This window comes from Phascolarctos cinereus, unplaced genomic scaffold (genome assembly GCF_003287225.1).
Source record: "Phascolarctos cinereus isolate Bilbo 61053 unplaced genomic scaffold, phaCin_HiC Scaffold_5;HRSCAF=322, whole genome shotgun sequence".
NCBI lineage: Eukaryota > Metazoa > Chordata > Mammalia > Diprotodontia > Phascolarctidae > Phascolarctos > Phascolarctos cinereus.
The window spans coordinates 286781337-286852834 of NW_027555958.1; the positions used below are offsets into that span (position 1 = coordinate 286781337).

The following is a 71498-nucleotide window of genomic DNA, read 5'->3' on the forward strand; positions in this document are numbered from 1 at the left end:
TATTTAGTAACTCATACTGACAACAATCCTGGGAGCCAGGTGCTCTTATTATCCCCGAGTCTCAGAGCCCCCATCTGGCGTCTAGCCAGAGTCCTAGCTCTGCTGCCCCAGAATTCCCGTGCTTTTCTCCCTCAGCTCCCACACCTCTCTGCATCGCTCGCCCCTCCTCCCGCGGGGATCTGCGAAGGGCGGTGCTTGGCCACGCCCCTTCCGCCAACTGGGATCTGCGAAGGGCGTCGCTTGGCCACGCCCCTTCCGCTGGCTGGGGCCTTCCGCTGCGGAGGACCTGAGCCGCTGAGCGGGAGCGGTAGGTGCGGTGGGTTGGGTAGGTGGTCGTGGGTGTCTGCGAGGGCGGTTCGCTGGTCCCCAGATCAATCCCGAAGCGACAGATCCCGGGGACTTCCTGTCTGTGGAGCCCATTGCTTGTACCCCTGCTCCTGCCTGAATCTTTCTCCCTGCCCCCGTCCCCCATAGTGAGATTTAAGGAAATCGAGGGAGGATCCTTGAAACTCAGGAAATTGTTTTTGTTGCTTTGCTTTGGTCTTTACCTAGACCATGTGTGCCGGGAAGAAGGGCCTGCTCTAGAACACTAGCTCTGGAATCAGAGCACCTAAGTTCAATCAACCAACCAGCATTTATTATGCTCCTCCTGTATGCCACTTATTGGGAATAATACGGGGGGGGGTGGAGGAAGTCCTTCAAGGAGCTTACATAGAATGGGGTGTGGGGTTGAAAGAGGACATTTATGTAAGTGTATGCAAAATAATTATAATGAGAACGAGGGAGAGGGGAGTCGAGAAAGGTATCTATTAGAAGGTGGTGCTTGAACGGAGTTTTGAAGGAAACAAATGCAAGAGGTAAGATATGAGAGTGCATTCCAGGCGTCAAAGAAGACCAGTGCAAAGTGAAGTCAAGTTAACAAGCATTTATTAAGCGTCTACTGTGTGCTAGGCACTGTGCTAAGCGCTGAAGATAGGAAGAAAGGTAGAAACAGTCCCTGCCCTCACAGACTCAGCATGTAAATGACTTTGTACAAACATGATATGTGCTGAATGACTTGGAAATAATCACAGAGGGGAGGTATTAGCATTAGGGGGTCCAGAAGAGGCTTCTTGAAGAGGGTGGAGTTTTAGTGAAAGGAAGCCAGGAGACCAAGATGAAGAGGAAAAAAGTTCCAGGCATTGGGGATTCTCAGTTCATCAGGAAAATGCACTGATTGAGATGGAATGCCACATGGCCAACAGCATTAGATCACAGAGTAAGGGGGAGCAAGGTATAAGAAGACTATAAAGGTAGGAAAGGGCCAGGTTGTGAAGGGCTTTAAAAACCAACCAGAGGATTTTGTATTTCTGTCCTGGAGATAGGGCGACACTTGGCTCCCCCTTGTCATGGTCACACCTTCACTTTAGGAAGATGACTTTGGCAGCCAAGTGGAAGATGGACTTGACTGCGGACAGATTTGAGACAGGAAGACCCACCAATAGGCTTTCGAAATAGTCCCAAGTATGAAGGATAACGCCTGCACCAGCGTGATGACTGGATCAGAGGAGAGAAAGGGATGTGTAGGAGAGATGCTGCAAGGGTAGAATTGACAGGACTTAACAACTGGTTGAATATAATGAGTGAGAGTTAGGAGTCAAGGATAGCATCTAGGTTTCAGTTCTGGGTAACAGGGGATGGTACTGCTTCCAGCAGGAATAGGGAAATTTGGAGTCGTTTTGGATATGTTTTGAGGTGCCTCCAGCACATCTAATTTGAAACATCCAGTAGGCAGTTGGAGATACAAGTCAAGAACTCAGAAATGAGAAAAGGGCCAGATAATATAGGTTTAGGGTACATCTGCATATAGATAATTAAACCTGTAAGAATAGCTTAGGTCACCAAGTGAGATTGTTGAGAGAGAAAAGGGCTCAGGACAAAGCTTTGGGGTACACCGACAGGGGGCATGGGGTAGTTGAAAAGGAGATTTTGAAAAGAGGTAGGCAGATAGGAGGGAAACAGAGATCAGAGTTATGAAAACCCAGAGAGGAGAGGGTATCTAGGAGGAAAGAGTGGCCAACAGAGGGTCAATCCATGCAGAGAAATCTAGAAGGGTAAGGATTGGGGGGAGACGGGGACTATTAGATTTGGCAGGAGATCACTTGTTAACTTTGGAGAGAGGCTTTGCAGTTGAGTGACAGGGTCAGAAGCCACATTGCCAAGAGGTGAGAAGGCATGGAAAGCAGAGAATGTAGAGGTCATGAGTAGACAACTTTTCCAAAATCGGCCTCTAACGGTTAAGAATTGGATGACCTTGGGCACTTACCTCTGTAGACTTCATCTTCCTCATCCATAAAATGAGGGGGGGGTTGGATGAGATAACTCCCAAAGTCTCTTCCAGCTCTTTGTTATCTACAGTGGTAAATTGGCAGGAGCACTGAGCTGGGGCATCAGGGCCCTTTTGGCCCTGGACATTATTTTAGCTCTTTCAAATGAAACAATATTTGTAAACCACTTAGCACAGCTTGTAGCACATAGTAGACACTTAATAAAGGCTTGATACCTTCCCTTCCTTCCACTCTCTCTTTCTCCCTCCCTCCCTCCTTTCCTGCCTCATTCCCTTCCTTCCCTCTTCCCTTCCTCCTTCCTTCCCTTCCTCTCTTCCTCTTTCCCTTCTACCTTCCCTCCCTTCCTTCCTCCATCCATTCTTCTCTTCCTTTCTCCTTCCCTTCCTCCTTTTCTTCCTTCCACCTCCCTCCCTCCCTTTTTTCTTTCCTCTCTCCTTTGCTTTCTTCCTCTCTTCTTCCTTCCTTCCTTCCCTCCCTCCCTTCCTTCCATCCTTTCTACCGGCCACACTCTCTCTTATTTTTATCCATCCTTCTTCCCTCCCTCCCTTCCCCTCTTCTCTTTTTCTCCTTTCCTTCCTTTTTGGGGCACGTGTCACATAGATGACTTAAATGGATGCTACATGAGCATAATATTAGAGACCTTCCTCTAGGTCTCTTTAACATTAAATGGTACCAGTCCAACTCACTTTCTTACTCTTAGTCAATTCTGGGTTTAGCTAATCTTCTGCCATGCCGGTCTGGAATATATGTAGAGAGGGACCAACTTAGCTGTCTGTCTTACTGCATGAGAGCTGAGGGCAGTGGTTCACACCTTTCTGCTTTTCCTTCATGATGTTTTCTGTATTTCTTTATAGATTTTCTTCCTGTCTAGGTCTACTGCTTATTCAAAAACACCTGCTGAGGTGTTCCCCAGAACACCCTGGTCATGGACCCAAAGCCTCAAGTTGTGCCAGCGGGAGGACGGCTGGAATACCTGCAGGCATTGGTCACTGAGTTCCAGGAGACAGCGAGCCAAGGTGGGGGGGGGGGACTGTCAGACCCAGGTCCTTTGTCCTGACCTGGCATCCTTTGCTTCGTGCTCCCCGCCAAAAAACAGCTCACATGCCATTTATTATTTTAACGGTTTTGTTACAACTTAGGCTTCATTATTGTCCTTCATTCTCTAAGAGGACCGAAATGCCTTCACTGTGTTGGAATCAATTTAAAATGTGTCCAACTGTGGTTGATCAGACTAACGTGAGCTTGGAAGGCTCTACCACAAATAGTTGGACACAAATGGTCCACATGAGCATTTGGTGTGGAGATGGCTCTAAATTTGCACATCTCCCATTTCTTTTGAGCTACGGTGGTGCAGCAGATAGAGTGCGGGAACTGGAGTCAGGAAGATCTGAGTTCAAATCTGGTCTCAAACGCTTACTTGTATGACCCTAGGCCAGGCACTTAACCCTGTTTGCCTCAGTTTCCTCATCTCTAAAATGAGCTGGAGAAGGAAGTCACAAACCCGCTCCAGTATTTTTGCCAAGAAAACCCCAAATGGGGTCATGAAGGATCGGACATGACTGAACAACAACAAATGCAAATTAAACACATAGTGGCTGGATAACCTGGCAAGTCCCTGTGACTGTAAGCTGCAGTAGGAGTACCAGGCACCTGCCTTGGTGGAGTAAGTTTGTCACTAGAAACTCCCGACAGCAATGAAATCACCAGTCCAGTCCCATCACATCAACAATGTTATGTTTATTACACAATTTCCAATCTATCAGAAAGACAAATCTCCACTGATGAGGCTGGCACCTTTTTAATTTTTTGCAAGGGTTTTTTTTTTCCTCAACTTAAATTAAAAAACAGAAACAGAAAACAAGAGCAACCCATTCTCCTAACAAAGGAGTTTCTCTCATTATATGTTTTTTTTCCCCTTCAGCACCTATTGTCTCATTTCATTTTCTCCATTGTTAAAAGATTCCAAGAGTTATCTTCTTGGCTAAGCACATCACTCACTTAATCTTGGCTAGCTAGGGTGCTCTGAAGAAAAAGGGGGAGAAAGAGCTGAGGGAATCACATTACCTGAGAGAAGGAAGGGACCTCGGCAGTTCTCTAGTCTAGCCCCTACACCAAAGGAATCCCCACTATAACATACCTACCAAGTACTCAGCAGCCTCCAGTTGAAGACCTCCAAAGACGGGGAACCTAGTACCTCCCAAGGGAGACCATGCCACTTTGGGACAGCTCTCATTGTTTTTCCTGACATTGAGCCTGAATTGGTCCTTTTCTCCTTGTTCTGTCCCCTCAGGTCAAACAGAATAAGCCTTGTCCTCTTCTGTTTAACAGCCCTTCAATTACTTGAGTCAGGTCTTTTCTTCTACTCCCCCCAACCTCCACCAACCCCCCTTCCTGATTCCCTACCAAGTCTTCTACACCTTAAACTTGTCAGGTCCCTTCAGGTGGCCATATGTCATGGACTCGATGCCTTTCAGCATCCTGGTTGCTCTCTTCTGGTCACTCTCTAGCTTATCTGACATCCTTCTTAAAACAGAACATCCAGAACTGAATATGCTGGAATACATCTGGATTATAACAGACAAGGTCTGACAAGGACAGAGTACAGTGACATTATCATCTCCCTGTTCTTGGGAGCTGTGCCCCAATTAATGCAGCCCAAGATCACATTAAGCTTTTTTTTGATAGCTGACTGAGACTGCACTTGTACTAAAACCTCCAGATCTTTGCCACACTGCTGTCTCACCATGCAGTTGAAGTTGATTTTTTTGGTGCCCAAGTGCAAGAGTCTACGTTTATCTTTATTGAATTTTGTCTTATTAATGATTCAGCCCAATGCTGTAGCTTGTCAAGATTTCTTTTCGGATCCTGACTCTGTCATCCATTGTATTAGTTATCTCTCCCACTTGCAGATCTGATAAGGATATCATCTAGGATTTTTTCCAAGTCATTGCTAAAAATGTTATTGGTGCCGTCCCAAGCACAAACCCCTGGGGTACTCCACTGGACGTCCTGCTCCGTTTTCATTGAAGCCTAATGCTGTTCTTTGAATTTTGCTATCTAACCAGTTCTGAAATCATCTGATTTATATTATTATCTAATCCATATCTTTCCATCTTCTCCATGAAAATTGTATGAGATACTTTATCAAAATCTTTACTAAAATCTAGATGAGCCATTCTTAAATTCAGCATTCCCTCTCATGTACCAATTTAGTATTCTTGACAAATAGGAAGTGAGGTGAGTCGGGCATGACCTGTTCTCCATGAAGTCAATGCTGGCTCTTCATAGTTGCCACTTTCCTTCTAGATGTTCACCAACCATCTCCTTTAATGATATGATCAGGATTTTCCCAAAAATTGAAATCACTGGTCTATATTTCATAGGCTTTGTCTTCCTTTTCTTGAAAAGGGAGACATTTGCCTTTCTTTCTAAACCCGTGGCACCTCTCCCAGTTTTCAAGATCTTTCATATATCACTGACAGTGATCACATCTGCAACTATTTTCCGGTCCTGAGGATGTAGCTAGTTCATCTGGGCTATGTGAATTTTCATCAAGGGTAGAGAGGCACTTTAATTTTCTTGGGGATTAACTTCCTGTTAGTGGATTTTGTTTTGTCATTTCTACCATAAAAGTCATTCTCCTTGGCAGAAAAAACAAACAAAATAATTAAGCAGCTCTGTGTGCTCTCTCTTGTTAGTTATCAACTTCCCATCTACCCCGAGCAGAAGCTCTATCCCTTCTTGGATCCTTTTTTTCCTCCCGGGAGAGCTAAAATGAATCTTTTTTTTGTTGTATTTAGTTGCCATCAATAACTTCAATTCATCCTGAGCTTTAGCATTCCTTTCATTACTTTTTACAGAACAGTGCCACATGCTTATATTAATTCTCTGTTACTCGTCATTGCTTCCATCTTCTGTAAATTTCTCCTTTAGTTTTAAGTTGGTTGGTGAATCCCCTCTGTAGCCACATCAGTCTCTTCAGACAAATCCCGTTGGTTTTTTTTTTCTCATTAGAATTGTTTCCCTTTTCTGTTTTCAGAATTTCCTCTTGAACATCTCCCCTCTCCCTTCTAGGCTTCCTTCCTTTGGGGGCATTGTGATCCAGGGGATCCTATCTCTCTTTCCTTTGAAATTGTCTCTCCACTAATTTAGGGCACGTGTAAGACTGCCTAGATTTCTTCTTCTCCGTTGTTGTTATTTGTCCTTTGTTCTCAAAGAGGACCATGAGATCAGGAAGACTTGCAAGTGAATTGGATTTAAGTGAGGGAGGGCTGTGCAGGGTCACCAGCCTCACTTTTTCCTCCACAGTCATCTGGGTCCACTGCCAAGATATAGATCAGGACTACTAGAGATGGCCCACTCTCCTCCATTGCAAACTTTAGGAAGGAGTGGTTACTTCCCTCCAGGCTTCCCATCATTTCTATCCCAACAACCAGGTTCTCTTGATTGGTGAGATTCAGATCCAGAAAAGAATCTCTCCTAATTGGTTCCTCTACCTTTTGAAGGACGAAATTCACCAAGGCAAGTTAAGAAATTCTTAACTGCTCTGCCTTTGGCAGAGAGAGAGGTTCTTTTTAAGGTCCTTTCAGCAGAGGTCACTTGTACCTATTGAATGACTAGAAGTGGGTAGTTGTCATCCATCTGGACAAGTCTTGGGAGGGTCCTCCTTGGATGCATACTTTGGGAAGACAGCACACTTCTCTGTTGTTTTCAGGCCCCAACAAATAGCCAGCCCCAATCCTTGTGAGCAGGGAATTACTAGTTACTGTGACTCTTCTCACTTTTTTCCACTGTCCCTTGTAGGATCCTCTTCTAACTGAGAACTGTCCCTCTCCTCTAGAGGACAAGCAGCTTCGTCTTCCTCATAGCCTCCAGCTCTCCCTTCAGAAGAGCTTATAATTTTTTTAAGTCCTAATGGTACAGCTCTTCTTTTCCTATTTAATTCTCTTCCATCTTCCATTATCCTTACAAGGATGTCCAGTATGTCAAGAATGGATATCATGTCATACCCCTTCTTTTACCATTGGAGTCTTCTCTTTCCCTTAGGAACCCTTCATTCTTCCAAACAGCCTCGAGTCTAGAGAAATATTCTTCTAGTCCCATCACCTTCTCTAGGTGGTAGATCAGCCTGCACTTGATATTCAGAAAATGGTACCACAACTGTGGCAGAAATACAAGCATTGCAGCTTGAGTGTCACAAGTCACCCCACTCTCCATACTGGTTGGGATTTTCAGCCTCATTCTTTTGAACATTTGAGTGTTTACACCTCAACCCTAAGAACCTGATTAGAACTTTTTTATGGCCAATTATCACCCCTTAATAACATTGACATTTCTTTCCCCTCTTCTATTCCAAGGAACAGTGTCCCTCATCCACTCTCTGATGTTTCCTTTCCATTACAGAAGCCAAGGAGCAGGTCCTGGCCAATCTAGCAAATTTTGCCTATGACCCCAACAACTACCAGTATCTCCGGGAGCTGCAAGTGTTGGACTTATTCCTTGATGTATTGAGCGAGGACAGCGATACCTTAGTGGAATTTGCCATCGGTAAAGGGCCCGAGGGATTGGGTGATGGAAGAACTAACCTTGTCTTGTAATCTTATACCCTCCTCCCCTTCCCCTCTGCTTTGGAAGACTTTTGGGGTCTTCTCTGCCCAGGCTGTTGGACGGGAATAATATGTTAGTGGTGATAATGATCATGGGAAATACATCATTACTTTTGATAGCCATGCATTAACTCTCTCTGCAACCTATTGTAGGGATTATAATCGCCCAGTCTGCAAGAAAAACCACTGAGGCAGAGCTCTAAGCCAGTGGTCCTTTAATGTACATTAAAGGGTCTATGGTGCCCTCTAATGAAGTGGACCCCAGACCTTCCTCACTTGGTAAACTAGTAATGAACATTACATTAAAGTTCAGGGCCCATTATATAAGAACCTATCTTATCTAATTATCTCTATATGGTTTAAAATATTAAACTGATTAATACTGATTGAAATAGAGTAGGGGTCCAATTATTTCTCATACTATACAGAGTGGGGTCTGTTAACTTCATTTTCCTCACCTATGGGACATGGGCATAATAATACCTGCTGCTTATCTTAGAAAGATAGCATGAGAATAAAATAATAATATCAAACAAGGGACAGTGTGGCATATTGAAGAAAAAGCTGGCCTGGAAGTCAAAAAACCTGGGTTCAAATCCTCCCGTTGACACATATAGCTGTGTGACCTTGGGCAAGTAGCTTAACATATCAGTATCTCAAACATTTCTCAGAGACTATGAATTATAGATGGGTTGCTACCTGCATCTGTGGAGGGATTTTCCAAATAATGAAATTATAGCATATTGATTAATTTTACTAAACTACTTTCTTCCCTTTCTTCCTTTTGTTATTCTTTGTTTTAAGAGATGGATGTCCAGGGAGAAGAGGGGGAAGAAATATAACAAAAGTAGTCAATAAAATTAAAAAGAAAAAGAAATCATAGGTCTAGAAAAAAAAATATTGAAAAGCACTTTGAAAAAATAAAATTACTTTTCAAGTAAATGTGTCATACAAATGCTCAGGGTTAATACTAATTTGTGTTTATGCAGCACTTTAACATTCTAAAGCACTTAAGTACTTTCCTAACCAACCCTATCATTACCTCCTTTTTACTGACGCTGAGAGCAGATGACTTGCCCACAGTCACACACCTGCTTCCTAATGAGTTTCCTGAGCATGCATGACATTTCATGTCTTGCACAAAGCGAAAGAGTTTGTAATGAAATTTTTAAAAACACTCACCCCGTCCCCATATTAACAGAGTTTACAAGAGCAGAAACAAAACATGTACTATAGTCTGGGCATCTAACATATGGCTCTAGCAGGCTGCCCATCAGCAGGTGTTTATTATACAACTACCTTGCACTAAGTCCAGAGACAAGACAGAAGTCAAGACGACTGTCCTGGGATAAAAGTACAATGAACAAAACAATCCCCACTCACATGGAGCTTTCATTCTGACTGGGCCTGTAACAAAAAAGAGAAGAAACAGGGAACAGTTAAACACGAGGTAGTTTGAGAGGGAGGGCACTGGCCGTTGAGGGGATCAAAGGAAGGCGTCATAGAGAAAGTGTGCTTACTAAACTACCTCTTGAAGGAAGACAGGGATTCCAGGAGGTGCAGATGAGGAAGGCGGCCATTCCATGCCTTTGGGAAACATGCAAAGCCTGAAGTTGGGAGATGTTGGGAATGTTATACGTGAGGCACAGAAAGACAGCCAGCCGGCTTGGCTAGAGAATGTGCTGAAATTCTTAAAAGTATCAAAGCAGCTACCTCTCAAGTAAGCCAAGCCCCAAGACACAGAGAAAGAAGCTGTTACTTCAGTGGTACAGATTAAAGTGCCTAGTGGCCACAGGAATCCCTGCCGAGGCAGCCTGCTGGACAGTAGATAGAATGTAGGACCTGGACTCAGGAAGACCTGAGTTCAAATCCAGCCCTAGACATTTACTAGCTGTGTGACCCCTGACAAGTCACTTAATCTCTGTCTGCCTCAGTGTCCTCAACTATAAAATGGAGATAATGATAGCACCTACATCATGGGGATGTTGTGAGGATCAAATGTAATATTTAAAAAATATGTAATACAGTGCCTGCTACATAGTTGGTCCTTAGTAAATGCATATTCCCCTTCATTATTCTCTTCCCTACATTCCATGAAGCAATTTGCAATGCTAAGATGTGCAAGGAAAGGCGGCACAGTAAATATGCTGTTGGACTTGGGCGTTGGACCTGGGTTCAGATTCTACCTCAGATACATGCTATCTGTGTGACCTTGGGCAAGTCATTTAACCCTGATGGGCTCAAAAAAAAAAAAAGGAAAGGGATACACTAGGAAGGTCAATTCTTTATTTAGTTTACTTTTGTAAGTAAACTGATTAGAAATTTGTTTGCCTTATGATACATATTTGTAATAGGGGTATTGTTTTTCTTTTGTTCTCTATTTGGGGTGGGGGGAAGAATGGGTAGACAAAAGGGATGATCTTTGCTGATTGAAAAAAATAATATTTAATTTTAAAAAATCACTATTTGATTCAAGCTTGTTAGCATGACACAAGGTAGCAGTTAGTGACAGCAGCAGTGGATGGATGGTTAGGCCCTGGATCCTCTATGCTAGCTGCTTCACTACTATGCAGGTCTGTGTCTCCCGATACAGATGACAGTCTCTGTGATTTAGCAGATGGTAGTTGAGAGTTTCTGTAGATGGAATTCATTCTCCTCCAGCTGCTTGGCAATGAACCTTTCCTTTGTGAATTTATAGCAGGCTGGCACGGCCTTTAAGAATTCATGGGTCACTTCCATGCCATAAGGAGGCATCAAAGGCTTTAAGTCTGCTTCACCCCATGTATCCAATCAGTTGCCAGATCTTGCTCTTTACTAATTCTGTAACAAGCCATATTCAGGCGCTGTCTTTCTGTTTTTGCAACACCCAAAGGCGCGGCTAAGTGGTGCCATAGCTCACAGAGCACTAGACCTGAGATCAGGAAGTTGAGTTGTTTCTGTCCAGTCCGACTCTTTGTGACCCCATTTGGGGTTTTCTTGGCAAAGATACCAGAGTGGTCTGCTGTTTCCTTCTCCAACTCATTTTACAGATGAGGAACAGAGGCAAAGAAGGTTAAGTGACTTGCCCATCCCATGGTCACACAGCTAGTAAGTAGGCCAAATTTGAACTCAGGAAGAGAAGTCCTCCTGACTCTAGGCCTAGCACTCTATATAGTGGGCCACCTAGCTGCCCATTAAATAGATAAGGGTGAGTTATTTCTGCAAACCACGTGCTGTGCAGGAATAGTTTCTTTCTTGGAACCACCAGCAGGTGGCGCTGCTAGCACACACGACAGCTGTGAGAGGGCCACTGAGGACAGAATGCAGCCGTTCTTTCAATGGTGCCCATTGATTTAGGTCCAGTCTCTGGACTGGAGAGAGTGGCATAGCGTAGCTTTGACACAAGGAGGTGTCTCTTGGACTGTAAAAGTCTTCATGGATTTCATTAGGGCCTTAAGTAATCAGGGTGGCATCAACCAGTTGTGGGTCAGACAGTTGGCTCCCCATTAAAATTGATGGGGAATAATGCAGCTTTTTTTGTTTGTGGTAGATTTTATACTTATAAGCACTAGAATGAATCACGTGGCCATTAAATTTTGGTGTTAGCACAAACATAAGGTGTCCTATTTTTCATTTAAATTCCATTTTGTAATTCTGTCATTCCTGCACTGAGGATATAAAACGTAATTCCTGCTCTGGAGCAGCTTACATTCTACACTAAGGGGACATAACATATACACAGATAAATAAATGCAAAATGTATACAAAACAAATACAAAGAGATTTCAGCGGGAAGGTCTTTGTAGATGAAATAGACAGTGGCCCAGTGGACCAGATTTTCATTTAAGGCAGGAATTCTTGACCTGGAGTCCATGAACTTTATATATATATGTGTGTATATGTGTGTGTGTGTGTGTGTGTATACATATATATTTTTTATACTGTTTCCTAGATAGATTTATTTCAATATAATGGGTTTCCTTTGTAATCCTATGTGTTTTATGTATTTTAAAAAATATTCTGAGAAAGGGCCCACAGGTTTCAAATCAGACAAATTGTGGAAGGGGTCCATGACCCAAAAAAGGTTAAGAATCTATTAAGGGACTGTACCTCTTTTATTTTGTAAAACATTCATGTGGAATATTGTCTTTGTCTGAAAACATTTGTGTCACTTAGACCTAGGACCCATCCACTATTAATTTCTCAAACTCCTAAAGAGCATTTTATGTTGTGTATTTTTGTGTTACTTCTGTAGATTTTTTAATCTTAGGTCTATAACTTAAAAGTAGTTTGAGGGTGATATAGCCCATGGGTTGCCTGAACTATTTTTTGGGTAATGGACTTCTTTGGCAGTCTGTTAAAACCTATGGATCCCTTCTCAGAATGTTTTTAAATGCATAAGATAAAATATATGGCAGCAAGGTGGCACAGTGGATAGAGCACCAGGCCTGGAGTCAGGAAGAATTGAGTTCAAGTCCAATCTCAGATACTTACTTGCTTTGTGACCCTGGGCAAGTCACTTAACCCTGTTTGTCTCAGTTTCCTCAGCTGTCAAATGAGCTGGAGAAAAAAATGGCAAACCACTCCAGTATCTTTGCCAAGAAAACCCCAAATGGGGCCACAAAGAGTCGGACACGACTGAAACAATACAACAGCAACAAAGTTATCAGAATATAAATTTTTAAAAACCGAAGTTCAAGGACAGCAGGCTAAGAGCCCTTGAGTCCAAACCCTCTCCCCGCCGTGTCCCCCCCCCCCATTTTATAGAAAACTGAAGCCTCCAGAGGTTAAGTGACTTACCCAGGGTCAGGCATGTTGTAGGATCACAACCAAGAATCCAGCCCAGGGCCATTGACTCCAAATCCAGGACTCTTTCCCTCTGAACCACACTGCCTTCTTTGTTGTTATAATTATGGATTCACAATATGTTTGTGTTCTGTCTTTATTGTATATCCAAAGCCTATATTCTCCCATATTTCTCTGTGGTCTTTATCTTAGTATTTATCCCTCAATTGTAGGACACATGGGTTGTTCCTGGTTTTTTGGTCTTTTGCTATTACAGACCAAGCTTCTGTGAGTCCTTTTGCACAACTGTCTTTTTCATTCTTGATAACCCCTTTAGGGTATATTCCTAGCAGTTAGATCACCATGATTAGTTTCTTGGTTCATATTGTAGAATTCTTTTTTGCTTTCCCAAAGGCTTGCACCTATCCATCGTCCCACCAGCATTGTAATGTGTGTCTGTTTCTCCAGCACTTCTCTGGAACGGAATTGTATGATGTATAACCACTCTTGGCAATTTAATGAATGTAAAATGGTTCCTCAGAGTGGTTTTAATTTGCATTTCCCGTGAGAGTGGGAACCCTTAAACTGTTAGTGTTTTTTTTCAGACTTAATATATAAATGCCTTTTTTTGGGTACAGAACATAACTAAGTCTAACTATTCACCTTTAGCAAAGATACTGCATTCATTAGGTCTGTTTCAAGCCCTTGGGCAGCAGATCAAAGTAATAGATGTGGTAACAGTCTTCTTGATTTTGAGGTTCTCAAATTAAGTTGATGTTTGAGCCAGTCGTAATTCAGTGGTGTTTGATTGGTCTTCTGTATTACATTTCTGTTTGTCAACCAATTAGTATTTATTAAGCGCCTACTACAGTGCTAAGTAAGCAGCTAGGTGGCACAGTAAATAGAGCACCAGGTCTGGAGTCAGGATAACTCATCTTCCCGAATTCAGATCCAGCCTCAGGCACTTACTAGCTGTGTGATCCTGGGTAAGTCACTTAACTGTGTTTGCCTCAGTTTCCTCAGCTGTAAGATGAGCTGGAGAAGGAAATGGCAAACCACTCCAGTGTCTTTGCCAAGAAAACCACAAATGTCGGATGACTGCACGACTGTGCTAAGTAATGGGGCTACAAAGAAAGGCAAGACAGTTCCTACCCTCAGGGAATTCCCAGTCTAATGTATTTCTTAAAACAGTACACCAGGTTTTTCCCTCTATTATTCATTCATTCTGCTAATTGAAATGACACTAAAGATGAGTTTATATGTTAACCTTATTTCCCCTCTACACTGCACCCAAACTGGATTACCTGCCATCCTGACCAGGCTTTCAGGCCCAGCCTGTAAATTAATCCTCCTAGAGCAGAAACTCTCTTGCTATTCTATTTGTAGCCCCAGCACTTAGCTCAGACCTTTGTAGGTATTACTTAATAAATGCTTATTCACTCATTCATTCATTTATTCAATCTTTGTATGCTGGAAGGGACTGGATTTTGGAATCAAGACACCTGAATTGAAATCCTGGCTCTGTCACTTAATAACCTGGTGACCATGAGCAAATCATTTAACAATAGCTAATGTTTCTATAGCACTTTAACATCTGCAAGGTGCTTTTCAAATATTATCTCATTTGATCCTCACAACAAGCCTGGGAGAATATGTCCCCTTTTTTCTTCTGATACTGCCACCACCCTGATACAGGCCTTTATTTCCTCACAGATAGATTATTTGCAATAGCCTGCTCTTGGGTCTGCCTGTCACAAGTCTCTCCCCGCTACAATCCATCTCCCATTCAGCCACCAAAGCTATTTTTGCTAACGTGGTCCTACCATGTCACTCCCCCACTCAAACTCCGGTCATTCCCTATTACCTCCAGGATAATACAAAGTCACTGTTTGGCCTTCAAAGCCCTTCATAACTTAGCCTGGAGGTGGAGAACCTGGGGCCTCGGGTGTGACACGCCTTTTGACCGAGTCCAAATTTTACAGAATAAGTCCTTTTATTAAGGGGATTTTTTTCAGTGAAGTTTAGATCCAGTCAAAGGGCCGCACTTGAGGACCCAGAGGGCCACCTGTGGCCTGGAGGCTGCAGGTTCCCCACCTCTGACTTAGCCTCCCCCTCCCCCCAGCAAACATTCTTTGATCAGTGATACTGGCTTTCTTGCAGTTCTTCAAGAAATACACTGCATCTGTAGGCTCCAGGCTTTTTCACTAGCTGTGTCCCATTCCTGGAATGCTCCTTCCTCATCTCGGCTTCCAGGCTTCCTTCAAATCCCAGCTAAAAATCTTACTTTTACAGAAAGCCTTTCCCAGTCCCTCTTAATTCTGGTGCCTTCTCACTGTTGATTATTTCCTTTTTATCCTTTACATAGCTCATTTATACATGGTGTTTACATGTCGTCTCCTGTCTGTTGAAATTAAGGTGAACTGAGAGACGAGGTTCCGAGCATGATCAGTTTACTAGTTAGGCTAGCAGTGACCAATAAATTGAATCGGTGGCCTCTCTCAAGGACCAGAGACTCTGAGTTAAGGACTGAGAGGGTCTTTTATAACAATTAGCAAGATGAGGAAGCATAAGCCCCAGTGCCTGAAGTGTGTCTTCTTTTGATTGGCCTGACATTACATCATCACAATCCCCATTGGTAGACGTTTTAATAAGGAGGTAGGTTAAGCTTCATCGCAGCTCCTCCCCGTTACTTCCTTGTTAGGAGATGGGAGTAATCCTCAGGTGATAGGATTAGTCTGCAGAGATGGTGGAGTCTGCCACAGGCTGGCACTGCTTTGATTGAATCAATTTGAATTTAAGTTGCAGGTGCAGGGGAGGGGAGGTTATCAAAAAAATTAAATTCTGGATGAGTGGGTAGTGGGTGAGGTTTCAAAGATAGACAATACAAGGGTAGAAATTCAATTCACAACAAAATTGAGTCCTGAGTGGAGGTAATGACAAGATAAAAGCTTGACCTTTAGGAAAGTTTCTCCAGGTTGTAGGTAAAGAGTGGAGTTACCAAAGTAGGAGGTTGGGCTTATGGGGTTGTAACCTAAGAACAACAAAAAAGAAATTTCTGTTAAATTAAGGTTTGTGTCAAAAAAATTGATTGTCTTAAAAATAGAATTAAAATCAGTTTTCATTTGTACACTCTCCCATTAGACTTGTGAGCTCCTTGGGGGCAGGGTCTTTTGCCTTTCTTTGTTTCTCTAGTGCATAGTACAGTGCCTGGCACATGGTAGGCACTTAATAAATGTTTATTGCTTGATTGAGGTAGGTGCTATTATTATCCCCATTTTACATTTGAGGAAAGCAAGTCAGGTTAAGTGAAGTGCCCAGGATCGAATAGCTACTACATCTCTGAAGCTAGATTTGAACTCAGGTCTTCCTGGACTTCCAGATCAAGCACTCTCTTCACTATGACACCCACTTGCCCTTCTAAGCTTCCATTTTTTAACTTCTAAAATAGAGATAATAGTATTTGAACTACCTACCACACAGGATTCTTATGTAGGCCAGGCCTGATCCAGCCCAGTCTTGTGGTTCAGGATTGAAACAAAAGTCACTCACAGGCAATCTGATTGTTTGTTTTTTAATAAGTTTACTTAGCCATTGCATGGAAAGGATATTCAGCATTGATTCAGTTGAGTGTTACTTCCTGGTCTCTATGTTGGTTCTGTCTTGTGTAAAGCCTGAGAGAGGAGCTCTTGACTCTTTGTAAGCTAGCTTTTGTACTCACAGAAAGGGAGCTCAGTGGTCCAACTCCACAGACAAATTATGTCACAAGAACAGTTTCAGTTTTAGCACCTTTTAAGGAAAAACAGCCTGGCATATGGTGGGGGTAGATGTTGCTCCTTTAATAAAAATGCTTTGTAAACCAAGCTCTGTGTCAGTGTGAGCTATTATTATCCTTCCTTCACTTATGACCCCTGTGTTCCAGTTTTAATATTAAATCTGCTTTTCTCTTTTTATGCCCCAGAAGGTTTTATTTTTTTGTTTGTCTCATAAGGACCGCCCATGTGCCATAGTTTAGAACCAGAGAATGGAATCTTGCCTCTTTGGGGAGCTCTCCAAGGTCCCTGCCAACTCTAAACCCTTAAACGTTAGAGGTGACCTAGACCTCATTTATTCTGCGTTTAAGAGAGCGTGGAGTTCATCCTTTCAATACGGTTGTATCTGCAGATGCTTTTCAACAGCAAAAGATCAGTTCAGGTGAATTTTTTTTTAATTATGCAAAATCACTTCTCAGTTTTCCAAAACTTTTTCCTAAATTGTCCCTTTCTTGCCTTTTCTGTTGTTTATCTTCCCATTTGGACTGATTGCATTTCCTACTTTGCTGTTCTTTTGCTATTTGGCTGTCTTTTTTTCCACCACTTTTCATTATTGAGTAAGCACAGACTTACTGCAGCCCATACTAAAGAAGATACAGAGGAACAGGAAGACTGCTCCTGAACTTGTAACCTTGCTGGGCTTCTCTTGTCTCACCAGCTCCAGAGCTCTGATTTCAGAAGATGATGCCTGGGATTGATGAGGTTACTTTCCTCTTGGTGCTAGCGTGAAAAAAAAAATTAATAATCTACTCTGTTACAGGCACAAGTCTGCCAGAAAGTTTTTATTCATTGAACATTAATCTAAATTCAAGCATTAATCTGCCAGAGAGAGATGCGCCGAGTGGCACAGTCCCCTCAGGCCTTCAGTTGCACCTTTGACATAAGACACTTTGAAGTTAACATTTATAGGAATCTTGAACATGGAGAGCTCCTAATACAGTTACACGGCTCACAGTTAACTTTTTACTTTATCTAACAGTACAATAGCCACTCTGTCCAGAGGGTCGTTCTCCTAATTCACCTCATCCCTCTTTGACCTTCCCGTCAAGGGCTGTCTCACAGCTAGTCACAAAGGACCTGAAGTAATCTGAGGGACCTCCTAATACTCTAATCCCTTCAGAAAATATTGAAAGAGGGTTCTGCCATTAGGTGGATCATTAAATAGGAAAAGGCAATGACCTTAACTAGACCTAAATATTTCTCATTCTAAGACTAGCTGTTACTTTTATACCATTTTTCAAGGCCTTAGGTTTCCTTCTTAACCTGTAACGTACTTTCCTGAGAGAAAAGGTTAGGTCCATGAGAAAGAATTTTAGTGCAAAGCATTTCCTAAGAGGTTTGATTTAGTACTGGTAAAGTTTCCTTCAGGTTAAGTCTAGAAAGAACTTTAGACTGGAGAAGTATTTATTTCTTTGTATTTTCATTTGAACTAAAAGTGTTTTTCATATGCTTCCACAGTATATGGTGCTATAATTACATCTGCTAATAACAATGCTGTAGGCCAGGGAGGCAAACAGTTTCAGGATGGAAGGCATTATTTTAGTGACCACAGCTGTTAACCAAGAGACTTACATAACTAATGTATGCTTTGTTGCCCTTAGACTCCAGTTAGTAGTGAGGTTCCAGTGTGGAATGTGGGCCCAAAGATTGCAGGAGGCCAGGACAAAGTAAATTATTCTTCCCTAGGCAGTGCCTGAAGCCCCTGGAGAGTTCTTTCATGACTAACATGGTAGAGTTGTGGTCTTTGGGATGAGAAACAATGCTAGATTTGGGGGGTTGGGGGGAGTGGGGGGAGATAGGACAGGAAGTGTTGAGAAATGGAGCAATAGAAGTGAGAAGTGATTAAGTAAAAGCCGAATGCTAGGCATTCGAGAAAGAAGAGACAGAAGCAACGTCAATGGTAGCAGGAGGTGAATACAACACCTAAAGGAATTTTGGCAGTTTGGGGATAACATCTGGAGGAAACTGAAAGAAAGCATTGGAAAACCTAGAATTAGGAAGACTTGAATTCAAATCCAGCCTTGGATACTTGTCAGTCAATGAACACCTATTGAGTGGCTACCGTGTGCCAGGCATTATGGGCATTGTACTGTGAACCAGGAGTACAACAAAGAGGCAAAAGATAGACCCTGCCTTCAAAGAACTCACAGACTAACGAGGCAGCATGCAAACAACTATGTTTATTGTTGTTGTTCAGTTATATTCGACTCTTCATGACCCCATTTGGGGTTTTCTTGGGCAAAGAGAATGGAGTAGTTTGCCATTTCCTTCTCCAGCTCATTTTTTTACAGATGAGGAAACTGAAGCAAACAGGGTTAAGTGACTTACCCATGGTCACACAGCTAGCAAGTATCTGAGGCTGGATTTGAACTCAGGTCTTCCTGATACCACCAGCTGCTTAACAACTATGTACAAGCAAGTTATTTACAAGTTAAATAGGAAGTAATCAGAGACAAGGCACTAGAATTAAGAGGAATTGAGAAAGGCTTCCTGTAGAAGGTGGGGTTTTCACTGAGATTTGAAGGAAGCCAGGAGGTGGAGATGAGGAGGAAGTGAGGAGGAAGATGAGTGACAGCCATCGAAAATGCCCAGAATGAAGACACGGTTTATCTTCTTTGAGGAATAGCAAGGAAGCCAGTATCATTGGATCAGAGTACTAGCCATGTGACCCTGAGCATGTTCCTTAACCTCTGTTTGCCTCAATTTCCTTATCTGTAAAAAGAGGATAACTATAATACCTTGCCACCTAGGGTTGTTAGTGGGATCAGAAGAGATAATATTTGTAAAACATTTTGCAAACCTTAAAGCCCTACATAAATGCTCGCTATTTATTAAGGTGGGGGGTTGGTCTGGTCAGTTGGTTGCCCGTGTGCTTGTTTTGTGTGTGGTGCTATGTACAGAAGAATCGGATTGAGGAAACTGAGGCTCTGAAAGCTGAAGGGCCTTGGCAGAGGTTCCTCAACACATGGGTAGCAGAGCCAGGATTCTAATCCAGGTCTCTGGATCCTGTTCTTTCCTTCCAGTGCTCTCTTCAAATCCAGTCCTGCAATTCTGACACCGATGAGGCGGCCAGAAGTAGACATAGTTAGGCATAGTTCAAAAATAGCAGTGTCGTTTGGTATGTAAAACTTGCGATATGTGGAAGGAACTAGTCAGAGATAAGGTTAGCTGGAGCCAGATGGTGGAGGGCCTCAGTGCATCTAGTTCAGAAGCTTTCACTGTATTCATTTGGCAATGGGGAAGGAAGCCATTGGAGGATTTTGAGTAGCTGGGGGGGAGAAGGTAGGCTATATGATGTTGGCAGTGGCTCAAGTTCAGCACATTGTTAGTTGAGGATGCATGTTGGGATGAAATGACATGCTCACAAGCCACTGAACAACTGACAAAAGGCAGTTTACTTTGCTCCAACAGCTGGGATGTGCAACTCTCTGTGGCTGAGAATTTTTGTGCCTTTAGATGAAACTTTGGTCTTTTACCTTCATTCATGGGCCCACTGGGCCCCAAGAGCTCTCCATCCAAAAAGAGGAAGCCGCATGATCGAATTGGGGGCAAATTAGGTCCAGGCTGGCAGCTTCGTCTTCTTTTGGTAAAAGCTGATCCCCATACGCCAGGAAGGAAGGAGGAGGTAGTGAAGTGCTACTAACAGATATCAGTCCTGTCACACATGATCATAGCTGTTTTAGGAAGACTTTTCTGGCAGTGACAAGTAGAATAATTTGGAATGAAAAGAGATGATAGGTTTATCACCTCTGCTCTACAAATGAGACAGAAAACAGGAACTTAGCGGATACTCCAAGAGAAGCTGGGTTAGAGACAGGAAGAGACAAGGCAGACGCTGGTGGGTGAAGCAGCATGATGTCACGTTCAGCTGTTTTTGAGGCTGGATGTAGCTAAACAGACAGGGGTGGGGAGAGGACAAGGACTCAGGCGCCAGCCACTCCTGGGCCTAAACTCTAATTAGGTTGGGAGCAGGACCCAGAAAACATGGACGTCATTGTGCTTATCTTTTTCATTTTTCCTATGGATTCCTAGTAAAAGTTCCACTTGGGAAGCTTTTTTTCAAGGGGACTGAAGGAAAGGCACTGTTTTTTCTCATACTTTTATACTCATACTTTATATTCCTACTTTAAATCTGGATATTTACATGTCACTTGTTAGGGAAGAGGATGATTATGAACTGAACCTGCTCCAAAGCAAAAAAGAACCAGAAAATGGAAATCCCAAGAGAGAGAACGTCAAAACCAGTGATGGAAGTTCATCTTTCCTGCCTTGCTTCTCTTGTAACAGGATCCTCTCCTAGTGGGTCTAGTCCTGAGGTTCACTAGAAGGGACTCTGTTTTTAGGTTTGGTCCGTCTGCTTCTATCCATGGGCCTCCCTGGGCTCCAGGAGTCATCCATCCAAAAGTGGGATAGGCTGCTCTAGAAGGTGGTGGGTTTACCCTCATTGGATTTTTTTCAAGCAGAAACTGAATTTTCCAAAAGAGATATCCAAAATGGCAGAGTCCCCACAGCCCCAAGAATTAGCTCATCATCAGGTATGCTGTGATGGGGATTCTTTTTGGGATAGGAGATAGGAATAGCTGGTACAGTGGATAGAGCACCAGGCCTGGAGTCAAGAAGAGTCATCTTCCTGAGTTCAAACATGGCTAGCTGTGGGACCCTGGGCAAGTCACTTAACCCTTTTGCCTCAGTTTTCCCATCTGTCAAATGAGCTGGAGAAGGAAATGGCAAACCACTCCAGTATCTTTGCCAAGTGAACCCCAAATGGAGTGACGATGAGTCAGACATGACTGCAAACAAACTCTCTACTGGACTAGAATGCCACAGAGGTTTCTTCTAACTCTCAAATTCTGGGATGTGATTCTGTGAACAAGTTTTAGAATTGCAGAAATGTGGCATCCTCCCCCCTCTCTCTCTCCTTCAAGAGTCATTCCCCCCAACCCCCCACGGTCCCCCCCAGGGTTACGGTCCAAAGGCCAACAAGATCTTTGACTTGTTTTGTCCTGTAGGTGGCCTCTGCAACCTGTGCCTGGATAAAGTCAACAAAGAGTATATTCTGCAGATGGGAGGCATCAAAGCCATCATCAACTGCCTGTCCAGCTCCAATGAGGAGACAGTCATGTCAGCAGTCACAACACTCATGTACCTGAGCACATCCCAGTCCATCCAGGAGCTCACAGCCCTGCCTGTGGTGGAATGTATGCTCCGCTTCTCCCTCTCTGCAAATAAGAGACTTAGCAATCTGGCTACCATCTTCCTGGAAGACTACTGCTCCCCTAGCCAGGTGGAGGAAGCCCAGAATCAGAGTGCACACACCGCTGTGGGCATCCCACTCCCCAGAGACTGACACTGTGCCAGGGAGGTGGTGCCCATCCTTGCGAACTCTGGGTTGTCGGCCAGGGCCTGCACAGTTGCTGGAGAGGCTTGTTAGAAGGGCAGTGTAAGTAAGGGAAGCTGAACCTGGGAAAAGACCAATTTAAGCCAGTGGGCTAGAGAGAAGAAAGGTCACAAGCCCTCTGCTGGAGAAAAATGCCCCATTAAACAATAAGGCAGTTTGGGGGGTAGGAAGGGGAGGCCTTGCAAGAGGAATCTCAGGACAGACAAGTTGCGCTACTACCAGCACAGGACAGTGCCATTGTCTGGCAACAGATAGCGGCCAAGGCTTTATACCTTTCAGGCTGGGGGATTTGGCTAGTAATATATAAGTTCCCTTAAAATCTGCAAGGTATAACTCCAAAGCACTAAAATAGATGCCAATACACATCAAAAACAGTTTTGTTACTCTACTTAAATAGGAGTGATAATGTATAAAAGAGAGAGGACTAACCAGGACCTGAATTCTAGTTCTGGCCCTGCCTGATTACCAGCCATATGATCTTTGTTAAACAAGGCTTTTAACATTCATGAGCCTTAATTTTCCCATCTACAAAATGGGCATAATAATTGTCATTGTGAGGATCAAATGAGATTGCATCCAAGAGTAACAATATGTATGGATGCTCAGTTATCCCAGTGGCTTACCCACTCTTTATCCTCCGGCCACCTTCTTTAGGGTCTGTCCCGTGGGCTTGATGTAAAATCTTCCTTGTTAAAGGGCCATGGAATAAATTTAATACAATCTGTGACCCCCTTAAGCTCGTGTTGGGCACCAAAGGCACACCGGGAAGAAGGCTGTTAAGCACATGTTTACATGTAACAAGACCATTATCCGGAATGGATTGCTACAAGTTTGCATAATCATTACCTGTGCTAGTTCATGGTGAGAGTTGAGGCCATAGGTGTATATTTCTGCCTCTCCTTGAAATGAAAATTTCATTTTTATTGATGCTTTCGTCTTTTCAGTCATGTCTGACTCATTATGACCCCATTTGAGGTTTTCTTGTTAAAGCTACTGGAGTGGTTCCCCATGTCCTTCTCTAGTTCATTTGACAGATGAGGAAACTGAGGCAAACAGGGTTATGTGACTTGCCCAGGGTCCCACAGCTAGTGTCTGAGGCCAGATTTGAACTCAGGAAGATGAGTCTTTCTGACTTCAGGTCAGGCACTCTATCCATTGAGCCACCTAGCTGCAGTCTAGGTTTTTACATCACATTCATTTCAGAATGCATCCTTCCCAACTCCCCTGAACTCAAGGAACCATAAAAAAATTGGCAAAACCAACCAACACCTCAACTGCATCTGACAGTATGTGTAATATTCCATAACCAGATCTCCCACCACACTCAATGAAGGGTGGTGAGAGGTTTTGTTTCCCTTCTGTACTTTCACCTGCGGGAGGCTTTCAGGAGGCCAAAAGGAGGCTGATGAAAGTGTGCATGTGTGTGTGTGGGGGGGCGGGTATTGGGGAAAAGTAAAAAGGAGGGACCATAGAGTAAAGACAGCACTTAAGAGAATGAATAGGTTAATGTATGGGAAGATAACTATTAGGCCTTCTGCCCCCCTTCACCATTCCAAATAGACACAGCAGGCTTCAGAGTCAAAATTTTTTATTGACAATGTGTGACCCACAGTCCCAGGTTGTTACTGTGATATGGTGGTACAGTTATTTCTGGAGGTATTTGATGGTTGGGTCTGTGCTGGGGAGGTTACCCCTGGACTACACATCTGTTCCGTGGCCTATTTCAGCTTTCCTCCCCTGTACTTCCCTCTCTCGTTTGAAGTCACTCTTCCCTAGATGGGCTGATGTGGCTTACAGAGCTCCATTTGTCCCTACTGCAGATGCCTTTCAGTCCTGTCCTAGTCTTGCTTTCCGCTTACTATCTAAGATGGCTCTCCAGTTGTCACTCCAGGAATTAAGCCTTCTTTTGGAGGGGAGTGGGTCCAGGTGTTGATTGTGGCAACAAGTAAACAAGATGTGCTCCCAGCTTGGATTCTCCTCGTGGCCTGGGGCAGGGCACAAGAAAGCAACTGGAGTTATACAGTATTTTAACAACAGCCAACAAAAAGTTCCCTCTCTGGTGCTGGCAGGTAAACCTGTATCTTAAAAATTCTAAGGAACATGTCCTAACCTTGAATAGTATCCTTGTCATCAATGAGCAGGTCCCCAGACACTATTGTCTTATCCCTGGTCAGAATCATTCGGTCGACAAACTCAGGACCTAGGTACTTGTCCACCCAGTGGTACTGTTGTAATGGAGAGGAGTAGGATGGTCAGCCATGTTCTGACACTCAAGCTTTGACTTTCTTCCAGTGAGCTGGGGTGTCAAGGGAGTGGAATAGGTAACTTGGTAGTTTTGCTAAATTGTGAGAGAAAACTGGCCAGTAGCCTCGCTGGAAAAGCTTTGTCCTTATATATCCATACAGTGAATAATCCCCTTCTTTCACCCCTATCCTCCTACCCATTCCTCCCTACCCAAGATAGCCATATGCTTGGTATTTTCTGGGTTTCTTAGAGGAAGATGTTTGGTGTTGGGTTTTTTTTTTTAATTTTTAATTCAGGGTTTAGAAAACTAGATTCATCTACCCATTATGAGAGTCTCTAAATTCTAAAACATGTTAACCCAACAAAGTCTGACCTTCTCACTAGCGCAGTAATTGTACTTCTGCAGTGGACTTGTGCAAATGAAGACTTCAGTACTGCAAAACAAACAGACCCTTTTGAGAAACTGAGGCCCCATGAATTGGTTCAGTCTCAATAGTTCCTCTCCCTTGCTCCCTCCCTCTACCTCCCCACACACTTCCTTACTCCTTCATGCATTTCATTTCTTGCAAGGCTTCCAAGGCTCCAGGGATGGGCTCCAGCTCTAGGAAAAACCCTGGTGTTTCATAAATACTTGCCACTTTCTCCTGAAAGACACAATGTTCCAGCTCGCCTCCACACCCAGTCTGTGGCCCTCTCTCCAGGGAGGTCATCCTGCTAAAGGAACGCTTAGTGGGGCGACTGGCCTGCCCCAGAGTTTCCGAAAGATCCGCTGAGGTCAGGGCCAAAGGAGGGGAAGGTGCAGGTTTGGAAGCGCTGACTCCTTAGTGGTCGGGGCTCAGCCCGGGCCATCCTACCTAGGGGAGGTAGGGAGGTGGTATGAGCCCGGCAGGGTTTCCCTTACCGCGAGGTCGGGCCGAAGGGCTGCGTACTGGTCCCGGGCCGAGAAGCCTCTCCGCTCCTCCAGGGCCACGTAGGGCTCCTGGGGGAAGCGGAGACGAAAGCTTCGCAGCAGGCCGCCCTCAAAGTCGGCCAACACACCGTCCATGTCCACCAGCACCCTCAACGCATGTGGTCTTCTTGGCTCCATAGCCCGGGAGATCCCGAAACCGGAACAGCAGCGGCGCAGCTCCGCAGCCGCAGGGACAGGAGGAGGGGCGGGGCCTGGCTCCACTCCCCCGAGCGCTCCCACCTGGGGACCAGCAACCAATGAGAGGCTAATTAGCAGGACAAACCTCATCAGGGCATCCCCATCAGACCACGCGGCAGAGCACCTTCTAATTTGGGGAGCCCCAGGGAAAGTGGCAATTAATCTGCTTTAAAGGTCCAACTAGGTGGCTCATTGGAGAGAGCAACGGGCCTGGAGTCAGGAAGAGTTCAAATCTGGCCTCAGACACTTACTAGCTGTGTGACCCTGGGCAAGTCACTTAAACCCTGTTTGCTTCAGTTTCCTCATCTGTAAAACGACTTGGAGAAGGAAATGGCAAACCGCTCCAGTATCTCTGCCAAAAAAATCCCAAATGGAGTCATGAAGAGTTGGACAAAACCCAACAACAAAAAGGTCCAGGATCCCTCTCCAGCCCCCTACATGGCATATGCACTGCACCAGGCCCATCTTGGAAAAGCCACCTTCCTTTTCTGTAAGCAGGGGATTAAGAAAATCGTCTCTTCCGTAAGGATGTCGTGGTACAGTGGTAAGAACGCAGGCGAGGATAGGGAGTGAGGACCCCATGTCTGACAGCCGCTGGACCTGTTTCCTCATCTGTAAAATAATGACCAACCACCATTCCAAAGGGCTCATGACGTCAGCCTCCAGACTGGGAGTAGAGGGACTTGAGTGCAAAATGAAATATACTGGGGTTTTTTTTTGGGGGGGGAAACATGACTAATGTGGGAAATGTTTTACATGATTAGGCATACATGTAATGGGTTTTGTTTTTCTTGCCTTCTCGATGAGTGAGAGAGGGAGAGAATGCAGAACTCTTTAACGCAGTGACACTGGCCTCTCTCACCTCTGGGCATTTTCTCTGATTCTCCTCCATTCCTGGAATGCTCTCTCCTCCAATTACTGACCTTCTTGGCTTCCTTTAAATCCTACATAAAATCCCCATCTTCTACAGGAAGCCTTCTGCAACCTTTCTTAATTCTAGTGCCTTCCCTCTGTTAATTATTTCCTATTCTTCCTATATGTAGTGTGCTTTTTAACTGTTTGCTTATTGTCTCCCCCAGTAGATTGTAAACTCTTTGAGAGCAGGTACTGTCTTGCCATCTTTTATACCCCCTGCACTTAGTACAGTGCCTAGAACATAGTTGCTAGTTAATAAATATTACTTGATTGACCTGAAAATAAATTGGAAGTTTTTAAAAAGTGAGGGGCTGGACTAGATGGTCTCTGAGGAGTCTTCCAACTCTCTATGCTCCTAAGTAGGAGGCAGGGGCCAAAGGTAAAGCAAGCAAAGGGAGTTAACTAGACTGTAATGCTCTTTAAGTCTTCATGGAAATTAGCCCTTCCCTTAGAGCTTGGGTGGACAGAGGTGGGAAGGGGGACCCTTGGTGCAACTTTTTTCAGCAAAGTCATTCTTAGGATCAGACACATCACATATTTTACACGTTTAAGAATTAATCTAGGTGGCAGCTAGGTGGGGCAGCGTATAGAACACCAGCCCTGACGTCAGGAGGACCTGAGTTCAAATTCGACCTCAGACACTTGACACTTATTAGCTGTATGACCCTGTGCAAGTCACTTAACCCCAGACTGCCTCACCAAAAAGCAAAAAAAAAAATCTATAATCAATTTCTTAAAATGTAAGCCAACAAGTATGACAGCCTGATTTGGTTAAAGGTGGATACAAAAGAAGGTGAAAATTCTAGTTTCACATTGTCTAGCAAATAAAATGTTTTGCAGTGGCTGCAAGAAAGGAAATGTGGTCAGCAGTACTTGATGAGACATTCTTCCAAATAAGCATTCTTCAGGCAAGGCAAGAACCCTGGAGCCAAGACTAAGCCTAGGTCCTAAACTCCTGAAGATCGTTCCTTGTGCTAAAATAAAATCTGGGTGGCTTATCCGGCTGCCTCCAAGCCCTATAAAAACTTCCAACAGTGGTTATTCGTTATGTAGTTGTTCTGCTGTGTCCAACTCTTCGGGACCCCATTTAGGGTCTTCCTGGCAAAGACAGTGGAGTGGAGTCGCTGCCTTCTCCAGCTCATTTTACAGATGAGGAAACTGAGGCAAAAAGGGTCATATGATTTGACCAGCATCACATAGCTAGTGTCTGAAGCTGGATTTGAGCTCAGGTCTTCCTGACTCCAGGTCTGGCACTCTATCCGCTTCAAAACCTAATCCACCTGATGCTAATAGCATAGTCTCCCTCTTCTCTTCTCTCTCTCTCTTTCAAGCTTTCTTCCTTTAAACCAAAATTTTTTTTTTGAGGCAATCAGGGTTAAGTGACTTGATTAGGGTCACACAACTAGTAAGTATCAAGTGTCTGAGGCCACATTTGAACTCAGGTCCTCCTGACTCCAAGGCCAGAGCTCTATCCACTGTTGCCCCATCACAAGCTTTCTTTCTTAATGTTAGTTTTGTGGACCAAATTAAGACCAGTCAGTTTCTAAACTACAGACAAAATTTTATTAGACCTTAATTCTGGTCACCTTCTGTCATTCAGTGATCAATGAGATCCAACCTTTGAATGGCCCAAGTCTTTTGTTTCTCTACTTTCTGGCCTTCAGATGTAGTCATCAGCATGGCACACTGATACCAAGAGAGTGTTTGTCCAGCAAGTCTGATAAAAATGTTTCAGGGAGGAAGCATTGGATGCCACTGGATTCCACTAGCCAGGTATTCTCTGTACTATTCCATTGCCTCACTTCTGCAGACAGGAAATGTTTAACTCAGCCATTTTTTTCTGTTCCAATTTTTAAAAATTAATTTATTTATTTTTAGTTTTCAACATTCACTTCTACAAGATTGAGTTCCAAATTTTCTCCCCATCTCATCCCTGTCCCCACCCCAAGAAGGCATGCATTCTGAATACCCCTTCCCCTAATCTGCCCTCCCTTCTATCTCTGCCCACCTTCTCTTATCCCCTCCCTTCCCCTTCAATCTTCCTGTAGGGCAGGACAGATTTCTATAGCACACAGCCTGTACATCTTATTTCCCAGTTGCATATGAAAACAATTTTTTAAAAACATTTATTTTAAAAACTTTGGATTCCAAATTTTCTCCCTTCCTCCCTCCCCACCCACCCTCATTGAAAAGGCAAACAACTAGATACAGGTTATACATGTGCAGTCATGAAAAACACTTCCGCAGTAGTCATGTTGTGAAAAACTAAGTATATTTCCCTTAATCCTATTCTCGACCCCCCCCACCCATTTATTCTATTCTCTCTTTTGACCCTGGCCCTCCTTAGAAGTGTTTGCTTCTGATTACCCCCTCCCCAATCTGCCCTCCCCTCTATCATCCTCCTGCTCTCTTGCCCCTTTCTCTCCCTATTTTCCTGTGGGGTAATATAGATTTCCATACCCAATTGAGTGTGTATGTTATTCCCTCCTTAAGCCAAATCCGATGAGAATAAGATTCACTCATTCCCTCACCTTCCCCCATTCCTCCTCCACTGTAAAAGCCTTTTGTCTGTTTTATGTGAGAGAATTTACCCTATTCTACTTCTCCCTCTCTCCTTCTCCTAGTATAATCCTTTCACCCCTTAATTTTATTCTCCAGATATCACCCCTTCATCTTCAAGTCACCCTATGCCCACTATTTATCTATCATATACACACACACACACACACACACACACACCACAAATATAATTTTTTCCCTCCAACTACCCTAATACTGACAAAGGTCTCATGAGTCACAAATATCATCTTTCCATGCAGGAATGTAAACACAGTTCAACATTAATAGGTCTCTTATGATTTCTCTTTTCTGTTTACCTCTTCCTGTTTCACTTGAGTTTTGTATTTCCAAGTCAAATTTTCTATTCAGCTCTGGTTTTTTCATCAAGAATGCTTGAAACTATTTCACTGAATGTCCATTTTTCCCCCTGAAGGATTCTACTTAGTTTTGCTGATTAATTCTGCCATTTCTTGAGCTTAAAAAAGTTAAAATCAAGGAGGCAAACCCAAGTGTAAATTGTGAAAATAACTGAAGAAATGAACAATTCAGGTTCAAGGAAAAAAACCAAAACACACGGAAGAGTAAAAATCTACCTCTCCTCCCCCCACCAAAAAAAACAAACACAGGACACAACACTTCAAAACTTCTCTGTTGTTTACTTTAAACAGCCCAGATTAATGAAATTACAACACATTTTAAAGATGAGACTTTCACTTCATGGTCAAGCACCAGCATGATCATGCACACAGCACTGAGTCATTTTGTAGGAAAAATACCCCTGCAGGTATTCCTTGATGAATACTCCTTTCTGTATGATTCACTCCCCTTGCTCTACTGTTTCTGAATCCAGTTAAATTCAATTGGACACTCAACTCCTTCCTCAGTCTTAGGCTCAGCTTGTCAGACATCAATTTTACACCTGGTATAATTCCTATGTTCAAAATCTAAAGACAGTTTCTCTGTTTTCCAGTCAGCAAGGCATATGAGGCCCAGGGCTCTTTACAGGTTTGTATGGCACAGTAGAGTGTGGATGCTTGTAGCAAAGGACATTTACAGGATAAATTAGATTGAAACCAAAGAGACAGCCTTGGATCAAGTCAACTTTGTGTTTCAGGGGCCTGAGAAGAACGGTACCTTCAGACTGTTTACATGAGTTTACTGAGCCTCAATTGATCAGTAAGGTTGATCAACAATGGAGTTTAAAAAACCACCTAGGTACAAAAAACTCTAACACATTTAGAACTGAGTTTTTGTTCTTGAAAACACATCACTAAGCTTCATAAAGTGTTCCCTCAGCAATCTACTATAGAGAACACTCATGCCATGGCCTGCAGACCTGGACAAATGGGGGATTACTTGTTCTTTAAAAAAAAAAAAGGCAGTAGTACATAAAGTGCTTTTTTAATGAAAGACAATTTAAAGAGATGTACAGTCAGGCTCAAGTTGTGCAGTTCACAAGCATGGAGGGGAGGAAAAAAAAAGTCATATTTAACCAAGGACTAAGCTGGACTTGCCACCAGGTGGATTTCTTCTGGATGGTGCTGGTGCTGATGCAACTGGGCTGGGGACAGGTGCAGCAGGCACAGATTTCTCTTCATTCTGTCCCAGGTCAACTTGGAAGTCTGCTTCCACATTTTCTAGCATGATAAAAAAAATCAAATTAGAGAACCTTCCCTTTTCTACTTCCCAGACCTCCCTTTTTTGTCCCCTTGAAGAAATATCACTTTGGTTGCATAAGTGTTAGACCACGGATGGGGAACCTTCTAGGTCCTCAAGTGAGAACCTTTGACTGAGTTCATATTTCACAGAACAAATCCTTTTATTTTTATTTATCTAATTTTTTTTTTTTGCTTTTTTGGTGAGGCGATCAGGGTTAAGTGACTTGCCCAAAGTCACACAGCTGGTAAGTGGTAAGTGTCTGAGGCTGGATTTGAACTCAGATCCTTCTGACTCCAAGGCCAGAGCTCTAGTCACTGTGCCACCTAGCTGCCCCCAACAAATCCTTTTATTAAGGGGATTTGTTGTGTGAAGTTTGGATTCAGTCAAAGGGCAACACTTGAGAACCCAGAGGGCCACATGTGGCCTCAAGGCCTCCCCCATGTTAGACAATAAAAACTCCATTTCTACTAGCCTTTCTATTTTATAACGTGAGTCCTTTGGAATCAATGTTTTCCAAGTTTAGACCTTTGCTTAAGATCAGAAAGTTACATAGGTGGTAGAGTTAACTCCCAATTAGCAGCTGTTCTCAAAGAAACAATCTCCTGTGACAGAAATGCACTGAACTATACATGGAGAAAAATGGTCTAAAAAAACCCCAAAACCTCATTTCTGCATAAAAGGATGATCTTTGTTGGGGTGTTCTGCTTTCTTAAAAATAGCTAAATGAATTTGGAAGTGTTCGAAGTTACTATAGTATACAACACGCTTTTTAATTTTTCATTCCAACAAAGGCTGATTGCACTGTTTAATCATACATACTTTACTTTCACACCCTAAGTGATTTTGAAAGATACTAACTCTAGCAACTCATTGTTGCATGAAACAAATTATAAAGTAAAAACAGGTTAATTCAGCTCATGCTACAAATCAAGACAACCCCGAAAAAAATAAAAAGTCTTAAAGATATGATATAGGTCTAAGACTTTCTGGGTGAAGTCCCTCCCAAAATTGTGGACAAATTTTCCTGCAAAAAAACATCACTGCAAGGTATGAAATATGGAAGCAAACTCATCAATACAAGTTTTTCTCTGTTTCAGTAGAAACACACCTTTAAAAAACATACACACAGAAGTCCGATAAAACTTAGTCAAATAAAATAAGTTAAGTAGTTACAGCATGGTTTCTAGTCATCCTCATTTTATGGAGATAGTAAATCAGGAGCAGGGCAGCTGAGTATTTTCTCTAAAGTCACCCTGCTTCTTGGTGAATGTCAGGACCAGGAGGATCTATAGTCCTGCTCCACACCAAAGGGCACAGAAAAGAGCCCCAAACTATCAAGTCTGTTAAAAGCTTTTTTAGTACTATGTCACTTATGATCAGGATTAATGCTTTAATTTAGTCAGCAAACTCATAGTAAAAAGTATACATTTAGTTTATATTTAAATTATCTGGTAAAAGAGTATTTATTTACTTAACAATATTGCCTTGAAAAGAGTATCTAATAAAAACTTACCTCTACAGTCTTATCAATGGAGGAAAACTGGATTCCCTATAAACTCTATTCAAGAAATTGGACATTAAAACACACTCCTATTAAAAAATAAAATAGAGGCAGCTAGTTGGCACAATGGATAGAGCACTGGCCCTGGAGACAGGAGGACCCGAGTCCAAATCTGGCCTCAGACACTGGACACTTATTAGCTGTGTCACCCTGGGCAAGTCACTTAACCCCATTGCCTAGCCAAAATAAAATAAAATAGTACTCTAAATCACTATTGATTTAGAAAAATGCAAATTAAAACCACTCTGAGGTACTACCTCACACCTATCAGATTGGCTAATATGACAGAAAAGGAATATGACAAATGTTGGAGGGGATGTGGGTAAATTGGGACACTAATGCACTCTTGTCAATGTTGTGAACTGAACCTACCATTCTAGAGAACAATTTGGAACTACACCAAAAGAGTTATAAAACTGCGCATACCCGTTTGACCTAACAATACCACTACTAGGTCTGTATTCCAAAGTGATCCCCCCCCCCAAAAAAAAAGGAAAAGGATCTATACGTACAAAAATATTTATAGCAGCTCTTTTTGTGATGGCAAAGAACTGGAAACTGATGAGGTGCTCATCAATTAGGGAACAGCTGAACAAGTTGTAGTATAAGATTGTGAGGGAATATTATCGTACTAGAAGAAATGATGTGCAGGATGGTTTCAGAAAAATTTGGAATACTTACATGAACTGATACAAAGTGAAGTGAGCAAAACCAAAATATTGTCTATAGTAACAGCAATATCATAAAATAACTGTGGGGGAACCTGTGGCCACATGTGGCTCTCTAAGCCCTCAAGTGTGGCCCTTTGACTGAATCCAAATTGATTTGTTTTGTGAAGTATGGATTCAGTCAAGGGCCACACTTGAGGACCTAGAGAGCCACATGTAGCTTCAAGTCTGAAGGTTCCCCACCCCAACTTAGCTATTCTCAGCAGTACAAAGACCCACGGCAATTCCAAAGAATTTATGATGAAAAATACCATCCACCTCCAAAGAAACAACTGACGGAATCTGAATGCAGATGGAAGCATACTTTTTTTTTAAACTTTATTTTTCTTGGCTTGTTTGGGTTTGTTTGTTTTTTTTGGGGGGAGGGGTATCTATTTTCTTTTATAACATGACTAATATGGAAATGTTTTACCTGGCTGCACACGTATAACCTACATCATATTGCTTGGCTTCTCAAAGAGGAGGTAGGGTAGGGAGGAAAGGAGAGAATCTGGAACTCAAAAAATTTAAAAAACAAATGACAAAAATTATTTTTACATGTAGTTGGAAAAAAATTTTTTTAAATAAAACAGCATTTTGTGGCAGCTAGGTGGCACGGTAGATAGAGCACTGGCCCCGGATTCAGGAGGACCTCAGTTCAAATCTAGCCTCATACACTTTACACTAGCCATGTGACCCTGGCAAGTCACTTAACCCTGACTGCCTCACAAAAAAAATAAAATAATATAGCATTTCCATGTAATTAAGACTTAGGAGTTTCAAAATCCTGGAATGAGAAAAGCAAAATGATAGTCACTTGAAATCCCATTCCACAAAAGAACCTCTAATAAGAGGGGACAATTCAACTGAAATTTCACATATTAATATTTCAGGTTTTTCGATGATTAAACAAGCCGTGAAATTAAATGTTTACAAAAATCTTCTCTACAACCTTGGTTTTAAATTTTTTAAATACAAGAAAGCCAAAGGGAAAAAGACTTTCCCAAAATGAAAACCATTCTATGCCTTCCAGAAACATGATAGAATCTCAGTGACTTGTATTCAATATTCTGAATTCAGGGAATACTCCATAAAAGTAATTAATAATCCAACAAATATGAAATTCTCATATTACCTAGGTCAAGTGACAATCTCATTAGAAGCTTTCCAACACTGCTGCTCTAGACTAGGCCCACGGCAAAAATACACACATTTGTTAAAATCAGCAAGTCAGTGTCTTGTTATTGCACTAATTATATATAGATGCAGCTTTTCCCATTTTATATTTTTTATTCAATTTTATTATAAACTTGACCAACATAAGACATGAACATTTACTTATCAAAAGGATAAAGGAAAAGAGACTGCTATGCAAATGAAGTCACCACTATGAAAAGCTAATTTTTTTCTATTCTATTTCAAATTTAATAGAGTAGTTCCAACACTACCTTCTGGGCTGTGTCCCCTACTGTAGGCTCTTTTCTGTGTGTTTTTTAAATGTCTCACTGATGGTTCTGACTTACTATTGCTATCACTAATTTTCTATTCCACCCCCATTCTCCCCCTAAAAACCCCACCCTTCCAACAAATAAACAGTTACAAACCACAATTTCAAAGTTTGGCCCTGTCTGAAAATGTACATCTAAGTCTTCATCTCTAATCTACCACCTCTCTCTGCCAAGAGGTGGGAAACACAACTAATCATCAGAGTTCTGGGGGGTCATGACTGGTCTTTGCACTGATCAGAAACCTTACGTCTTTCACAACTATTTTCCTTCACAACGTTATTATTGTATACATTTTCTCTTGAATCAGTCTTTTTATTCATATACCATAATTTATGCAGCTATTTCCCAGCTGATAGGGAGGGAGGGGTGAAGGAATTACCAATGTGATTTCCAGCTCTTGACTACAACAAATAGAGCTGCTCTTATTTTTACACACCCGTCCTTTCCCTTTGCATTTCACTTATTTGTGGCTTGAAGCATTTTTATGTGGTTGTTGATAGCTTGCTTTTCTTCTCAGAACTGCCTGCTCACACTTTTTGACCATCTATCTACTAGGGAATGGCTTTTGTTCTTAAATATATTTGTATCACTTCCTTTATATATCTTGGATATCAGACCTTTATCAGAGAAATTTGCTACCAAGTTTTCTTTTTCCCAAGTTAACTTTCCCTTCTATCTGTACTGCTTTTGATTATATAAAGGCTTTTCAATTCTAAGCAATCGAAACTGTCCACTTTCTCTCCTTTGAATCCTCTCAAAGAGGCTCATTTTTTTTTTTTTTGGTGAGGCAACTGGGGTTAAGTGACTTGCCCAGGGTGACACAGCTAGTGACTGTTGTATGTCTGAGACTGGATTTGAACTCAGGTCTTCCTGAGTCCAGGGCCGGTGCTCTATCTACTGCGCCAAGTAGCTGGCCCCTCATTCTTATAATTGTATATATTCTTATAGTTATAAGAGGCATCTCCTTCCATTCTCTAATTTGTGATGCAGCCTTTTATCTCTAGGTTACATAGCCATTTGTATTGAAAGGTATAAGATTTAAACCTGAGTTCTGCCAGTCTAAGATTCCACCTCATCCCTATCAGATGGACAAGGATGACAAAGAAAAAAAGAACATGACAAATGTTGAAGGGGCCGAGAGAAAATAAGGGTGCAGTTGCACTGCTGGTGAAGTGTGAAGTGGTTCAGCCATTCCAGAAAGCAATTTTGGAACTATACCCCAAAATGTCGCTAAAATGTACATATCCTGTGACCTTGTGCTAGATACCACATCTAGGCTTATACCAAAGGACACATGTGTAAAGAAAATTCATAGCTTAATTTCTTATAATAAAGAATTAGAAACTGAGTGCCCATCAATTAGGGATTAACTGAACAAATTACGATGTGTTACTATAAAGATTCGGAGAAACCTGAGAGGGCCCAAGGTGAAGAACGAGGCACGAGGACGTAGCAAATATGTGGCTTTGTTTTGTATGACTGTTATCTTGTTACACAAGGTAACATACACAAAGTGTATGTGTCAGGAGTGGGGAAACTGATAATTTTTTTTATTTGAGGGTAGGTCTAGGAATAGCAATGCCAAAAAAGAAAGAAGAGCATTGAGGAAGCATTTTTTACAAATTATCAGAAGACAGTTCAGAGGGAAAGCAAAATGGGAAAGTTTTTGAAATTTATGTGCTGAATTTAGTATATGTTTTAAAGAGTCATGATTTTAGGCTAAGCCAGCTTACCAGTTCAAGACATAACCCAAGTTGATCTGACATTGCCTACCCACTCAGTACTATAAAGAACTTCTGAAAGTCTGAATTAATTGGTTCATGTTCAGTACTTCATTGTTTGTTTGGATTGCACAGTTAATGAATACATCTGAAGCACAGTGAATCAATCTACAGCTCTACAATGGCAGCTTTCACTTCCTTAGGTCAGTTTTGGAATGCACCACTTATTTCTTCCCCCAAGTCTTATGTCTGTTTTATATCAAAAGAAGAACATGGTCTTTAAAAAGATAGAACCAATGTCCCACATAAGATTTATATATATAAAGGAACAGTCCTTGGGATCTAAGTATTTATTTATCCAACTGGAAATTCTACTTACCCTCTCTTCTCTAGCACACTAATAATAAATGTATATAAAGACCTAGGGGGAGGGGTGGGAGAAAGAAGGGTTGAGAGGAGATTATAAGGGCCACTGAATCCTAGATCTAGAAGAAACTCAACCATCTGTTCTGTTTGGAGGCCAAAGCAGTGTCTAAATCACTCAAGAGAGACAAATACATGTTCTCTTAAAGAGACCACGGATAGAGACTACTACTTTAAACCTTATGAGTCACTTTTTTCATGTTCAACCAAAATCTCTTCAAGACAATTTTTTTTTAAATGAGGCATAGGATGGAAGAGAGTATAGGGAGAAGAATGATTAAAGTAGCTTGTAATAAAGGAAAATTTCTGAAAAGAAAATGGTGCTAACAATTTGACTTCCAAAGTTCAGATAGCATAAGAGATATTTTCACAGGCAGAATTGAACATGCATCTCGGTGTAAATGGAAAATATAGAAATATTAGTAGACAGGGACTCAGAATGTTTAGGTAGTTCATTCCATATGAGCATAGAGAAAAAAACTAACTTGCCATGTAGTCCCACATATAATTTACCTACAAGGGGTGAGCAGATGGGGAAGAATAGCAAACTAGGGGGAAAATAAAGCTGGACTGGTGAGGAATGTAACAGGGCTTTCATAACTAAAACACTTCTTAGTAAATACAATCACAGATTATTTCATGCTCTCTAGCTAAGAAGGATCACCAGTTAGTCATACTCTGTAAACCTTAAATGTGATATAAACGTCACCTATGATTATGATGATAGTGGAGGGTGCCAGATTAGCTAAGCCAGCGTATTAAGAGTTTAAAGTACTATGCCAAAAATATGCTAACCAAGAGAAATATATTACTTGAATGGGTCTTAATATGTAAATAATTATAATTGATACAAAAAACCATATTACCATTAGAGCTTCCCTATGATACACTTCTACCATAGCAGGGATTTCAGTTAATATTGATCAATTTAGGATTCTTTGTAAGGAACTTCAGTTACTACAATCACCAGAGAGTTATAATAACCTCATCTATAACAGGCCCACATGGACAATATCATACGAATTATCATATACTAGCATGTTTTTATAGCAAAAACTACCACAAAACGATATAGAAGGGGCAAGCTGGCTTATCAAAAGAAACATAAGTCTGATCTAAAGCAAGAGAAATGTTTTTCTACCACTTCTTTACATTCAAAGATAATACCTAAGAGGCTAGATTTTACATCATTTAGTTCAGTACTTGTCCTTCTGCAGCCAAAGGAGGGATACCACTATATTGGTCCTGAATGAGGACTGGAGTGCCTACATACAGCATTCACTAGACACTTAAATGCCATTATAATTACAGCAGTCTATTATTTTTACTTAGTCAAGACCACTAAACAATCAGTCACCAAAAGGACAACTTGGACCAATAAACGACTGAGCTCTGATTTCTAAGAATAGTTTCAGGGAGTTCAAATAGTACTCAAACTTAAAGAACTGACAATTCTTTACTAAAGAAATTGCGCTTGAGTGGATGACTATTTTGTTCTCCAGAAGTTTCAGTGTCAAAGTAAGAAATATATAGCAGTGACTAAGAGGATCAGACTCCGAGACTGCTGCATTCTTACAGATGAGTTATTTTTAAAATTATCAATACTGATTGATATTTGAATCCCTTTCATTACAACCAGAGATTTGACATTTGTCAAATTAGCTTTCAATTTACATACCTGGAACCCAATATATAAAAGTCAGAATTCATGAAATAGTAAGTAAAATTCTCTTTTACTGAATAATCACAGAAGTCCTATACACACTATGCCTTAAAAGATTGTTTACCAAACTTGAGAAGCCAGACTTACCCATAGTTATCTACAGGAACACACTCATTGAGCATGACAAAGACAAAGGTAATCTCAATTTCAGGATTTGTGGATTTGGAAGGGAGGCTGTTGGGTTTTTTGTTTGTTTGCCTTTGTGGTGTCTGTTGCTACCTTTTGAAACCACAAATGCCAAAAATTTACCCAGAGAAGGCATCTCATTGCTGATTAAGATATGATAAGTCGAGGTATAATACTTTCAAAGCTCAACACAGTTCCTGGTCCACAGTAGGTGCTTAAGAAATAGATTGAGTCAGTCCCTAGTGTTTTTCTTCTCCATTCTCTGTAGAATACATTTAACTCACCTTAACAATTACAGCAGGATCCAGTTTCATGCCCAACATATTCATTTATTCTACCACCCTCATCTTCTCCAGAATAACCTGGTCTAAAACAATACTCCTTATATTTGTTAAAACACCATATACAGAGCAGAAACCAACTAGTAGTACTCACCATGAACATCACCTTCTCCCTACAAAGGGAAAGAGAGGAAAAGAAAAATAAGATTTTGTACCCAACACTTGACAACACAGATACAACATGTGAACCCGGTAGCCAGAGGCTTACAAGTTCTGTTTTGCTTGGAGGCTGCTTGATAGAGACAGTGGCGACAAAAATCTTTTTGATCTAATATCCAACGGAGTTTTGCCATAAAAGAAAGCTAGCCAGAATGCTAAAGATATTGGTATTTTAGTTCTTGTTAAAAACTGCATCATGAAATCCACAAATCAACTCAAGAGGCAATTCCTATTTTGAGACTTTTATCTTTAATATCTCCTAACAAATTTATATTTGCACAGGAGACAAAATGAAGCACAATAAAGAAAAATCAAGGTATGTCAAAAGTTTTTTTAACTTGTTCAGTCCTAATCTTTGTCTGAGGTGGTCTGAGTTACATATATTCCCTTTTACCTTCTTAAAAATTCTTTTATTTTTGCAGCCTAAGACATTATGACTGTGTACATCTGTGTGACAAATAACTTCTACCTTTTAGCCAATGAACAGCACCAAACTGAAAGTGAAAGAAATAATTCTATGAACGATCTTAATATCAAGTTAACAGTGTGGCTCACGGTCAGTTGTGGGTTGGTCAATTTTGTTGTGTTTCTTTTTGTTGTTGTTGTTTTAAACCTTGGACTCTAATCAGAATGTGAAACCCACTTATACCAATCCAGGATATCAATTCCAAATCCCCTGAGAATTACAGGAGCGTAGATTTAGAATTGAAGGGGACCTCAGAAGTTATCTAAATAAATGCTTGTTGATTGATCTAGTCCATTGAGGAAGCCCTCCAGATTCAACTTCCTCAACAATAATATAAGCACTTTTGACAATTTTTAGTAAAGGAATAGAGATTCAGTTTTTTGAAGTGTTTCCTGTCATGTACATCATTGTTCAGCTAGAACAAACATGCACATTGTATCTTTTTTTCTTTTTCACGTTTTTTTAAATTTATTTGTGAGGCAACTGGAGGTTAAGTGACTTGCCCAGGGTCACACAGCTAGTAAGTGTCAAGTGTCTGAGGTCACATTTGAACTCAGGTCCTCCTGATTCCAAGGCTGGAGCTCTATCCACTGCACCACCTAGCTGCCCCTACATCTTATCTTTGATATAGGTCTAGTAAACCCGAACTAGACAATTATGAATAATATGCCAAAATATTAAACTAGCTTTCCTCCAATTCCACGTAAAATGGTAGCCACCAGATCTGAAGAACGCATCTTAGAAACCTAGTTTCTAGCTCCGATTTTGTTACTCTACTGTGAGTTTCTGGTCAAGTTATAACTTTTCTAGACCTCAATTTCCTCATCTGTAAAGTGAGTGAGTTGATAGTCTATGGCTCCAAAGCACTATCGACAAGTACAAGAGAACAAAAGCAATTCTTGGTTTGAGAGAAGTATGAGTACATGTTAAAACTCAGAGCTCAGCCTGTAAGCCCGAGGGCCTTGATTTTCCATAGAAGTAGTGTCATATGAAGCTGTTGGGGGTAAGATATTGTAAAGCAATTTATAAATCTTAATGCATTGTATAGCTGTTAGCTATAGCTCTTTATTAATCTCTAAACATTCTTTTTGCTTCACAATATGGCAACTAACCTTTGGACCTAAAATATCTCCAGAACCGGCTTCAGAAGAGTTTCTTCTTTGGAGTCCAGATGGTTCAGAATTATCCCTACTTGACTGAGCCCCTAAAAATAAGAGTAAGGCTTAGAATCCAAGAATGTAATGACTTAAAGAATTAAAATTTCTTATTTTATTATTGAGTGGACTAAGGTTTAACGTTTTCCTCGTGAACACTACACAGCTGAGACTGTTTAATTGGGGAGTATATCACTTTTGAAAGGTAAGCTGAGTCGATGCAAGTGAGGAATACCTGCTGACTTGGCCCAAGAAGGCTGATTTTCTTCAGATGTTCCAAAAATATTAGATGCCATTTTATTCTTTCTCACTGGTTGTTCTGTAGGCTCATCAAAGCCCAAAGTAAAATTAGATCCACCACCTGGAGGACGTAACACCCTAAGAATAAAGGAACAAAGCTTCATCAATAGCCTAACAGTCTTAAAATTATTAAAAAACATAACAAAATAAAATCCAGGCTTAAAAAAATTTTCCAAGGAACAAATGCAGATAGGACCATGAAGGAAAACTGAACTCAGTTCAAACTCACTTCTGAATAATAACATTACATCACAAATGGAAGCTCTGTTGGAAGTTTTGGTAAACAAACACTAAAGTTTCTAAAGAAAACTAAAACCACTCAGACATAGGAGAGTACATTTGCAAATAAGCTTGTACTACCAATTTCTTAATTTACAAGAATGGATTTTAGAATGGAATAGATTTTAACCTCCAAAGTGGTCCATCTATAATATTAATGAGTTTCCACCAGTTATCAAAGCACAGATTGTGGTAGAAAATAAGGCAATATTTTCAATCTCAGCATCACCTAAGAAGCGTATACATAATATTAATCTTGCCTATGACTTCTCATGAAAATTAGCAACTAGGTGCCAAGGCAAACACATGTAGCTCAAAAGCGAAGAATTATTCTGCAGCATCATGAGTATGCTTAGAATCCAGGATTCCGCCTAGAACCCTGCTGTCTTCTTTGTTGCTGCTGATCAGTCGGTTCAGCCATGTCTGACTCTTTGTGACCCTGGGAAAGATATATTATCTTAAATTTTAGGCTCAATATTTTGTCCTAGCAAAAAAAGTGGAAACAGATTAAGTGTGCCCATCAACTGGGGAATGGCTAGGAAAAAAATGGCATGTGAATGAAATAAAATTCCATCGTGCAGTAAGAAATAATGAATTCAGTGAAACATGGAAAAAAGTGTGAACAAATGCAAAGAAACAAGCAGAACCAAAAGAAAGTTATATGACTGTCTATAGTAATATAAATGAAGACCTGATCACTAAAAGACATTGAAAGGTCCCTGGGAGCAAAAGAAACAACTTCCTATCCTCACAACAGAGGCAGTGACTTAACTACTAGGACAGAGTGTTGGGTACAGTGTTAGATGTAGTTGCTGTACCAGATTGTCTTGGCCTAATGTTACTTTTTTGGGGGGTGGGGTAGAAGGGAAGGGTTTCTCTCACTACCACAAATGATTGATATAAAGATTAAATTAACAAAATTTAACTTAAATCATTTTCCCGGTTGTAAGAAGTTGTAAACAAAATGGTCCCCTCATTACTAATGGGTAAGAAGCTAACCTCCCCCCATTTCTCCCACTCTGTCCAACACACAATTCAAATATATAAACAGAAGAAATTTGGGGATGCAAGATCCTGCACAGTTAAGGTAAATTCCATACATGATCTCCTATTACTTAGTTGTGTCCAAATTTACAGCATTAAATTCCTTTCCGGTGCTGCCCTATTATCCATTGCTCTAGCCCAGTTTAAGAAGTGCTGAAGGGGTCACTGGTAGAAAAAGTTTAAGAACCCTTGCCTAGCATATCCTACCATCTAGAGGTATTTGTTCCCCATTTTGGTTTCTGAAAGAAGAGCCTTAACTGCTCAACTTATTTCCTTGGTCCAAATTAGGAAGCCCCTTTACTCCTCCTTTAATTGATTTTTTAGAGCTCACAAGTGCTGCCCCTTCTCCTCCCTCACTAGCAGCTATTCCATAGCTCTTCTCAAGCCTCCCAATGCAACCCTTCCCCCATACCCCTACCTTCAAAATGAAGAAGTCTTCCTTCACACTTTACCAAAAGGAGCCAATCACCATAAACTCCCTCTTCTATCTAATTCTCCATCTCAAAAACCCTAGCCAACATCCCCAAGTCCTTTACTTCAGTCTTCTCCCCAAGCCTCATGCAAACCTCCCTATTTCTATCAAGGGTATCCTCCTCCTTCCAGTAACTCAGGTTCACCACCCTAACCCCTAACTCCATCTCACTCCACATACCCCACTTACTAAGTTTTGTCAGTTCTACCTCAACATCTAGAAACTGTCCTGTACTAATCACAAAATCACTAGTCTGTTTGCCTATGCACTCATGACCTCTCATTTCGACTACTGCTGTAACCTCCTAAATGGTCTCCCTGACTCAACACTCTCCTCCTTCCAATCCATGTTCCATAAAACTGCCAAAATAATTTTCCTAAAGCACAAGCCTAATCATGTCACTTCCCAGCTCAATGAATTCCAATGGCTACCTATTACCCCCAGGGTCAAATACAAAGTCCTCTATTAGGCATAATACATTGTTGCCCTTCCCGAACATCCTCTTCCAGCCAAACTGGCCTTCTTGCTATTTCTTCACATAAAGCATTGCCTATTCTGTATCCAAGCTCTGGCCCAGACTGTACCCACCCCTACCATGCCTGGAATATACTCCTTCCTCACCTTTTACCTCCTAGAATCCTTAGCTTCAATCACCCCAGTTGCCATCTTCAGAATGTGTCTTCTGATGCCTCCTAGGAGCTAGTGTCTTTGTCCCTACAAATTACCTTGTACTTATTTTACATGTATGCATGTGTGTGTGTGTATATCTATTTCTATATCTCCATGTAGATAGATATATTCTCCAAGCTCTTTGAGGCCAGGACTATTTCATATTTTTCTCTATACCTCCAGTACTGGACACACAGAAGGCATTTAATACACGCTTGTTGATTATAAAAGGGATTCTTCCAGCTTCACATTATCAGCTGGGATATTTGAGCTTAACTGTAGCAGACTCCAAGTCCAGCACTTTATCTACTGTACATACACCATACTCTCAACTGTGTGAGCTATGGACAAGTCACAATGGCGTCAGTTTCCTCATTAATAAAATGGGGATAATACTTGGACAGAGTTGATTAAGGAAAGCACTTTGTAAGCCATAAAAGCACTAAATTTTAAGATGCCATCTGTACCCATATATGAAAGGGCACTAGATTTGGAATAAAAGGACCTCAGCCTCAGTTTTCTCATATGCAAAATGAGGTTGGGCTAAATAGCTTCTAAGATCTCTTCTAGCTCTAAATCTATGATGTTATCAGCTAAACGACTCAAATTATTCTCCTCAATTAGCCTCAATCCACCACTTCATTCTCAGGCTTGGAAAGCTTCTTTTAATTAAGAAGGAAGGCACAGTAAACTATTTGTAGATAAATGTACTCAGAATTGAGACACTGAGGAGTTTTACTATCTTTTTTTTTTAAAGTCTAGCAACAGTTTAAAAAAAAAAACAAAAGCTTTGTCCCACCCTAAAGGTCTGTGTTCCTTTTACAACTGCCAACAACGTGGCCTCCCACAACAGAGTAAGCTGTTGTTGATGACATTTACAGCAGCAAGTAGGAAAAGTCCCTCAACAAAGGTTCAAATAACTTCTGCTTAAAATGTAGAGCATATTCTCTCCTTGGATATGACTAATTCAGGATCAGACATTTAAGGAAGTATTAATACTAAGCCCATTTATCTGTAGTAGAATGCCTTTTCTGAGGAAAAACTCTTCAATCTTATCTCTTTAAATTTCATAATCAGTTTACTTTTACCAAGGGCAGGGAGGAAAAAACCTCAAGCCAAACAGTTATGTAGAGCAGGGGTTCTTAAAATTGTGTGTGTCAAGGACCCCTCCCTTTTGGCAGCTGGTAAAGCCTTACAGATCCCTTCTCAGAATAATGGAAATATATAAAATACATAAGATTACAAAGTAAATAAATTATACTGAAAGTTATTAAAAAAAAAAACTTTCCAGGCCCTAGATTTAAGAACCCTTGATGTTGTGCAAATCTGGCAAAGATGAGACAAAAGTTCTGGAAATACAGGAAACAGAATGAAGACAGTGAAAGTGAAGCACAATAATACAAGACCATGATGCATTATGGAAGTCATAATCTCCATGGCAAATTAATGCTAATTAGACAATAAAAACCTTCAATAAAACTCAGCATCTTAAGTGTTTTGCAAAGAAAAATAAAAGTATTTGTGAGCTTCTGTGTGATATATGTACTATATCATCAATTCCAAAAGGTGACCTGAAAATTCCAAATTTTGCAATCTCATTCTAACCATTTCAGGCAGCTAAGAAGAAAGTTGATGAAATAGCAGGAGACACTTCCAAGGAAATATAAAACCAAGGCTTGGTTTCCTTCCTAAAACTAACTACCCTTTCAAAAACTTAATTTGTATTTTAATTACATTCTAGCTCAAAGATGAGAAGGCAAGCAGCAAGCAAGTTACTTTCTTAGTTTCACCTAATAAATGTTGCTCACCTTTCCCCAATAAACCACTGGAATTAGATGCTTAAAAACAAACAAAAAAACCTTGTCCATCCTGATTTTATATTTATTTTTAATATTTTTTTTAAATTGAGTGCCGAATTCTTTCCCTCCCTCCACCTCTCCACCACCCACTGAGAAGGCTAGCAAGATGATATCTGATTTATACTGTAAAATAAACATTTATTTCGGGTGAATGCAAAAAGTGATACCAACAATGTGATTTCCAGATGCTGTCCAAAAAGATTCAAAAGACTCCTGTGTCTCAGCTTGCTTTTTTGTTCAAGTACTCTAACCCCTCTCCCATCTCCCCTATGAAATACTGTTGTCATGCCTCTGCCTCCTTTGCCCCACAAAATGGCTCCCTATGTAACATTTTCCTAGGACCCCAATACCAGCCACTTGCCAAGACAGTAGTGGTGGTGTGATCAACGGGAGAATTGAGACATATTCAAGCAAAGTAGAAATCTAAGCCTCCTCCAACCCAGGAGGAGCATGCTCCTTTCAAGCTGGCTGGAACACATTTAAAGCCACAGTACCCGATTAGCTTAAACAATGTAGACACCTTAAAGAAAGCTAGCATCCAACCAACCTTTCCAGGAAGTTAAGGGCCTAAAGGGTTTCTGCCAGGACACGATAAACCTCCACTTCCCCCAAAACCACCAGGTTGAGTTAAAGAAGAGTGGATAACTCTGCCTCCCAGCCTGCAGAGGAGCCTCTTCCCAGGTGGAAAAGCCACAGAAGAGACAATGGATGTGCCTCCAGCCCCACCCAAGTGCACGAAGCTACTGCAACGGGGGAACGAGAGGATAAAGTCCCTAGAGAAATGTTAAAGGAGAAAAGCAGGGAGGGGAAGGAATAAAAGGGTGATGTCCAAAAGGGGGGACCACAGAGAGGGTCTCTAGGGCCCCTGGTTCTCAGGTGGGCTTGGACAGCGGAGGGAGTGGGTGGGGTGGAGAGCCTTCCTTTGTCACAGGGAAGGTTACTTACTTTCTCCAGCCTCTCCAATCCAGTCCTGCGAGGAGAGAGTGGGTTACACCCAGACACTAGAACACCCTTCCCCGCAGCGGAGGAGGAGGAGGGGATGGATGCAGGGGACCTGAGCTCCGCATTGGAGGTGGGGGGCGAGGGGCAAGGGAAGAGGCACAAGTCCGGGCTACGGCAGACCATGACAAACAGGGACCCAGGATGGGAGCACGGCTGAGCTTGAATGTGAGTGTGTGTGCATGTGTGGCTGGGGGGGGTCCTCAAGCATCCCCCCCACCGCCTCCCCAAGAAAGCCACCGCCCCCATTTACAAAGCCCGGGCCGGCACCGGCTGGGGCAGGGGGTGGGGACCTCGCGCCCCGGCGTCCACGTCCCGACAGGTGAGCCGGGTGGGGCGGCCGGCGCCGGCTCGGCCCCTCACACAAAGGAGCCTGCGCTCGCTCCCCCTTCTCCATCCCCAGGGAGGGGACCCACTCAGGAGGCCCCGAGAAGCAGGGGGGACGGGACCCCGGCCAAATGCCAGAGCCGGCGGCCACGCGACGCATCCCACCGCTCCACCCACACCCTCCGGCAGAGCCAAGCGGGCCGGGCTCCGGGGACCGGGGGTCCGAGCCTCGGACCTCCGCCCCCTCCCCTCCCCCAGACCGAGGATCCTCCTCCTCTCCTTTCTCCGCTTACCGAGAGCTATTTCTGCCATTGGGGTCGACGCCCTTGAAGGTGGTGGTGGTGGTCATGGCGAAGCCGGAGCCGGACCGTGTTGGGGGTGGTCGGACGGGCGAACAGACGAAAAGCAGCTCGGCTCTCGGACAAGGTCCAACTGAACACACTCACAGACACACACATACACACCCACACACACAAAAAATGCACCCTCTACCCCACTCCGCCCCTGGCCGCTCCTTTTATACAGGGCCGAGACCCCGCCTCTTCCCGCCCGGGATTGGGCCATTCAAATCGCCTCTTTTATTTCCATTGGTTCGATGGACTGCCAGGCAGCCACAGTGCCGCTGTGCAAAGGAGCCACGGAGGCCCGCCCCCTTCGCAAGCAAAGAGGTGGTGTTGCAGGGCCCGCCCCCCTCCCGAAATCTGTGGAGGTGATTGGACAAAGCAGAGCCCCTGCGCGTACTAACTATAAGTTAAACTCCCTGTCAATTATAAGGGAGTAGAATAAAGAAAACTGCTAGCTTTCTCATGGAGCGGGGAGGGGGAAGGAGGGGAGGAGCGGGGGAGAGAGAAAGAAAGAAAAGAAAAAAAGGGGGGGGAAAAAAAAGGCCTCGCTCTTATTTCATGAATTTCGCGTTTGGAAATTGAGCAGCTTTATGACCTTAAGTTTTTGTGTTTTTTTTTTTAAATATTCTCTAGGTTCGGTGAATGCAACACAGTTATTAAGCGCCTACTGTGTGTAAGGGCTGTGCTAGGCTCTTGGGGAATACCCTTTATCTTATAATTGTCAAATCGAATGTGGCTTTTCTCAATTCTCATCCTTCTTGAACTCTCTCCAACATTTAACAATATTGATCACTTTTTCCTCCTGGACATTTTTTCCTTTCTGCTCTTAGAACTCCTCCTACCGGTCTGACCACTCCCTTCTTAATCTTCTACCTGGACTTTCCTCTGTTCCTCTCCCATTCATTTTGAGTGTCTCCCTATGCTCTACCCTAGGCATTTCCTCTTTTCTCTACATATAATCTCACTGGGTGATTTCATCAACTCCTATGGGTTCAATTAGCTATGCAAATGATTCCCAGATCCATATATTGAGCCCCAGGCTTTCTCCTGAGCTCCAGATACATCACCAACTACCTGTTGGACATTAGGAACTGGATATAGTCAAGTCAAACTCAATATGTCTAAAACAGAATTCATCTTTGTTTCCAAACTCACCCTTCTTCCCAACTTCTCTATTATTGTCAAAGGAATTACCATCCTCTACTCACCTAGGTTCTCAACCTCTGGGTCTTCTTCACTCCTCACTCTCACTCAACCCCCATATCTACTCCATCAAATCTTGTCATTTCTACATCTGTAATATCTCTCCTTTATATTTCCTTCTCTCCACTCAGTCATCACCCTACTTCAGGCTGACTTCACTTATCCCCTGAATTACTTAAATAGCCTTCTAACCAATCTCCCTGCCTCCAGTTTCTCTCCATCCCAATCTATCCTTTACAGCTGCCAAAGTGATGCATCTAAAGCATAGGTCAGACCCATATCAGTACTGTGACTCAATAAACTCTGGTGGTTTCCTCTTGTTACTAGGATAAAATATAAACTCTTCTGTTTGGCTTTTAAAGCCCTTCAACAACCTGGCCTTACCTGGACTTTATAACCTCATTATACATTCCTTTAAAAAAAAACCGAACCAGTCTATTACATGAAATGCTCTTTGCAAAACTGTATAATAATGTGGAGGTGGAGCATGGGGCAGGGCAGCTAGTTGGTACAGTGAAAAGAGTGCCCAGCCTGAAGTCAGGAGGATTCATCTCCCTGAGTTCAAATATGGCCTCAGAAATTTACTAGCTATGTGACCCTGGGCCAGTCACTTAACCCTGTTTGCCTCAGTTTCCTCATCTGTAAAATGAGTTGGAGAAGGAAATGGCAAACTACTCTAATATCTCTGCCAAGAAAACCCCAAATGGGGTCAGGAAGAGTTGGACACAGCTGATACAACTGAACAACAACAGCAAAGAATATAGGGTACTTCAATACTATTGGGAAACATCAAGCTTTCTTGTGCCAAAGAACTTCACAGGGTGTTTCAACTAAAAGAAGAATTTTTCATTTTTTTTAGTGATAATATTAAAGATGGCTAGTGCCCCTTTCCCACCCACCCTCCCCCAAACAAATTTACCTTGTACTTATTCTGTATATATTATTTATGTGCATGTTGTCTCCTCTGGCAAAAAGTAAACTTCTTGCAGGGAGGGACTTCATTTTCTTCTTTGTCCAGCACCTAGCACAGTGCCTGGAATAGAGTAGGCCCTTAATAAATGCTTGTGGATAGATCAATTGGTCAAGCAAATTCATTTTGTAACAAAACTTCCCCCCGAAATTTGAATATTTGGTAGATATTTGCATTAGATTTAGAGTAAGGCTTTTGTTCAAATCATAGGATTATAGATTTAGAGCTGAAAGTGTCCTCAGGGGTCATCTAATCTAATGCTTTAATTTTTCAGATGAGGAGACAGGCCCAGAAGGATCATTAGGCATTCCAGTACACCATCTCATCCCCTCCAATCACTTCTGCCATTTACTATTCTAGTGGTCTTCACTTCCCCCACCACAACTCCCAAGTCCCAGTTTCCTCAGCTGTAAAGCCACTAGGTCTAAGGTGCCTTCCAACACTGAATCCTGTGATCCTTTCTTTATACATTCTCTATCCTTCAAAGCACTTATAGTGACCTGGAGACAGCAAAGGTTTTTATAAGTACTTGACAGGGGAACAAAAGAGCAAGAGAATGCCAACCTCCATGTTATACTGTCTATGATTTTTCATTCCTCAGGGTTCTCTGCTCGTAGACAGCTGATGTTTATCCCACCTGATAAACAAGGTTGGAGAGGGAGAATCCTTCATAGCATGTTGGCAAGACCTTATATTTGAATGCTAATACCCAAATATAACCGATGTAGAATTGAACAAAATAGCAATTTTTCTGGGGAGCCTGAAGTAGCTGGTTGTGTCTGATTAGCTCTGCTCATTACAAGACAGGGCTGATGAAACCAGTCATAGATTTGATTCCACAACCACAGAAGGAGCTTGAAGAGATCTTAGAAATTATCCAGTCTAAATTCTTTTTATGGGGGAAGAAACTGAGGTCGAGATCAGTGACTCCAAAGTTCCATAGTGTTAGTGGCAAAGTTAGGACCAGAGCCCAGGTCTTCTGACTCCTAGGGCAGGGTGTCTTTCCACTACAGCTGCCATCCCATGCCCACAGACTTCTCCCCCAGTTCAGTTGTCTCAAAAATATATTTCCTTGGTTACGAGAGAAACTAGACAACAAAATAGGTCCTCAGTGTTTATGCTGAATAAATGAAACTCTGCAAATCATCCTGGTATGATGGAAAAGAACAATGATTTGGAAATCAAGACTCCAGCTTAAGTACTTGGCTCTCCCACCAGCCACTCTGCCAGCTTAGCAACTTAGTCCACCTCTCTGGGCCTCAATTATCCCCATCTATACAATGAGAGGTTAGACCAGATGATCTCTAAGGTCTTTCCCAGCTTTGACTTTCTATGTTAAAATATCAAAATGCAAAGAGGGAATCCACTATTACTACTGGGAAAATAATTCAGATCATATGCCTTATTGGTGGTAGACTGCTAAGTAATGCCACATTTGTATAGGAAGTTCATATTATTATAATTACCATTAAATCATTCTTTATTAAGCACCTTCTGTGTGATCAAGTAGGCAGACTGAAATCCAATTTTGAGGCACTGAAAATCAATAGTAGAAGAGAAATCAGAAATCTTCCAAAATTGTTCCACCTCTAAAAAAGTGTAGGGAAGGGCAATCCTTCATAGCACATGGCTAAGACCTGACATTTTCACTCTAATATTTAGATGTAACAGGTGATGTGGAACTGACAAAAATAGCAGTTATTTCAGTTTGGGAACCCTAACAAGCTTCAGTTATGCCTCAGTAACAGGGAATGGCCTCCAACTTATTCCTTAAGACAGCTTCTGAATAGCCCAGGCTCCTGCAGCTGTTGGTATCCTTTAGGCATGACACACTTCCACCTGTCGGGGTAAACAGATCCCTGCAACAAATGCAAAAATATTTGGAGCTTCTGAGGATGGCTTATTGCCATATCACAGCCCGCAGCAAATACCAGGGCTAAGTAGAGTAGAAGGTTATCTTCTCAGGAGGAGGCCTTTTCCCCCCTAAATCCTATTCTCTGTCCTACTTACAATTTTTCTAAAACACTTGCAGTACAGTTCTAAGGTTTTATGCACTTAGATGAGTCCATTTGAGCCACTGAGGTGGTTTTAAATACTGTAGATTTCAGCAACTCACCATATTCCAGCACCTACCAAAATGTAAACAATTACATTATCCATTGTTCTGTTAGAATGTCATCTTCTGGAGAGCAAGGGACTTATGTTTACCAGTGTGCCCAGGTCACCATTCATTTCCATTAAAATCCTGTTGATCAGCAGAGATTCAATATGGTAGAGTGAACAACAGCAGAACAACTAAGTTCTTACTCTCAACAAGGATTAAAAAAAAAGAGCAACAAACTGAATTATTAAAAACAAATCCAAGGAAAACCGTTAATAAGTGTTATTTTCCCAGTACAGATCTCAGAAAAGGACAACCAGAAAAGCCCAGCCTGGGACCACAGTACAAGGAAACCTCTTAGTTTGCAAAACAGGAGTGATCCAGGGAACCTTGGAGAGTGTATTTATATTCCCCTGGGGAAAAGGGAAGGGATCCAGCCTGAAAAGCCAGGCCTGGAAGGATAGGGCAAAGAATCTACCCCACACAAGAACCAGGGATAAGAGAGGAAAACGAAAAGCCTCAAGTTTGTGTTCTGGGTGAACCCTGGACCAGAGTGGACTAAGGATCAGGTCATGTTGTTCTAACCCTAAAATGAGGTCAGCAACCTGCAAAGCCCAGACCCAGGGGCAGGGATGAGAGCATGCATAGATCGGATCATACCTCTGGCTCTGAAAGCTGACTGCCCTCTGGCCTATACTGACTTTAAAGTCTTTGAAGAACATAGTACTTGTCACTTGAACGAAGCAAAGATAAAACACCAGATAACACAAATCAGGAACAAACAAGGACTCACCAATCCTTCCACAAGTGAGTAAAGTTTTGCTCTTACGGAATATTCCAACTTGGGGTTAAGACTAGAAAAAATAGTAGAACAAAACAGAACAAAACAAAAAACCCAGCAATGATAAAGAAGTGCTACACATAGTTGAGATGGTCAAGACACAAATCTAGAAGAAAAAAAAAATAATGCCTCAGAATTTACAGGCTTTAAACAATAACACAGCTTGGTCACAAGGTCTTCTAGAATTCCTGAAAGAAATGGACCAAGAGTTCAAAATGGTATTTAAAATGATAGAAATGAAACAAGAATTTTAAAGGAAAGAATTGAAGGAGAATAAGTAGTTGGTATAAAAGGTGTAAAACCTTACCCAAGTGACAGACTGTGAAAATTAGAATATACTGAACAGAAATCAGTGACTCCATGGGACAACAAGAAATAATAGAACAAAATAAAGAAATTGAAAGAAAATAGAACAAAACATAAGGTATCTCCTATCAAAAACAACTGACATGGAAACCAAGTCAAGATAATCTAAGAATCACTGGATTGCCTGAAAACTTTAAAAACAATTTTTAAATTATTTTCAAAACTATTTAAAAAACCTGGATACTGTAATGAATGACATCATGAAAGAAAACTTCACAATTTTATTAAAACCAGAGAATAAATTGAAAATAGAATCCACCAGTTACTTCCTGAAAGAAATCCCAAAATGAAAAACCCCAGGAATATGATAGCAATAATCCAGACCCTCTATGTCAAAGAAAAAATATGGCAAGCGGTCATAAATAATTCAAATACCCAACAATCATCCTCACATAAAATGTGGCAGTTATCACTTTAAAGAAGAGAGCTTGGAATATGATATTCCGAAAGGCAAAAGAATTACAACCAAGAATAACCTATCTAACTGAATAAAATCCTACAAGAGAGAAAAATGGACCTCTAATGAGTAAGATGACTTCTATTCTTTCTACTGAAAAGATCTGAGCTGAGTAGAAACTCTGAAGTGCAAATGCAAGAGTCAAGAGAAACATAGAAAGGTAGATATATCTGAAAATGTTGTGGGGAGTCTGCAATGATGCATTTTTTTTTTACAGTCTAATGGGGAAGAAGAAAGAAGAATCCCTTGAAAATCCTAATGTATTCTGGAGTCATAAAGAGATCGCTTAAAGGTACCATAGACAATGAATGTAATGATAATGATTAAAATAATTTGATATTGCTTTTAAAAATAGAAAAGTCACTCAGTGGAACAGACTAGGTATACAACATATAGAAGCAAAAGAATATAATAGCATGATGTTCAATAAACTCAAATAGCTAAGCTAGTCGGGTAAATATTTGCTTTTTGACAAAAACTGTTAGGAAAAGTAGAAAATGGACCAACAAGAATTAGGTTTATACACCTCACACTAAGATAAGCTCCAAAAAGATACGTGACTCAGATATAAACAAATTAGAAGAGCAAGGAAGGAAATACCAATCCCAGCTATTGGAGAAAGAGCTCATGACCAATTAGGGGATAGAGAAGATTACAGAAGTTCTTGCACAAATAAGATCAATTCAATTAATATTTGAAGAGAAAGAGTTAACTCAGGAAAAATCTTTGCAACAGATTTCTATGTTGAAGATCCTATATTTGAGATCTATAATGAACTAATTCCAATATGTGAGAACAAGAACCATTTCCTAATAGATAAATAGTAAAATGTAAAAACAGGCAGTTATCAAAGGAAGAAACCTAAAGCATCAAAAGCCCTATGAAAAATAGTGCTCCAAATCACTAATAATTAGAAGAAATGAAGGTTAAAGCAATTCTGAAGTTCTACCACATTGGCAAAGTTGACAAAATATTCATCATATTGGTATAGTTGACTAAAAGGAAAGCAACAAATGTTGGAGGGGCTATGGGGAAACAGGAACACTGATGTACTGCTGGTGGAATTGTGCATTGGTATAGTCATTCTGGAAAACAAATTGAACTATTTCTCCCAATCACCGAACTGTGCATACGCTTTGACCTAGCTATACCTCTACTATGCCTATAATCTGAAAAAGATAAAAGAAATAGGAAAAGATCTTATAGGAGCAAAAATATTTATAGCAGCTCTTTTTGTGGTAGCAAGGAGCTGGAAACTTTGGGGATGCCCATCAATTGGGGAACAGACGAACAATTTATAGTGTATGAATGTAATGAAATAGTATTGTGCTGTAAAAAATGAAGAAAGGAATGGTTTCAAAGAAACCTGAGAAGACCTATAAGAACTGATACACAGTGTAGTGAACAGACCCAGGAGAATAATGTATGCTATAACAACCACATTATAAAAATGAACAATTTTGAAAGACTTAACTGTGATCAAGACAAGGATCAACCAGGATTTCAGAAGACCGACGATGAAGAATGTTTTCCACCTTCTAACTGAATGGTAGTCATTTAAATAAGTAGCATAAGACACACATTTTTTGGATATTGCCAATATGGGATTTTTATTTGTTTGGCTGTGCGTATTTGTTATAAGGGATTTATTTTCTTCATTTTTCAATGAAGGTAGAGAGAGGCTGAGGGAGAAAACAAATGGCTGTTAATTGAAAAAAAAATAATTCACAAAAAAGAAGAAAAAGAACAGTTTGAAACTATGTCCCACCTCCAAGGCACTAAATTATGTAGATCTTTTTACCCAGCAATACTAATACTAGACCTATACCACCACAGAAACCAAAAAAAAAAAAAAAAGGAAAAGGACCAATACGTACAAAAATATTTATAGCAGCTCCTTTTGTTGTAGTGTAGAACTGAAAACAAGAAGCTTCTGAACAATTGGGAAATGGCTGAAGACATTATGATATATGAATGTAATGGAACACTCTTACAATACACTGGACTTTAAGAAATGATGAAATGGATAGTTTCAGAGAAACCTGGTGAGATTTATATAAATTGATACAGAATTAAGTGAACAGAAACAGTCCAACAGTTTATACAATAACAACTGTGAGGAAAAAAAAACAAATTTGAAAGACCTGAAAACTCTAATCAAGGCAGTGACAAACCACAACTTGAAAATCCCTGAAAGCATTTAAATGAAAGTCCACAGAAGAAAACAAAAGAAAAGGGAAACAGAGACAAGCAGGACAACTTTGAAAATGACAAGGAAAGAAGGGTGGCTAAGTGGTACAGTAGATAGAGCACCTGCTCTGGATTCAGGAGGACCTGAGTTCAAATCTGGCCTCAGACACATAACACTTACTAGCTGTGTGACCCTGGGCAGGTCATTTAACCCCATTGCCTAAAACAACAAAAAAAAGAAAGAAAATAAGGAGAATTTAATGTATACCTTAAAAAATAGTTTGTATATTATTATAGAGATTTGCAGGTTTATATAAAATCATCTTTTTCTGTTCTACTGTGTGTATGGGAAAGCTATTTTTTTTAACTGTTTAACTTTAGAATAAAAATTCAATCCTACTGATTTTTAACATTTAAAATTTTATCCTACTGTGTTTTTAAAATAGTAGGTATTTAATAAGCATTTATTGGGTGATGGAATACTATTGTGCTATAAGAAATGATGAAGGGACTGGATTCAGAGAAACCTGGTAAGAAATGTATGGACTGATGCAGAATTAACTAAGCAGAACCAGGAGAAAAATTTATACAATAACAACAATACTGTAAAGAAAAACAACTTTAAAAGACTTAGGAACTCTCTGATTAGCACGATGACCAACCATAATTCCAGAGAGTCAATGATGAAATACACTATCCAGATAGAGAGAGGATATACTGAGTCTTTTTTTTTTTTTTGGATAGGACTAATGGAAGAATTTGTTTCACTTGACTATACAGATTTTGGTTTTTCTTGGTTGGTCGATGCATGTGAGAGTGGAGTGGGGAGAGGATAGGGAAGAGGAAGGAGAGAATTTGGACATGAAAATAAAATAAAAATTTGAATAAAAAAAGAAAGAAAAAGAGAAAGTGTTTAGACAACAATGAATGTATGAATGAATGGTTTGTTGTATGTGTATTGAATTGAATCCCAAGTCTATCATTCTTTCTACTGTACTACACTAAGTCTCTAAGCACTTATTTGGCATTTAATGGGGCCATTGACAGTTTTCTTGACCTTTGTCTTGCTACTGGACTTCAATGACTCTGAGGAGAGAGTGAGGCTGATATCATCCTTGTGATGTCATTGGTCCTCTTCGAGAATGAAAGGCAAATAGCAAGCACTTAATAGTGTCTAATAGGGGGCAGCTAGATGGCAGCTAGGTGGCGCAGTGGATAGAGCACCAGCCCTAGATTCAGGAGGACCTGAGTTCAAATCCAGCCTCAGACACATAACACTTACTAGCTGTGTGACCCTGGGTAAGTCACTTAACCCCATTGCCTAGCCAAAAAAAAAATAGTGTCTAATAGTGCCTTATGATATTCCTTGTATTGTTATTTAATTTTTCATGTGTTTTTGCCTGGTTTCCCCAACCTGCCACTTTTTAGCTTTCCTTTTTTTGTTTCCCAGTAACTAACACATTAGGAGGCAGCTAGGTGGTACAGTGGATAGAGTGCCTGGCCTGGAGAAAGGGAGACTTATTTTCCTGAGTTCAAATCTGGAATCAGACACTTAGTAGCTGTACTACCCTGGGCAAGTCACTTAGCCCTGTTAGCCTCAGTTTCTTCATCTGTAAAATGAGCTGGAGAAGGAAATGGGAAATCACATCAGCATCTCTGCCAAGAAAACCCCAAATGGAATCTTGAGGAGTCGGACATGACTGAAAAACAACTCAACAAGCACACAGTAGGCACTGAGGAAGCAATTGTTTAAAAGTTAGTTGACTAGAATGGCTCCAATAAAATAAAATGAGTTATTAATAACCAATTCTATTTGAGAAACATTCCATCCAATCAAGTTTTTCAGGTTATGGCATTACTTTTGTCAAATGCATAGGAATACATTCTTAGACCATAGCTTTCAAATCAAACAACCCATGAAATAATTTAAGGTACATAGAGTAAGTATCCTTTGAAACTACTTTGGCATTTATAGGGGCAATGGCTAATAGCACAGCTTAATACCTTTGCCAAATTTTGCCTGGGGGTTCTGATACTACATTTATGTTCATGCCTACAAATATGCCACACTATGATTCATTGTTGTTGTTGTTCAGTCATTTTCAGTCTTGTATGATTCTTCATGACCCCATCTGGGGTTTTCTTGGAAAAGATCCTGGCGTGGTTTGCTATTTCCTTTTCCGGCTCATTTTATGGATGAGGCACATAGGGTTAATGAGTTGCCCAGGGTCACATAGCTAGTAAGCATCTGAGGCCAGATTTGAACTCAAAAAGAAGAGTCTTTTTTTTTTTAATTAGGCAACTGGGGTTAAGTGACTTGCCCACAATCACACAGCTAATAAGTGTCAAGTGTTTGGTCTGAGGTCAGATTTGAACTCAGGTCCTCCTGACTTCAGGGTGGATGCTCTATCCACTGCACCACCTAGCTACCCTTTGAGTCTTTCAATAGTTCAAGGGTCTGTGATTTTGTCAGTGTTGTTATTCCTTCCCCAAAGAGAATTTATAACCCTTCTATAAACTTAAAAATTGTCTTGTAAAGAGTATCACTAGTGAAAAGGAAAATTTAAAAACATCTCATCAGCCTGCAGCCATGCTAGTAGTAATCCTTTCTCATTTTTACCAACACTGATCTTTGGATGATGGACATAGGAGTCTGTCATGGAGGCTCCATTAAATCCTTGCTCCAGCAGCATTTTGTTGTGGTGGGGAAGTGATCCTAGATTTTCAAAGACTATGCCAGAAAAACTCGAGCTCTGGTAGCTGAAAAGGTTTTAACGAATGACTACCTCCATTGGCCCCTGGGGCTCTAAGCAGGCTGGACGCTGCCCAAGCACTGTCTCTGTTATGTCAACAGCTCTGCTGAAAAGCACCATGTTCCAATATGATTTATGAGGAAGAGTTAAATTAGAAAAAGCAGTATGACATCAAAGAGACCAGGCCACAGTGGCACACTTCACATAAAAACAATAAAATTACTGGAAATTTCGGGTGTAACTAATCCCTTCAACTATGTGTTCTAATGTTGTAACACTGTTAACAAGATGATGATGATGATGATGATGATGATGATGATGATGATGATATCAACAACAATAATAGCAGCTTGCATTTGCATGGCACTTTGTTGTTACATCTATATCTGATGAAATAATTCAAGGATTCTTTGAGGTACATAATGAGGAAAGTGAGATAGCAAGAAAAATATCATTTACAATAATGACAGCAATGTATCAGATTCTTGGGCAAAATGTATCAAATCCCTACCAAGTCGCAGAGAAGATATGATTATTTTTAAAACACATTTTATTCACATCTTTTGTTTTTCCATCATCTACATTTCCCAATGAATCCTGCCCTGCCCTCCCCCCAAAACAACCATTTCTTATAACAAAGAATAAAAAAGAAGGGGAAAAAACAGTTCAGCAAAGCTATTCAATATATAGAAAATGTCTGATACCACATGCTGTGGTGCATAAAGCAGTGTGAAGTATTCTCTCATATCTCCAGAAGATCTATTTAAAAGATAACTACAAAATATTTTCTTATAGAAATAAGGGAGGAATTGAAATGGCTAGGTCAAGCCAGTATAGTAAAGATGGCTGTATCATCTGAAATAGTCTATAGATTTAATATTGTGCTAAACAAAGTGCCAATGGGATATTTTATTAACTAACTTCAATTTATTTTTAAATAAATATTTTAATTTTTTTAATTCCAAAAATTTAAAATTTTTTAAAAACTATTTAAAAATGGAAAATTTTAAATGAAAAAATTTTAAATACTTTATTTTTAATTTAATTTATTAATAAAAGCTATATAAAAAAAGATCATTGAGAATAATGAGAAATAATGGGAATGAAAAGGAAGGGAGAATTTAGACAGGGCATATTTTTCCCTTATACTACTTTTCTCCTGCCATTGGCTGGCTCAGGAAATTTGACCTTCCCTTTGTCCAGGCTTCTAATTGACTCTGCTACAGAGACCAGAAGCCTCTTTGAGATATTTACCAACCTAAGGTCCTGATTCATCTGTGTCTGATATTGACAAGAGTTAGTAGTACAATCAAAACCATGAAACTTTTTATTTCAATTGACAGTCCCTGTTAGTAAATAAAGCACTAGCATTCTGAACAGATGTCTAAATCTCTGACCTGTTTAGTCTTGTGACTAGTCAAGCTAGTCATTGCACTTCCCTCCATATGCAATTGATAGACATTAATCACAGATCACCTGTGATCAGGTAAAGTTTATAGCAGACAAAAATCAAGAAATAGAAACAATTTAAAGAAACAAAGAAAATCATTTGGAAAATGTGTGTCTGAAACAGGCACCAGGGAAGGGAATTAAACCTTTATTATCCTTTCATTGATCCTAAGGAGTGACAACAGCCAGGCTTTAGTCCATTCCAGCTATATACATTCTTTGTAGTTGGAATAGGTGAAACAGTGAGCTGGGAGATCTCCAGTAACATCAATACCCTCATTGTTATTCTCAATTCAATGCACTTACTGGAAAGATTTTTTGTCTCCCTAACTGTCATAGTACCACTTCCTGCTAAGTACTGCTGCCCACTGCTGTGATCTTGGCTAAGTGCCTCTCCTCTCTATCTTAGTCCAGTTAAAAACTGAAGCAACATAAGTCCTCCCTGGCTAGGAGTCTCTGCATGTAGAGAGGAAAGCAATGCTCTCTATATGGGATTGCAATTTCCAGAATTCACATTTAGGTTTAAGAAACTTTCAGTCTCTCCTAGGTTGAGGAGAAAAGCAACTTGTCCCTTTCAGAAACAATCTCTTACCTATTGATTGGGTATTGGCTAAACATATTATGGTTTATGAATAGAATGGAATAGTATTGGGCTATAAGAAATGATGAAGGGGAGAATTTCAGAGAAACCTGGGAAAACTTATATGAACTGATGCAGAGTGAAGTTAGCAGAACCAAGAGAACAATTTATATAATAACAACATTGTAAATACAAACAACTCGGAAAGACTTAAGAACTCAGACCAATGATATCACCAAACACAATTCCAGAAGATACATGATGAAACATGCTACCTACCCCTTGACGGAGAACTGATAAACTCAGAATGCAGATCAAAACATAATTTTTGACATGGCCAATATAGGAATTTGTCTCGCTTTGCAATGCATATTTATTATAAGCATTTCAAATTTCTTTCTTTCTTTTTTATTTTTGATGTCTGGGGAGATAGGAGAAAGAGAAAATGGATTTTTGTTCATTAAAAAAATAAATTTAATTGGTTTGTGGCACAAACTGAAGAAGTACAACCTGACCCATAAAATTTATCCTCAGCATGTATTTCTCCTCAGTAGAGAAGCAGTACTTATCAGGAGTTCTTAACCTAGATTCTACAAAGTCGTATTTCTAAAATAATTGTATTGTGATAAAATTGGCTTTCTTTGTATTCCTATATATTTTATTTTATACATTTAAAAACTTTAAAAACATTAAAAACTGTTCTGAGAAGGGGTCCATAGGCTTTGCCAGATTGCCAAAGGGCACCATGACACAAAAAAGCTGAGTATCTCTCCTTTCTATAAAACAGGGCAGATTTTTCCCATATCCTACTTTTCTCCTGCCATTGGCTAGCTCAGGAAATTTGACTTTCCCTCTGTCCCTTGTTCTTGCTCCAACTCCAGCTTTAACTACAAGTTGAGTCTCCCAGATGGATGGCTGCATCTCTCCTCTCCCCCATTAAGGTTCTAGAGGTAGTCCTGGGGGCACATTCTAGAGGCAGCCCTGAGGACTTAGGAGTGTTTTGTTTTGTTTTGGTTTGGTTTTGGTGAGGCATTTGGGGTTAAGTGACTTGCCTAGAATCACACAGCTAGTGAGTGTTGTGTGTCCGGGGCCATATTTGAACTCAGGTCCTCCTGACTCCAGAGTCATTGCTCTATCCACTGCACCACCTAGCTGCCCCCTAGGGGTGTCTTTCCCATTAAATTCATTTCCAAATATAGCATTGATGATGGATGAGTGGCTGCCTCTTGGCTTCCTTTGATATACTGCTGGGTGAAGCAAGTCGCTTGAAACTCAGATTCTTACTCTGATCAGCTGCCTGCAAAGCCTGGCAGGGATCTCTGGTATCTCACTCTTCAGACTTTAAGAAGTTCATGGGGTTGCAGCCTGGTATATTTTGTCTCCAATACTTCTACATCAACAGCAAAATAGGCACAGCAGGGATGGAAGAAATGGGAGGTCAATGGCTTCTTGTTGATCTAGATGGGGAGAGTAATCTGCTGGCACTAGCTCCCTCCTACCTGTAAGGTTACAGTGATCCTTGCCTCTTTTCTTGAATGAAGTTGGGATGAGAGACAGAGAGGTTTAATTTAACTGGTTAGTGCCTTCTGAATGTATACCCAGCAATCAATCAAAAACCTTTTTTTTTTAAACCATGGTAACTAGAGGACTGGAAACAGTCATAGAATACCTACTCATGCTCTCAAGTGTGGAGTAGGGCCCTTCCATATGATCAGGCATTTCCAGAAGAAGGCTCACCAAACAGGAACATTCTCAAAACTGAGCCCTCATTGGCCAATCCCCCATCACATGTCCTCCATCCACTTTAAAAGTTTACTATACTTAGACAATCAGTTGAGGCTCCTTTTGAACACATTTTCCACATCTACAATCTAGAACAGTTCTCTTGGGTCCAAGGAAGCATAAGCGTTGTCTTTTCATTTGCTTTCTTGATGCCATCAGGAAAGAGTCACAAAGCATTCAGTATGGCACAGATTTTATACAAGTACAGTACAGGTGAAAGTCACAATTGCCCCAAATACATACAGACTCAACAAAGACCATTTTACAAAGTTTATCAGAGATGTCTGCATGCTTAGTCAGAAATACCTGTCTTGATGTTCAAAATGGCCTTCCCCAACCCAAAGGCAAGAAGAAAAAAGGCAAAGAAAATCTATCTTCCTGTCTCAAAAGGAAACCTGATCTCTAACAGAACTTCCCATGCAGTGATTTAGGACTAGAAGTCATCCTCTTACTTTCAGGTGAGATACAAAATTGTCTTGGTTGAAAACTCCTCCACAATATGAATGTAACGGACTACTATTATGCTGTAAGAAATGATGAGCAGGCAGATTTCAGAAAAACCTAGAAAGACTTACATGAATTGATGCTGAATGAAGTGAGCAGAACCAAGAGAACATTGTACACAGTAACAGCAACATTGTGCCATGACTAACTTTGACAGACTTGGCTCTTCTCAGCAATGCAATGATCCAAGACAATTCCAAAAGACTCATGATGCAAAATGCTATCCACCTCCAGAGAAAGAACTATGGAGTCTGAATGCAGATCGAGACATACTATTTTCACTTGTTTTTTGCTTTTTGGTTTTTTGGGTGGCTTTTCCTTTTTGTTCTGTTTCTTCTTTCACATCAATCATGACTAATGTGGAAATATTTTAATATGATTGCACATGTATAACCTATATCAGATTGCTTGCCGTCTTGGGGAGGGGGGAGAGGAGGAGAGAGAACATAAATTTATGTAACAAGATGACATAAATATGTAATGAAAAATTTGGAGCTCTTCTTCTTAGCGCCATCTTGTTGACTTCCATTGTGCCATAAGAGCCAAGTGGAGGAAGAAGCGAATGCGTAGGCTGAAACGCAAGAGGAGAAAGATGAGGCAGAGGTCCAAGTAACCAGAATGTGCTGATCACGGAAACCACGGGAGCAGAGATGGAATGACCCTTGGTGACATTCTCAGGAAGGCAGAAACCTTTGGGAGACATCACCCCACCCTACGAAGGACTCTACTAGCTCTACCACCATCTGAAGGCCTCCCTGACAAAAGGATATGCCATCATTTAATGCAGATTCCATCTACCTGGCTCTTGACTTTGTGCCATAGGACTTTTGTCATTCTGGATTTTGTGGCTTAAATGTATCACACCTGTATAATAAATCCTCACTACTTTCTTGTTTGAAAAAAAAAATTTGGAACTCAAAATCTTATAAAAATGAATGTTGAAAACTATGTATGTAATAGGAAAAAATAAAATACTATTTACAAAAAAAGAAAAGAAAGAAAAAGAAAACTCTTCTATGATTCCCTCAGTAGATAAGGTCAATTTAACTAGAGTCTGGACAACATTTCTAGATGTCCCAATCTACACAAGTTACATCAACATTTCTTCATAGGTCCTACAATCCTTAGAGGTCCAAGAAAATCTTCTGTGAGCCTCCTGGTGGGAAGAGAGAGGAGCCCCAGCCTACTGTCCTTGCCCAAGTCAAAGTGGAAAAAAATGAGCATGTGTCCTTGCTGTTATTCCTGTTCCTCTTGTATTTATTGTTTTATATTCTTAGAGATGGACCAGATTAGGCTGTGACCTTGTGAGATTTGAAAGGTTAGATTAGAAGATTGAACTACTAGAAGTCTAGTGGTAGGAGTCATGTCAGTATTTGCAGGCTGCCAAGCCCAGCGAGAGGCAAACCCTGAGGGAAGTCCTAGACCTAGTCAGTCAGTAAATATTTACTAAGCATTTACTATGTACCAGGCATTGTACTAAAGGCTGGGAATACAAATATAGCAAGGCTGTCCTGATGTGGTATTGTGTATGTAGCTTTCTGAGAGGCAAGAACAGACATCTCTTATCGTCCCATCTCCCCACCCTTCTCCAAGGGAGATTTTAATTCTTTTCTGGAAGGGAAGCAGAAGGTTGGATCCAGAAGCTAGCCTCCCTGCTTTCTTCAGAGAAAGGAAGTAATGGGTTAAATTGTATCTGTCTGTGCCCTTAAATATTTTTAGTCAAGGGGATATAAACAGGGCATCTGGGTGGTACAATGGATAAGAATTCTGGACCTGGAGTCAAAAAGACTCATCTTCCTGAGTTCAAATCTGACCTCAGATACTTACTAGCTGTGTGACCCTGGGCAAGTCACTTAACCTCTGTCTGCCTCAGTTTCCTCATCTGTAAAAATGAGCTAGAGAAGGAAATGGCAAACCATTTCAGTATTTTGGCCTTAAAAATTCCAAATAGGGTCATTATGAATGAGACATAACTGAAAAATGACTCACCAACAATGGATATAATTTTTAGGTTCAGGTTAAACTCCTGATTGCTATTTTTTAAATTGAATTTTATTTTAGACTCAAACAACAGAACACAAACACAGAATAGAGAAAAGGAAAAAAATATTATAAAATTGCAATGTAAGAAAAGGGGGGGAAAGCATGTCTTGTGCATAGCAGAACATAAGAGAGGGCTCAAAATATATAACAATAAATTTGCCTTTCAAGAAAGCCTGTTTGATAAATACTACACATTGTGCCAAGAGCTGTCCATCTTTTCTTTGCTTCCTTGTAAGTTTTCTTTTGTTCTCTGTTGTATACTTTTTTTACTTTGTTCTTTTTTTTGCCCTCCCCACCCCCCGAAGGCTACAACTTAGAGTGGATATATTTCTCTATAGTTATAGATGTATACATATACATATATACGCACATATACTTACATACAGACATATACTTTCCCAAACAAATTCTAGTCTTAATCTTTGTTTCTACGTTTTTACATATCTCCTTTCCTATCCCTCCTGACTCCTCTACTTTATTTCTACCTGCTACTTTGCCCTTCTATTAATTAGCCTACCCCCCTCCAAGGATCCGTCCCCTATCCTCCTGTTCCCAGAAATCTAAACACCCTTTTGTAGCCCCATGTAACACATTCCCTCACCCTCTCCTCTAGAGCTCCCTCCCTTGTCCTCTCCCTGCTTCCTCTCCCCTCACCATTTTATTTCTTCTAAATTTAGGAGACTTTTATACTCTTCTAAATATATGTATGTATTATTCCCTCTTAAACCCATTCTTGATGAACGTAGGTTACCAGAACTACAGCCCTCTCCTCCATCTAATTCCCCTGTATCAATTCTTCTTCTTCTTCTTCTTCTACTTCATTTTTATGAAATAAATACTCTTTTTAGCTGTTCCTAAATGGTTTTACTTTTTAAAGTCATATCATACTCAGGTCCACCCCAATCTTTCTTATGAGCTACCCAATTATTAATAAGAATCTTAGACATACTTTTTGCATTTTACATATATAAAAAGTAAATCGTCTGTCCTTATTGAATTCCTTGAAATCAGTCTTTGGTGTGTACCTTATCTTTCTCTTGGCTCTCATATGTCAAATCTTTTATTAAGTTCAGGTTTTGTTTTGGGGTTTTTTTTTTAACAAATCTTGAAAGTCTGACAGTTGATCAAATGTCCATTTTTTTTTTCATTCATGATTATGCTTAGCTTTGCTGGGTATATTTTTGGCTGGAGCCCTCGATCTTTTGCTCTTTAATATATAGTGTTCCATAACAAAAGGTCCAGAATATCAAGGGAACTAGTGAAAAGAAATACAGGGGGAAGATGGCCTAGCCATTCCAGATCTTAAATTGTATTATAAAGCAGCAATCATCAAAACTGCTTGGTACTGGCTAAGAAATAGAGTGGTGGATCAGTGGAATAGGTTAAGTATGCAAGACACAGTAGTCAATGACTATAGTAATCTATTATTTAATAAACCCAAAGACCCCAGCTTCTGGGATAAGAACTCACTCTTTGACAAAAACTGCTGGGAAAACTAGAAAAGAGTATGGCAGAAAATAAGCATAGACCAAAATCTCACACCATATACCTAAATAAAGTCAAAATGGGTTCATGATTTAGATATAAAGGCTGATACTATAAGCAAATGGGGAAAGCAAGGAATAGTTTACCTATCAGATTTATGTAGAACAGAAGGATTGATTCATGACCAAACAGTAGATAAAGAACATTATGAAATGCAAAATGGATAACTTTGATTACATTAAATTGAAAAGTTTTTGCACGAACAAAGCCAATGCAACCAAGATTAGAAAGAAAGTAGAAAACTGGGAAAGAATTTTTATAACCAGTCTCTCTGATAAGGGCCTCATTTCTAAAATATAGAGAGAATTAAGTCAAATTTATAAGAATACAAGTCATTCCCCAATTGATAAATGATCAAAGGATATGAACAGGAAGTTCTCAGATGAAGAAATTAAAGCTATCTATAGCCATATGAAAAAATGCTCTAAATCACTACTGATTAGAGAAATGCAAATCAAAACAACTCTGAGGTACTACATCACACCTATCAGATTGCTCATCATGACAAAACAGGAAAATGATAAATATTGGAGAAGATGTGGAAACATTGGAACACTGTTGCATTGTTGGTGGAGTTGTGAAATGATCCAACCCTTTTGGAGAGCAATTTGGAACTATGCCCAAAGGGCTATAAAAATGTGCATACCCTTTGATCCAGCAATAGCACTTCTAAGGCTGTATCCCAAAGAGATCATACAAATGGGAAAAGGAGCCACATGTACAAAAATATTTATAGCAGCTCTTTTTGTGGTGGCAAAGAATTGGAAATTGAGGGAATGCCGGTCAAATGGGGAATGGCTGAACGAGTTGTGGTATATAAATGCAATGGAATACTATTGTTCCATGAGAAATGGTGAGCAGACAGAATTCAGAAAAACCTGGAAAGACTTACATGAACTGATGCTGAGTGAAGTGAGCAGAACCAGAAGAATGTTGTACACAGTAACAGTCACGTTGTGAGATGACTGATATTGATAGACTTAGCTCTTCTCAGCAATACAAGGATCTAAGACATTTCCAAAGGCCTCATGATAGAAAATGCTATCCATATCCAAAGAAAGAACTATGGAGCTTGAATGCAGATCAAAGCATACTATTTACTATCTTTTTTTCTTCTGTTGAATTTTGTTTTCTCTTTCTGGTGGTTCCTCCTAGTGGTTCTAATTCTTACTTACAACACCACTTATGTGAAAATATGTTTAATAGGAATGTATACGTATAGCCTATATCAGATTGCACACCATCTTGGGGAAGGAGGGGAGGGAAAGAGAGGGAGAAAAATTTAAAACTCAAAAGTGATTGTTGATAAATCAAAATAAATTAATTTTTAAAAGTCACATATATATATGTATGTGTGTATATATATGTATGTGTATATATATATGTATGTGTGTGTGTGTGTATGTGTGTGTGTGTATATATATATATATATATCTCATTGCAAGACCTGTGGTCCTTTAAGGTCTCTGCTGCTAGATCTTGTGTGATTCTAACTGTGGAACCATCATATTTAAATTGTTTTTTTTTCTTGTTGCTTTTAATATTTTATCCTTGAGCTGGGTGTTTCAGAATTTGACTATAATATTCCTATGAGTTTTCCTCATGGGATCTCCTTTAAGTGGCAATTGATAGTTTTTTTTTCTATTTCTACTTTCCCCCCTTGTTCTAATGCTTCAGGACAATTTTCTTTAATTATTTCTTGTATTATTGTATCAAGATGCTTTTTTTGAAGAATTCAAATTAATCTGATCAATTAGCTTTCAATTAATCTGATTATTTTTGTTTTTCTTCTTGATCTATTTTCTAGATCTGTTGTTTTTCTTATGTTTCACTTTCTCTTCTATTTTTTCCATTATTCATATTTTGTTTAATTATTTCTTGATGTCTTATAATTTTGCTGGCTTCTCCTTGCCCAATTCTAATTTTCAAGGTGTAATTTTCTTCTTTAATATTCTAGATCTTGTGGGGCAGCTAGGTGGCACAGTGGATAGAGTACCAGCCTGGAAGTCAGGAGGACCTGAGTTCAAATCCAGTCTCAGACCAAACACTTGACACTAGCTGTGTGACCCTGGGCGAGTCACTTAACCCCAATTGCCTAAAAGACAAAAACAAAAACAAAAAACAAAAGATTCTGGATCTTGGGCTGTATCCCAAAGAGATCATAAAAATGGGAAATGAATGCACACGTACAAAAATATTTATAGCCGCTCTTTCTGTGGTGGTAAAGAATTGGAAATTGAGGGGATACTCATCAATCAGGGAATGGCTGAACAAGTTATGATATATGAATGTAATGGAATACTATTGTGCTATAAGAAATGATGAACAAGCAGACTTCAGAAAAACATGAGAAGACTTCTGTGGTCTGATGCTAAGTGAATTGAGCAGATCCAGGAGAATGTTGTGCACAGTAACAGCCACATTGTGCGATGACTAACTTTGATAGATTGAACCCTTCTCAGCAATGCAAAAATCTAAGACATCTCCAAAAGTCTCATGATAAAAAATGCTATCCACATGCAGAGAAAGAACTATGGAGTTGGGATGCGGATCAAAGCATACTATTTGCTCTTTTTTTTTTTTTGCCCTAAGGTGCTATTTTATCTCTTTTGTGGAGGGGAATCTTGAGAGCTTGGAATTTTCTGACTTAGCCATATTCCCTGATTTCTTAATGCAGAAAGGAGTGTCTAGAGGTAGACATCTAAGGATTGACTTCCCTTCTACCAAATACATGTTCTACAATGAACATACGCATAGCAAATAAATCCATTTATCTAAGTAGGTAGTGAGATAGTACATATATGAAAATATATACCAGACATACAGATGGAAGGAGCTCTCCCGTTGAGAGAGAGTTAACTCAATTCAACCAAGAGAGAAAGTCCCAGATCTTATCCAGGGGAAATTCCCTTAAGTCTCTAAGGTAGTAGCTGGAAAAAAAGATGTGATCTGAGTACTATATGTAGTCTTTTCCCCAGAATCTTTTTCTCTTCATAGACCTGAAAAGAGGTTGGAATCTCCTGCATCTTCTCTCAATACTGGAGGCCAGAAGAACTTGGAAGAGCCTGAATATCTCTTTTCTCCCATTCTTCCCAACTTTGGCCTTACCCTCATCCAGGCACAGGGCATTGATCTCCACCAATAAGGAGAGAGTCCTATGCCAATGGATAATAAGGCTCAGATCACACCATGAAAGGCAAAAGATAGTCCCTGCCTTCCAGGAGCTTACAATCTAATGCATAGCAGTAGATCAAAGGCAGCCAAGCAGGAGTTGTGACCCGAACTTGCTGAACTCAAATAGCAAGACTTGTATCACAGGATAGAGAAAAAAGTGGTAGTTATGAGTGCTGAGACATTGTTCTTTGAAAAAAATCATGGAAGGAGGGGCAGCTAGGTGGCGCAGTGGATACAGCACTGGCCCTGAAGTCAGGAGGACCTGAGTTCAAAGCTGACCTCTGACCAAACACTTGATAGCTGTGTGACCCTGGGCAAGTTACTTAACCCCAATTGCCTTAAAAAAACAACAAAAAACAAAAAAAAATCACGGAAGGAGACTTGCCTGGTTCACAGGCGCAACAAAAGACAGAGGTGCTGGCAGGAAGCCAGCTTCTGGTGATCTGGGCTATGAAGACAGGCAGTTTTGTATTGCTACAAAGCAGGAAAAATCATCATAACAACTTGTCTCATGCTCTACAGACAATGTTGTGTTTCCCCACCTAGCAACCTGATAGGACAACACAGGAAACAGAGTTTCTTCACACTAAATTGATAGCAGAGGAGCTATGGAAAGATGTTTTAGCAGAATCTGGGATTGGAGCAAGTAAAAGAAGAGGCAAAAGAAACAAGGGGTGGGAGGAGGAAAAGGAACCTGAACAGGGCCAAATAATTGGTGAAATAATAGGTGACCCTGACTGAATGTCTCTTTTTTAAAAAATGCAATGATTCAGGCAGTTAGCAAAAAATAAGTACAGAAGATGCAGGTTGAAATGAAACAAAAGCCCCAATTGATAAACGGTCAAAGAATATGAACAGGCAGTTTTTAGAGGAAGAAATTAAAGTTGTCTTTAGTCATATGAAAAAATGTTCGAAATCACTACTGATCAGAGAAATGCAAATCATTTATTTATTTTTGGTAAGGCAATCGGGGTTAAGTGACTTGCCCAGGGTCACATAGCTCACTGAGCATCAAATGTCTGAGGTCAGCTTTGAACTCAAGTCCTCCTGACTCCAAGGCCAGAGCTCTATGCACTGAGCCACCTAGCTACCCTGAAAAATGCAAATCAAAACAGCTCTGAGGTACCACATCACATATATCAGATTGGCTAACATGACAAAACAGAAGAATTATAAATGCTGGATAAGATTTGGGAAAATTGGAACACTAATGCATTGTTGGTGGAGTTGTGAACTAATCCAACCCTTCTGGAGAGCAATTTGGAATTATCCCCTAAGGGCTATAAAGATGTGCATACCTTTTGACCCAGCAATAGCACTTCCAGGGCTGTATCCCAAAAAGATCATACAAATGGGAAAAGTACCCACATGTACAAAAAATATTTATAGCAGCTCTTTTTGTGGTGGCCAAGAATTGGAAATTGAGGGAATGCCCATCAGTTGGGGAATGGCTGAACAAGTTGTGGTATACAAATGTAATGGAATTCTATTGTGCTATAAGTAACGATGAGCAGGCAGACTTCAGAAAAACCTGGAGAGACTTATATGAACTAATGGTGAGTGAAGTGAGCAGAACCAGAAGAACATTATACACAGTAACAGCCACAATGTACAATGACTAACTTTGATAGACTTAGCTCCTCTTAGCAATGCAAGGATCCAAAACAACTCAAAAGGACTTATGATGGAAAATGCTGTCCACATCCAGAAAAAGAACTATGGAGTCTGAATGTAGATCAAAGCATATTATTTGCTCTCTTTCCCCTCCCCCCTTCTTTTTATTTGTTTCTTCTTTCTTGTGGTTCCTCTCATTGGTTCTAATTCTTCTTTACAACATGACTAATGTGAAAATAGGTTCAATATGAATGTATATGTAGAGCCTATATCAAATGGCACACCACTTTTTTGGAAGGGGGAGAGGGAGGGAGGAGAAATTTAAAACTCAAAATCTTATGGATTTTAAAATATTTTAAATAAATATATTTTAAAATTAATATTTTGAAATAAATGTTTAAAATTAACTAAAAATGAAACAAAAGAAGATGAATGTAATAAAAAGATAAAAATGAAAATTAAATGAGAGAAGGGTTGGAATGGAAGCTCTTAGAGAATTATAAATTTATGACCCCTTGATCATGATCCCAGTGGAGAACCTTGTGAAGATTTTGATACTAGAGTACTTGATAAAAGAGTATTCTTAATATGAAAACTCCACCATTTAAGGAAAGAACCTGGGAAAGTCACCTCATCATTTCCCATCTGGCTGCTTTCCTGGACTTCATGATTTCCAGAAACTCATCATTCTACAAGATGAAATCAACTCTGAAACTCTCGCATCCTCAGATTATTTCTCACCAGGCTGAAGAACTTCATAATGTCCTGCCCCCAATCAGGTTCCTTTCTCCTGCACCTGTTTTTCAGCTTTAAAAAAAAAAAGTTATCTTCCTCTATTAGGCCATGAGCCCCCTGAGGGCTGGAACAGACCTATTCCTTTCTTTGTATCTGAAGTGTTTAGCACAGCGTCTTGCACATAGTCGATGTTTAATACAATGTTTATTGACTCTGATGCAGAGAGTAAAGGAAGAAATCCATCGGAGCCCTGGCGGTTACAGGAATGGAAAAGAAGCTTCAGAAAGCGTCTGGGAAAGCCACTGGCTGAGTCAGTGATTTTGGAATAACAAAGACTAGAGCAATTTACTCTTTGTGAAGCATCCATTCCAAAACTGGCAAAAAGGAGAAGGGACAGCCCTGCGATGCTGCATGCTGCATCATATGCAGAGAGAGATAATGAGTCTTGATTGGCTTGGAGAATATTGAGCTGCATACTTGCATGAGGGACTTACTTCAGTTGGTTGGAAGGAAACATCTAGAAAGGAGGAAGAGGAGGAGAGAGAGAAAGAGAGAGGGAGACAGAGGGAGGGAGAAAGAGA

General features: G+C 40.6%; 3 protein-coding genes across 6 annotated transcripts; 1 reads left to right on the top strand and 2 right to left on the bottom strand.

Annotated features, from left to right (window-relative positions):
* The first annotated feature begins 219 nt into the window (after window positions 1-219).
* ARMC7 (armadillo repeat containing 7) lies at window positions 220-22831 on the top strand. Of its 3 annotated transcripts, none has more exons than XM_021002530.2 (4): window positions 220-307; window positions 3182-3343; window positions 7731-7874; window positions 21516-22831. In XM_021002530.2, exons 2-4 carry the CDS (start codon window positions 3253-3255, stop codon window positions 21851-21853), a joined length of 573 nt encoding a protein of 190 aa, XP_020858189.1. In that variant the 5' UTR covers window positions 220-307; window positions 3182-3252; the 3' UTR covers window positions 21854-22831. The 3 variants fall into 3 exon arrangements, with proteins under 3 accessions (XP_020858189.1, XP_020858192.1, XP_020858191.1); XM_021002533.2 differs by having other exon boundaries at window positions 258-307; window positions 3199-3343; XM_021002532.1 differs by having other exon boundaries at window positions 263-311.
* Window positions 22832-23475: 644 nt separating this feature from the next.
* Window positions 23476-25400, bottom strand: NT5C (5', 3'-nucleotidase, cytosolic). 2 transcript variants are annotated; one of them, XM_021002681.1, is made up of 5 exons: window positions 25050-25400; window positions 24692-24792; window positions 24522-24582; window positions 24015-24129; window positions 23476-23889 (listed from the first exon to the last, which is right to left on the bottom strand). In XM_021002681.1, exons 1-5 carry the CDS (start codon window positions 25383-25385, stop codon window positions 23732-23734), a joined length of 771 nt encoding a protein of 256 aa, XP_020858340.1. In that variant the 5' UTR covers window positions 25386-25400; the 3' UTR covers window positions 23476-23731. The 2 variants fall into 2 exon arrangements, with proteins under 2 accessions (XP_020858340.1, XP_020858341.1); XM_021002682.1 differs by lacking the exon at window positions 24015-24129.
* Window positions 25401-29405: 4005 nt separating this feature from the next.
* On the bottom strand, window positions 29406-46773 carry JPT1 (Jupiter microtubule associated homolog 1). The gene is made up of 5 exons (XM_021002536.2): window positions 46560-46773; window positions 40553-40695; window positions 40276-40367; window positions 38633-38651; window positions 29406-30406 (listed from the first exon to the last, which is right to left on the bottom strand). Exons 1-5 carry the CDS (start codon window positions 46613-46615, stop codon window positions 30258-30260), a joined length of 459 nt encoding a protein of 152 aa, XP_020858195.1. The 5' UTR covers window positions 46616-46773; the 3' UTR covers window positions 29406-30257.
* Between the last annotated feature and the right edge of the window lie 24725 nt (window positions 46774-71498).

Bases quoted from the DNA above. Each gene is read 5' to 3' on its own strand.
- ARMC7 (XM_021002530.2), top strand. From the start codon at position 3,253: ATGGACCCAAAGCCTCAAGTTGTGCCAGCGGGAGGACGGCTGGAATAC. The intron at 3,344-7,730 runs GTGGGGGGGGGG...TTTCCATTACAG, and splicing joins CCAGGAGACAGCGAGCCAAG to AAGCCAAGGAGCAGGTCCTG. The intron at 7,875-21,515 runs GTAAAGGGCCCG...TTTGTCCTGTAG, and splicing joins CTTAGTGGAATTTGCCATCG to GTGGCCTCTGCAACCTGTGC.
- NT5C (XM_021002681.1), bottom strand. From the start codon at position 25,385: ATGAGGTTTGTCCTGCTAATTAGCCTCTCATTGGTTGCTGGTCCCCAG. The intron at 24,583-24,691 runs GTAAGGAAGTGT...TTTGTTTTGCAG, and splicing joins GAAATGAAATGCATGAAGGA to TACTGAAGTCTTCATTTGCA. The intron at 23,890-24,014 runs GTTAGGACATGT...GCCCTGCCCCAG, and splicing joins TGACAAGGATACTATTCAAG to GCCACGAGGAGAATCCAAGC.
- JPT1 (XM_021002536.2), bottom strand. From the start codon at position 46,615: ATGACCACCACCACCACCTTCAAGGGCGTCGACCCCAATGGCAGAAAT. The intron at 40,696-46,559 runs GTAAGCGGAGAA...CTTTATTCTTAG, and splicing joins AATGGCAGAAATAGCTCTCG to GGTGTTACGTCCTCCAGGTG. The intron at 40,368-40,552 runs GTATTCCTCACT...TCTTATTTTTAG, and splicing joins TTCTTGGGCCAAGTCAGCAG to GGGCTCAGTCAAGTAGGGAT.